The 71,732-nt window shown below is 40.4% G+C and overlaps 2 protein-coding genes and 1 non-coding gene across 6 annotated transcripts; 2 read left to right on the top strand and 1 right to left on the bottom strand.

The window, feature by feature from the left end:
* Nucleotides 1–31,453: 31,453 nt before the first annotated feature.
* Pttg1 (PTTG1 regulator of sister chromatid separation, securin) lies at nucleotides 31,454–39,919 on the bottom strand. 3 transcript variants are annotated; one of them, XM_026395361.2, is made up of 7 exons: nucleotides 39,521–39,919; nucleotides 38,570–38,668; nucleotides 38,120–38,255; nucleotides 37,542–37,720; nucleotides 36,101–36,194; nucleotides 32,306–32,464; nucleotides 31,454–31,601 (listed from the first exon to the last, which is right to left on the bottom strand). In XM_026395361.2, exons 3-7 carry the CDS (start codon nucleotides 38,208–38,210, stop codon nucleotides 31,522–31,524), a joined length of 603 nt encoding a protein of 200 aa, XP_026251146.1. In that variant the 5' UTR covers nucleotides 38,211–38,255; nucleotides 38,570–38,668; nucleotides 39,521–39,919; the 3' UTR covers nucleotides 31,454–31,521. The 3 variants fall into 3 exon arrangements, with proteins under 3 accessions (XP_026251146.1, XP_026251144.1, XP_026251145.1); XM_026395359.2 differs by having other exon boundaries at nucleotides 38,120–38,221; nucleotides 39,521–39,918; XM_026395360.2 differs by lacking the exons at nucleotides 38,570–38,668; nucleotides 39,521–39,919 and adding an exon at nucleotides 38,458–38,543 and having other exon boundaries at nucleotides 38,120–38,221.
* An 88-nt stretch (nucleotides 39,920–40,007) lies between these two features.
* Nucleotides 40,008–55,291, top strand: Slu7 (spliceosome associated SLU7). 2 transcript variants are annotated; one of them, XM_026395357.2, is made up of 16 exons: nucleotides 40,008–40,080; nucleotides 42,570–42,745; nucleotides 43,184–43,337; nucleotides 43,975–44,055; nucleotides 44,316–44,480; nucleotides 45,442–45,510; nucleotides 48,194–48,241; nucleotides 48,642–48,773; nucleotides 49,052–49,149; nucleotides 49,306–49,373; nucleotides 49,608–49,747; nucleotides 50,363–50,524; nucleotides 52,254–52,358; nucleotides 52,619–52,690; nucleotides 52,803–52,919; nucleotides 53,566–55,291. In XM_026395357.2, the coding sequence occupies exons 2-16, from the start codon at nucleotides 42,576–42,578 to the stop codon at nucleotides 53,743–53,745; spliced, it is 1,761 nt and encodes a 586-aa protein (XP_026251142.1). In that variant the 5' UTR covers nucleotides 40,008–40,080; nucleotides 42,570–42,575; the 3' UTR covers nucleotides 53,746–55,291. The 2 variants fall into 2 exon arrangements, with proteins under 2 accessions (XP_026251142.1, XP_026251143.1); XM_026395358.2 differs by having other exon boundaries at nucleotides 40,041–40,080; nucleotides 42,565–42,745.
* Nucleotides 55,292–55,831: 540 nt separating this feature from the next.
* On the top strand, nucleotides 55,832–61,041 carry Fam200c (family with sequence similarity 200 member C). Its single transcript, XR_013343496.1, has 3 exons — nucleotides 55,832–56,214; nucleotides 57,039–57,116; nucleotides 59,208–61,041. It is a non-coding gene; the product is annotated as a family with sequence similarity 200 member C (transcript).
* The last annotated feature ends 10,691 nt before the right edge of the window (nucleotides 61,042–71,732 follow it).

Raw genomic sequence — 71,732 nt, 5'->3', positions numbered from 1 at the left:
CTGAGATCAGGGTACCAGGATGGTCAGGTTCTGGTGAGGGCCCCCTTCTGGGTTTGCAGATAGATGTGTTCTTGCTGCATCCTCACCTGGGACAATCCCCAGTACCAAAGAGAGAGAGAACACAAGTGTTTGTGACTTAATTACCTCCCAAGGGCCCCACCTACAAATACCATCCCATTGAAGATTAGGCTGTAACACTATTTTGGGAGGACACACACATTCAGTCCAAGGCAATGTTACATATTCATACACATCTTGCGTTCTCTTCTGTAGCAGCATTTAACCCACACCTTACTGATGGACATCTACGCAGCTTCTAGCCCTTGCTCAAGTAGATAGTGATGACAAATAACCTTTGTACTTTATTCTTTTAAATTATGTCAGATCATGGTACTCCTCTACCCAAAACTCTCCAATGGAACTTCGTTTTATTCAGATGGAGAAAGAAAATCCTTCCACTGCCCAGGTGAAATCTGCACCTCCCCTCACCTCACCTCGTAGCTCTGGGACCTGGTTTTCCACCCTTTCCTCTGCACTGGGTGACAAAGGCCTCCTTGCTGTTCCTCAGAGCTGTCCTCCAGGCTGTCCCCATGGTCCACTGCTTCCATCCCTTCTAGGCTTTTCTCAATCTCCCCTTTTCAAGGAGATTCCCCAGATTTTGCAAAGCACAAATACACTCCAGAACTCCCTTCCTCCCTTATCTGTTCCCCGCCATTTTTACATAACATTCGTCACTGTCTATCATTTTATATAAACTTATTTACTATTAGCTGTCATCTGTCTTGCCCCACTAAAATGAAAGCTGAGAGCATTTGTGTCTGACCTGCTCATGGACACCTAGAGCATAATCATCATACATGCTAAGGACTTAATAAATATTTTTTGAATGAGTATGAACAAATTTCTTATGAACGTGAGAATAATTTATTGCATACATGTTGTAGCAACCAAGTGAAAGCATAAGGAAAGGTGTACTGTATTTGGAGGGGAGCAGGAGCCCCTGTCTTCCAACCAAGACCTTTGCGTATAACCATAGTGCACATTTCATATGATTTGTGTCTCTTCACACATGCAGCTCACGAAGTCCTCACAATGGCTTATAAATTCAGTTCAGTACTATCGTTGCTCCATTTTAGAATGGAGAAAATTTGAGCACAGAGCAGTGAAGCAGTTTTCCAAGGTCCCACAGTGGGATAGTAGGCGAATCCACAGCTTGAACACAAACACATGCAGCAGCCAGAACCATGCCCTTAACTACCAAAGCTTAACTCAAGTTTCTACTCAGTTCAATGCACTTTTTAAGGCAAAAATCCCAGAAAGCCACTAAAAATCACCACAGTCCAAATCTCTTACATTATGTGCACACATTCTCACACACATACACACAGCATCAAGAGAATCATGAACCTACTCCAGGCTAATGAGACACTGAGATTTAATTAACTCACTCAAGGTCACAATGCAGTGTGTCTGTGTCATGGAGCCAAGATTTGAATCTAGATACTCCTCATTCCTGAGCTTATCCGTAAGTATAATACCACACACACTGCCTGCATTTGAGCCAGAAGGAAAAATAAATAAATAGAAGAGTCGTATGCATGCAGAGACCAAAGAGCTCCCTGGAGTTTCATCATCCCCCAGGACTCACAACAGCCATCAAGGCTGCCATCTGCCTTAGAAAGTTTTGATTTACAAGTTTCTTTCAACAGGAAGCATTGCCAACTCAGATGGCACCCTTATCAGTGCAGTGACTGGGTGACCTTGCAGCCGTATCAACAGGGCACCAGAAAACACACTGGCAGGCATGAAATGCCACCTTAGCAGCAGCTGAGGGTCATCCACAGGCTACCAATGTGGCCATCAGAATGTCTGAGTGATTGACAACATCAGCACATAGTAGGCTGCTGTGACCCGTTTACTGTTGCCCTCTGCATCTCACCAGAATGTGGTAACTCCTAGTTCATCCCCGGTGATGTCTCCTTCCAGGGTGGGGGCTGCTGACATTGAACGGGCCATTGATCTAGAGCAGGCTGCTCATCTCTCGATGCTGCCTGATTGCACTTGTGAAATACAAGTGAAGAATGAAGGCTGCACTTACCTAAGGGGGTTGCCTAGGTTTTCACTTAATTTAAAAGACCACCAGCCTGAGAGCTGGGAACCTGTGTTGAGGGGACACCTCTCTGGGTCTGGGTTCTCCCTTCCGTAGAGTTGGCAGCTGGGACATAGTCATTAGCACACACTTAGTTCCTCTCTGAGCCCTGACCCCAGCTGGCCCCTAGGCCTGGGCCCCAGGGTGCCCCATGCTGAGTCATTCTCACCCAGCCAGTGCACCAGGCAGGCTGTAACTGTGGAGGGCCCCAGAAAAGCAGGGACACCAAACATCGAGTGTGTCAAAAGCAATAGATATTTCAAACAAAATGCTGAGGGGGTTCATATGGGTGAATATCTGGGCTTTTTAGGGTTTCCTTAAATAATTATTCTTACTTGTGAAAGGGAGCATCTTCTTCCTGTATTTACAAACTTCCAATCCAACCCTGTTCTGAAAAGCCTCTGTGGGGGCTTCTGATCACCTGCCTCTATCCCACTGTTCCAAAAGTAATTCCTAAAATCCTTTCTGCTCCTTCATCAAACAGGACAATTGCCTAGAGCTACCCTACAAGGGCACACATATGCATGGAAAGGAAGGCAGACCACTCACCACAAGGGCAAAGGAGTTTGCGCAAGAGTGTCCATTACAGGGTTGCTGGTCACACCACAACAGGGGAAATAACCTAAATGCCCATCCATGTAGTGCCCATTCAATCAATCACAGGAAGACTAATTATATGGAGTTCTAGGCTGCCAGAAAGTCACTGTGGCAGATCTAGATCTGAATGTGTGAAAGGAAACACATTCCAGAATCTTTTTCTAAATTAAGGAAGAAAAAAGCAATATACAAATCACTGTTTACTAGGCTCACCTTTGAGTTTTTTCCCAATGAAATCTACATTCACATATGCTGATTTAGACATGGAATTTTTCTGAGATTAATAAGACACCATTACCAGCCATTGCCTCCTGGGATTAGGCTATGCAGCCTGACTGCAAGGAAGGAAATTTTATTTTCATTCTATTTGCTTTTGTACTTTTTATCATTCATGGACAGAGCAAACAAAAGGTCACACTTATGTATCCTATTTTTATCACTATTAATGATAGAAGATCATGGAAGATCATACCCTGGCAATACCAATGAGAAAGCATTTGTTTGTTTAAAAGCCTGATGGGGTGTTTATTATGCTGTGAGCATCAGCCACACACAGACACCTGGACCTGGCTCCTTCCTGCAGCAGGTGAGCAGTTCCCATCACAAGTTCTGCAGGGAAGCAGAGAGGATTCAAAGGGCCCCTAGGATCCCCCACTCTCCCTTGCTTTATGAACTTGGGAACAATATAGATTCAGAGTCAGGGCTATCCTTGTTCCTAAGAGGATGAGAGGAACCATTCAAGCAAAACCTGCAAAGAGAAGCAGGGGAAAAAAGAGAGAGAAGTAGGATTTCAATTAGCAGAGGAGGGAAGAAGGGAAGCTTCGGTCTCCTTGCTCAGGAGGCGACATGAGTTAGAGAATGCAGCTATAAATATCTCTATGGAATGGCCAAGAACCCAGTGAGTGCCTCCATCATGGGAGAAGGATGTAGTAGGGGCAGGTTTTGAATGATCTGATCGGAAGCTTCCAGAACAAAGTAGATACCAGGGTTGAGAAGCAATGGAATTTCTTAGCCTGATGAGAAACTGACAAGGACAGTGTCAGTGAAAATGGAACTGAGGAAATGGAATCTGAGTGACCCCAGGATGTGAACTATCTAAGGTTTGGTGACCAGTTGTTTGTGTAGCTGGGGAAGGTGAGGAAGTAGTTGAAGACAAACTTGACCTAGTTAATGCAATAAATCAATCTCTCCCTAACAGCAGGAGGGGAAAGGGGATACATGTGAGCACACACATTGGTGCCAAACATGGCCTACTCTTTTGGTTTTAATTTCAAACCTGTTGGAAGCCCCTGAGCAAACTTCTTTTTAATTCATCTTATAAATATTTATTGCGCATCTATTATGCTCAATAATACTGCTATGCCCTAAACCAAATAGAACAACAGTGAAGAAAATACAACACTTAAGTCTCTTGGGAAGACCAGACAAATTAGCTAGCCATCAAAATTGTGCTGGGATAGAACAATTCATGGGATATGGAACTTCAAGTAGAGACATCCATCCCAACTTGGGTGTCAGCAAAGGCTGAATGGGGAATGGGAGATGGGAGCGTGTGGAAGGGAGGCCATGGTAGAACTGATATCTATTCATGGCAGGATCCTCTCTCTGGGCATTTCTCAGTGCCAGCATGAGGTAGTGGTCGTCCTGGCCCCCATGGTCCAGTTTGCACCCTGGTGAGGACAGCTTGCAGGTGTGTGGGCCTATGCGGAAGCCAAAGTTAGGCCGAGCTGAGTTTGGATTTGAAATGATGACTTTGCGTTTGTATCAGATTACTAAAAAGGGAATTTCTTTTCAGCCCCACCAATGTCATGTGCCCTGAGTTCCTCCTTTCACCTCTCCTTTCAAAAGAAAAGAAAAACCCTCATGCAAACATCCACATGAAGATGGATATCCTGATATGACAAAATGGGACATTCACAACTGCAAAACCAAAGAAGACTGGTTATGACAAGGGCCTCCAAGACCTCCATAACTGCTGTCCCACTTGCTCTTGGTCCCTGCTCTTGGGTGTCTGCTCTGCCCAGGGAGCTTCCGTGTCCCACCTCTGGCGATCAGACAACCTCACAGTGGAGTTTCTCCAGAGTTGGTCCATGGGGACATTAAAGAAACATGACAATTAAGTGAAATTACTGACCCTAGATAGGATCAGGGGTCTATATATGGAACATTATCAGGACAACTGGTGATTTGGAACTGAAGACTAGATAATAGTACTGTATCAATGTTAAATTTCCTGATTTGATCACTCTGACTTATATAAGAGAACAGCCTTGTTCTTAAGATTTCAGAATAAAGGGACTTGGTTATGCAAACTACTCTCAAATAGTTCATTTTAAATAAAATAAGTGTGGTGGGGGGAGAAAGAGGGAGAACAAATGTGGCAAAATGTTGATAGTTGTTGACTCTGGGTAAAGAGCACACTGAGAAAAAAGAGCACACAGAGGTTCTTCCTGGGGCTGGGGACATAGCTCAGTGACAGAATATTTGCCCACATGCTCAAGATGCTAGGTTTGGCCCTCAGTGGAAGAAGAAGAAAATTTTCCTTATTCTTGCAACTTCAAAGTTTGAAATGTTTTTAAGAGACAAGATAACAGGACAGAAAGTTATTTTTTTGGAGATATAGAAGAATCACTCAGGGCTGGTTTAAAATACTGTACCAGTGCCTGAGCTCCACCCGAGAGCAATGAGGCCTGCATCTGTGGGGCTGGAGGCTGGGGATTAGCACGTTAAATAAGCATCTCAAGTGACTCCTAGTTGCACTAAAAAGCATAGTCACCACCTGTCACATCAGAACCACTCCAGGGCCTGACAACTTCAGGGCTCTTTGTATTCCTTTTCTTTTTCTTTCTTTTTTTTTTTTTTTCTTATGATACTAGGGGTTGAACCCAGGAATACTCCTCCACTGAGCCATATCCCTAACCCTTTAAATTTTTTATCTTGAGACAGGGTCTTTCTAAGTTGCTCAGGGTGTCCTTGAACTTTTGATCCTCCAGCCTCAGCCTCCCAAGTTGCTGGAATCACAGGCATGGGCTGCCACACCCGGCCACTTTGTATTCCTTAGATCTTAGTCTCAGTAAGGAGATTCTAATGGCCCAGACCATCTTTGGATGCCATAGGCTCCTACAAACTCGGTCATTGTCTGCTTCATGGTCAAGTGCTGGTCCAGTTTCATTGGCTGAGGACTGTCATGCCTTGGTCCTCTTTGGGATGCCATGTTTAACTGGACCAGATTCAGCTTTAAAAAGTGATGAAGATAAGAAGAAAAGCCCATCATTGACTCAGGAGTATGACTTTCTTAATGAAGACACCTACAGCAAAGAATGTTTCAGCAGACACCATGTGCTTCCTTCCCCAAATAATAATATTGACTGGAGCTTATGGGAAGGTTTTACCCAATCTAAACAGTCTTTTGAAAAGCAGAAACTTGCATAGTCTCTGCATAACTTAAAAGCAAACGTTTTTCCCAAAGACCAATGATTCTTAGTGGTTTCCTTGCATAGACCATGTCATGCATTGGATGAGGCATAAAGCAACTGAACAGCTTGCCAAAGACACTGTGAGGAGACTCAAGCTGGTGACTAGAGTAGCCCCTTGCTCACCTCCTCCACCATGAAGAAGAACCACAGTAACAGGAGCACAGAGGCATTCTGAGGTGAGCAACTGTGGAACAACACTGGAAATCAGCAAGACAGAGGTTAGAACCTTGCAAGACTCAGAGATCTGGGATAATACATATAAAGAAAAATAAAATACCCTAGCATCTGCTTTCCCCGCTCCACGCTGGTCAATCCTAGCTAATGGAAAGCTTCCCAGTCCTCACAAGCTTGCAGAACACTTAGATAAGACACCTGAAACAGAAAACATGCACAGAAGCTTTGCTTTGGAAAAGGTTCTCACGTCATGGTGCTGTAGCTGGGAGCCATCTTGACACAGAAGCTACCTTCTGAGTTGGACTGGCCTAGGTCCCACCTTTGGGACCCCAGAGAAAACACACTGCGCTTAAGCTCACTGTAGGGGGTGGGTATTATGACATGAAGGGAATGAAGGACACCCCTCAAGTTCAGGACACTTGCCCTCTGAGACCAAGGGTATGGCCAGACATGCATGGATTCACACCAGTGCCAGGACTGCAGGCAGGTGCCCACACCCGTTCCTATTGCCCCTCCAGCCTGCTCCGCCACGCTCAGGCCCCTGTGGCCCACAGGCAGGGTGGGACCACTGTGGTTCCTGCAGCTGCCCTGCCCACAGGGGCATTCTAAGTGGGCCTTGAGCAACTCTATGGTTCCAACTCTCACTCCACCCCCAGGTGCACAGCCAGGGAGCCACGAGCAACTTCGACTGGCTCCCACTACCATCCCACCCCCAGGCATGTGTTACCACTGAAGCAGTAAAGTGGGAAACCATGGTTCCTGCCGCCATGCCACCTACACGGTTCCCACTTCTGCTTCACCTCTGTGCCTTGGCTGACCATGTACTGCTATCAGGACTGGGTGAGTGCCACAGGGATGGGGGAGGGGTGCGGTTCCCACCACTGTCTCTCCCTGTGGGGAATCTGGGCAGACACCACTGACAGGTTGAAGGACAAATGGATCAAATGCCTAAGTGCCACCTGGGCTGCCAGTGCAAAGGCCTTTGCTGGTAACCCCCATTGCCCGCTAGGGGCCACCACTCCCACTGCAGGAGTAGCAGGAGCAGCCCACACCCACTGCCATCTGCAGCACACCTGCCTGAACTGCCCGAGTGCCCCACTCCTGCGTGGCCCACAGAGACAGGGAGTCTCTCCCACCACGGTATGCACTGTCACCAAAACTATGAATCCCAGCCAAAGAAGCTATAGGGAGACGATGCTGCAGTGCCCAGTTAGAATCAGCACCTGTAATCCCAGCGACTTGGGAGGCGGAGGCAGGAGGATCACAAGTTCAAAGCCAGCCTCAGCAAAAGTGAGGTGCTAAGCAACACAGTGAGAGGGTACCCTGTCTCTAAATAAAATACAAAATAGATCTGGGGATGTGGCTCAGTGGTGGAGTGCCCCTGAGTTCAATCTCTAATACAAAAAAAAAAAAAAAAGAAAGAAAGAAAGATTAAATTCAGCATGCTATAGCAATACATGCATACCCATGTTTATAGCAGCACAATTCACAATAGCCAAATAGCCAAACTATGGAATCAGCCTAGATGTCCATCAATGGCTACATGGATTAAAAAATGTGATATTATATATATATATATATATATATATATATATATATATATAATATTTATGTTTATATATGTATATATATATAAACATACACACACACACACAAAATGGAGTTTTATTCAGCCATAAAAAATGAAATTATTTTATTTGCAGGAAAATGAACGGAATTTGAGAGCATTATTGTTATGGTTTGAATGTGAGGTATGCCCCAAAAATTCACGGGCAAGACAATGCAAGAAGGTTCAGAGGAGAAATAATTGTTTACAAGAGCTTTAATCCGACCAGTGAATTAATCCTCTGACAGGGATTAACTGAGTGGTAACTGAAGTGGTAGGGTGTGGCTGGAGGTGGTGGGAATTGGGGTGCAACCTTGGGTATATATTTGTATCTGGCAAGTGGAGTCTGTCCGTCTGCTTCCTGATCATGCTTCCCTGTGCCACACTCTTCCACCGGGATATTCAGCCTCACCTTGAACCCCAAGGAATGGAGCCCGCCTTCTGTGGATTAAGACCTTTAAAACCGTGAGTCCTCTACAGTTGTGCTGGTCAGGTCCTTTAGTCACAGCAGCAAAAAAAGCTGACTAAAACAATTATATTAAGTGAAATAAGCCAGACCCAGAAAGTCAAGTGTCATCTTTTCTCCCAAATGCAGAAGCTAGAAAGAAAAAAGTAAGGGGAAAGGGAAGGAGGATATCATGGAATATACAAGGGAGACCAGTAAAGGGGGAGCCAGGGAGAGGGAGGAGAGAAAGGAGAGCTACTGGGGAATGAAATTGACCAAATTGTGTGATGTGCATGTATGAATATTTCACAGGGAACCCCACTATTATGTGTAATTATAATGTACCAATAAAAGATTAATTATTAAAAAGTGGCAAATGCTGATGAAGATGTAGATAAAAAAGGAATTTTTGTACACTGTTGAGATTGTAAATCAGGACAGCCATTATGGAGAACAGCATGGACAAAAACAGAATTATCTTATGATCCAGCTCTCTCATCCCCAGAAACATATATTTTAAAAAAATGAAATCAGCATGTCAAAGAGATAGCTGTACCTCCCAGTTTATAGCAGCACTATCCACAATAGCTGAGATACATAATCAGCCTACATGCCCATCAACGGGTGAATGGACAATGAAAATGTGATATGTATACAGAATGGAATATTATTCAACCCACATAAAAAGAATGAAATCTTGTCATTTGCAGCAAAATGGATACAACTGGAAGATATCATGTTAAATAAAATAAGCCAGACACAAAAAGTACTACACGTTCTATCTCATGTGTGACCACAAGGAACTAGGAAAGGCACAGAAAGGGTACCATTTTCAATTTTACATTTTTTTTTAATTTTTAGAGCCACTCCTTCTGTTTATTATGCAGATTGACGGAAGCAAAGAGGAAGGATAGGACATGAAGTTTTCATTCTTTCATTCCCTTCAAACCAAGGTTCGCACCTACACCTGCCCACTTGCTCCACAACTGCCAATCTTATAAACTCTGTTTCTTCTAGGGACTGAATTGTGTCCCCCACATCAAGTTCACAGGTTGAAGCCCTAACCCCCAACAAGATGGTACTTGACTTGGGACTTTGGGGAGGCTTTAGGTTTAGAGGGGATTTGCACACCCCTATAAAATAAGATTTGAGACAGCTTCACCCCTACCTCCATCACAGCAGGAAGGCAGCCATCCACAAACCAAGAAGAGCGCCCTCTCCAGGAACCAAGCCATCCAGCACCTGGATCCTGGATTTCCCAGGCATCACAGATATGACAGAGAAATAGCTGTTCTTTAAGCCTCCTGTGTAGAATCTTGTCGTAGCACCTCCAGATGACCGAGAAAATTTCCAAAACAAATCCCCAATGTGTCTACTCTTCTCCAACTCCACTGCCACCAGCCAATTCCTAGGGATTACTGTCTCTCCCTAGACCACTTGTCTCCCATTTCTGTTGTTTTCCCACACATGGCAACTAGAATTATTTTTTAAACTTGTCATTAGAAATAACAGCCTACCTACAGAACAACATTTATTTCTGACTAAGATGGAATGATAGGAAGTAGATATGCCCTCCTGCCTGAAGGAATTAAAAAACCAAACAAAATATAAGAAACAAAAAGTTCTCAAGGCACTAAATTAGGAAAGACAGGTGATACCTAAGGAAAGGAAACCAAGGAGCTGAGCCTCCAATTGCCCCAGGTTACTGCTTCATGAGACAAGGGGAAAGCCATCGTGAAGGGAGAAGGAACCCAGGCAGAGCCCAGGGAGACTCCTTGAGTGCAGACACAGTTAAGAGTCCTTGAATCCACAGAGGCTAGAGTTCAGGAGAAAGTATAAGGGGGAAAAGGTGCATAAAGAGAAAACCTCACCAAATGTCTTCTTTGATATAAAGAGAGCCACTAAGAACAGAACAGGAAGGAAGAGCATGAGGAAAAGACTAACAGTAAACAAAGACGAATGGGGGGAGAGAAAGGGAGAGAGAATGGAAAGCATATGGAAATGGTAGGAGACCTTCAATGATACACAAAATTATAAGAGGTTATGAGGGGCAAGGGGGAGGGGGGAAAAAGGGAGAGAATTGAACAACAGCAGAGGAGGTAGAGAGGGAAGATGGGAGGGGAGGGGAGGGGAGTGGGGATAGTAGGGGATAGGAAAGGTAGCAGAATACAACAGTCACTAATATGCCATCATGTAAAATGTGAGTATGTAACAAATGTGATTCTGCAATCTGTATTTGGGGTAAAAAAGGGAGTTCAAAACCCAATTGAGTCAAATGTATGAAAGATGATATAGCATGAGCTCTGTAATGTTTTGAACAATCAATAAAAAAAAAATTTTAAAAAAGAGAGAAAACCTCAGATCCTTGCAGAGGGTCTCCCTGGAGGATTCCGGGAGGTACTAAGTGCATATGAAAAAACTCCCCAGGCTGGGGCAAGAACCACCTGGGGACACTAGAGGGAAGAGTACCTGGCGTTCACTCCAGGGCAGAAATAGTGCCTATTCCTTCCAAACCGACTGGAAAAATCTCAAAATTCTTGAGGTATAGTGTAGTAAGAAGGGTCTTGCCTTCGTAGAAGCAAATAATTAGTCGTAAATCAGATGCTGCTCTGATCCTGCTTAACAAACCCTAAGAGATCTGAAAGGATTCAATTGTTTCCAGGACCTGGGGTGTCACTTCATGCTACAGTGCTTGCCCAGCATGCATGAGGCCCTGGATTCAATCCTCAACTCTGCGCGCGCACGCACGCACACACACACACACACACACACACACACAAATACTGTTTCCAAGTAGTATAACTGCATCCCAATTATACTACTAAAAAGTATTTTAAAATAACAAATATGCAGACTAACAAAAATATTTCAGGAAAAATATCCAGCACCCATAAAGGTGAAATTCATAATATCTGGGACCCAATAAAAAGTGCAGACAGTCATACATAGAAACAGAAAAATCAATTTTATAATGAGGAGAAAGATCCATTCATTGAAACAAGCTCAGAATTAACACAAATGTTGGAATTAGCAGATGAGACACGTTAAGAAAGTCATTAAAACCACATTCTACATATTCAAAGAATTAAGTAGAGCCATGAAAGACCCAAATCAAACTTCTAGAAATGAAAACTGTAACATTTAAAAGGAAAAGTGGACAGGATTAAGAGCAGATTAGAAATTATGGAATAAAATATTAGTGTCATTGAAGGCAAAGCAACAGAAACTCTATCGAGGGAAATACAAAAAGAAAAAGACTGAAGATTCTGAATGTTCCCAACACAAAGAAAAAATAAATATCGAAATAACAGGTATGCTGATTACCCTGTTGTGATCAGTACACATTACATGTCTACTGAAATACAATATTGTACCCTATAAATACGTACAGGGGCTGGGGTTGTGGCTCAGAGTTAGAGCGCTTGGCTAGCATGTGCGAGGTATAAAAATAAATAAATTAAATAAATAAACTAAAAGCATACATATATAAAAAGTATGTACAATTACTAGGTGTTAATTATATTTTTTCCATTAAAAAAAAATAAAATAAATTTTGGAAGAAAAAAAAAGAAATAAAACTATACCAAGGCACATCATACCCAACCATTCAAAATCAGTACTACTGAGCCTTGTGATGCTGGTCTGTAATCCCAGCAACTTGGGAGGCTGAGACAGGAGAATCTCAAGTTTGAGGCCAGACTCAGCAATTTCAAGAGACCCTAAGCAACTTAGTGAAACCCTGTCTCAAAATAAAAAATAAAAGGGCTAGAAGTACAGCTCAGTAATAAGGCACCCTTGGGTTCAAACCCCAGTAATAAAACAAAAAAAAAATAGTCTAATGAGGTTAGAGAAAATAGCCAGAAAAAAAGAAATAAATAAAAGACAAATTGGGAACAGAGCAACAATATGACAATAAATTCTCAATTTAAAAAAAAAAATGCAAACGAGAGTGGAATGCCGCAGTCTGGCTGGGCACAATTCAGGAGCCACTTGTCAAAAGAAACAAACTTTATTTTTAGAACCACACAGGCCAAACAAAACAGCTCCTCAGGAAAAACCCTCAGAGTCCAACTGCCACCACCGGCTTCCCACAAGCCTCTCACGCAAACACAAGCCTACAGCCTTCACCACCTCCCACAATCCTCCTGCTCTTGAGGCCAATTGGCTGGGTGGCATGGGCGGAGCCAAAGAAGTCCCCCAATGAGCATCACCGCAGAGGAGCCAATCAGCTAGATGTTGCTGGGGCCACTGTGAGCCAATCATCAGCTGGCAGTCTGAAAGGGCGGGGAAACAGCCCAATGAACATCACCGCAGAGGAGCCAATCAGCTAGATGTTGCTGGGGTCGCTATGAGCCAATCATCAGCTGGCAGTCTGAAAGTTTGCTGGCAGCTGGAAGTTTGCTGGGGCCCCTTTGGCTGTGTCTCTCAACAGTGGAACAATATCTTTAAAGTAAAAAAAGAAAAAGCACTACGATGGTGATGATGGTTCACAACAACCTAGTTAGTATGCACTTTGTAAATCACTACAGGAGCTTGAAGACGTCAACACTAAGCAACCATATAGAAATGAAAGCATTGATTATCTTGACTTGATCAGTGCACGTGATACACTGTGATAGCACACTGTACTCCATAAATACACACAATTATATATGCTGATCAAAATTATTTTTCACTTATTTATTTAGTTATTTTGGTTACCAGGGATTGAACTCAGGGGTGCTTAACCACTGATCCACGTCCCCAGCCCTTTTTTTTGTTTTGAGATAGAATCTCTCAGGCCTTGCTAAGTAGCTGAGACTGGCTTTGAACTTGATTTTTTAAATGTTTAAGGAGATAGTATATAACTACCCTGATTTTATCATTACACACTATATACATTTATCTACTTACGACCTGCCACCCATAGGTTTATAGAAACCAAATAATACTTTTAGAAAAGACACTGTTAATCTAGCATTCTATAATCAAAATATTCGGAACCTGAAAGATATTCAGGACCAACAGACTCACACTAACAACAGCAACAAAAATGTTAAAGAAAGTTCTTCAGACAGAAGGAAAAAGACCTGAAATGGAATTCTTCACAAAGGAGTAAACAGTATATCCAAAAATATAAACGAAGTTCTCATATTACTTTAAGTCTGTTTAAAAAAATAATTAGCTGCCAGGCACGGTGGCTCATACTTATAATCCCAGCTACACGGGCAGATGAGGCAGGAAGACCTCAAGGTGGAGGCCAGCCTCAGCAGCTTAGCCAGACCCCATCTCAAAATAAAATAAAAAAGGATGGAAAAATAGCTCAGTGGTTGGACACCCTTGGGTTCAATTCCCAGTGCTGAAAAAAAAAATTAACTGTTAACCAAAAACAATGACAATATATAATGCAGGGCTTATAATACCGTACCATTATAAGTATAGTATCATTTTTAAGTGATACTATATCACTTAAAAATGGTCTATAAGTCAAAGATGTACTCAATGTAGACAATGACAAGATACACTAACCTCTACAGTAAACACACACACACACACACACAGAGAGAGAGAGAGAGAGAGAGCGCGAATAAGCCATGAAGAAGATCATTTAACAAAATAGCCCAAAAGGAGACACAGAAGGAGGAAAAGGGGATCCTGATGAGATGTGATAAAAAGAAAACTAGCAAGACTTAAATTTAAGTATATCCATAATCAAAGCTGCAGGAAAGTTGCAAGAATAGTACAAAAAATAAAAACCCAAAACTCAAGTATGATTTTTGTGCAAATTCTCTGACTTTTAACATTATTACCTGCCAGACATAAATTTTTTTTTTCCTAAATATTCTGAGAGTGTGTTGCAGACATCGTGCGATTTTACCCCTATATACTTCCACATGTATGTCCTGAGACAAGGGTATTTTCTTATGTAACCACAGTCGAGTTATCAAATTCGGGAAATTTTGCAATGATTCAACTCACTTCTCTAAAAAACACCCTTATAAGTGTCATCAGCTGCCCCAGAGGCATTCTTCACACCAACTGGTTTCCAAGCCCAGGATCAGTCCACAAGTGTACCCCACGTTCAATATCATGTCTCTTTTATGTGAAATTGTTCCTGAGCCTTGCATTCTTTTAAAAGTGCAGGCCAGTTTGGTTGTCTAAGGTTTGGTTATAGACTGTCCCTCAATTTGGAGTTGTGATTATGACTCTCTCCTACTTATACAGCGCTTAGACTAACCAAGTTTCCCCTGCCCTCGTCCTCTGACTAACCAAGCCACTCCAGGCTGGACCTGTGCCTTCCCTTCAGCAGGGAACTCCTTTCTGTGGCTAGCGACCTCCAGCTCCCTCTCACCTCACGCCTGCTGCATTTGCTGTTCCGTCTTCCCTCAGCTCCCACCTCCAGAGTTCAGTTCCCAATTCCCAGCCCAGAGGCACCCTCCCTGAATATTCTGCCAAAAGTAGCCTTCCCCAAGAGCCAACTCCAATCACTTCTGTTGGTTTCCTTCAGAGCCCTTATAACCTGATTATTATTTCTGATGATTATTTAATAATCATGCTTGCTTGCTTGCTTGCTTTCCATTGAAATAAAAGCCCTGATTGGTCAGAAATCTTGTCTATCTTGTTCATAAATGAGTTCCTAGTGTTTAGCATGTGGGGCACACGGGCCTTTAGTTTGTATTATTGGAAAAGATGAATGAATGAGGGATAAGGGGGGCCAGGGAAGACAGAAGAGGAAAAAACTCTACTTTGGATGAAAAGAAATCCCAATGGCAAACCTAATGTCTCTTGAGAGCTTTCTACAAGCTAAGCACTCTCCTGAGCACTATGTGTCACTCATTTGCGGGACAGTCCAAATCTTTAGTGTCACTGAATTTCTCAGACTCTGTAAAATGAAGAAGATCTGACATTCTAGGAATGTGTAAGCAACAATCAAGCCCCTGGGGAGACATGAAGAAGGACATTCAGACTACCTAGAGGAACCCAGCCAAGGGTGGAGAAGAAATGGAGACCTGTCCTGGGTGGCCAGAATGAAGACAGGAGGAGGCACAAGCCAGCTATTGTAGTGAATGCCTAGCTCACCTTTCAGGGAGGGACCCTTTGAGCCATTGGGAGAGACACTCCAAAGACCCTAGTTTTTCCTTCAACTTTTCTGGTCTGACGAAATAAAATATCATAATGCAAAGAGAGAAAATAGAGGTGCCTAAAACGGCAGAGACAAGAGCTGAGAGAGCTCCACTAACTTGCAAATAGTCCCCAGGGGTCTGGCTTCCCAACTGTCCTTGGTTTCCAGAGTCTTCTCTGCTGAAGCTAGCTCAAGCTGATTTTTGTTCTTACAGAATGTTGGTTCTAGAGGGCTGCCTTTGATCTTTGGGGGAATTCCCCTGTGTAAGAGTCTTGGTGGGAAGCAGAGAGCACCTCCCACTATATAAATTAAAAATGTCACTCACTTTCCCATAGCCCCTGCTATGGTTGAGCACATGACCCAGGCTAGAGCAATTAGGTGTGCAGGTGGAAAGAAACGAGGTCCCAAGGAATTCATTTGAATGGTGATGGCAACAGCAATGACATCCCCCATCCAAAGCAACCTGTGGTGGTAATGTAAGCTGGGTTCGTTTGATGGCAGTGGCCTCCATGACAGACTGACCCTGGCTGAGCCCTTGCCTCCCTCATTCCTGCCTTTTCTCTAGAGACTCTTCTCTAGAGTTCTTGGTGTTTCTCTGAACCGCCTGCCATGTTCTTGGTAAATTTCTTTTCTGCGGTAGTAGGCCAGAATTAGTTTGTGTTGCCTGCAATTAAGAACTCCAGTGAGTTCAATTACTTCCCACAAAAGAGTTCTAACTAGTTCAAGGAACTGGCCTTGTCTGAGTCTTCCTTAAGTTGGTACTAGTAGCTTCTCGATGATCCCTCTCTCCCAAGTCACTAATTAGTATTGTCTACTGAGCCCACTCAGGAGAACTGCTTGCAGGCTCAGACTTCAGTTGGAAAATTCCTGCTGGACCTTAGGTGTCTGATGTCCAAGCATAATGGCAAAGGCTGTTGCTGGTCCATGTTCCCCTTTGTGTGAATTAGGGAAAGGCTTGACTAGAAACTAAGGATGCCTTCTGGAGAATGACCTGCACTGCCATATGAAAAGGTCATGGTAGCACAACTCTTCAAGGCCCTCCGGTGCAGAGGCTCACTAAGTTGGCATTTGAAGGAGAATATAATAAACACGAGATTGCAAATGAACAAAATTGTCATTTTGGTTGGGGTTGAGTAATGTGTAAGTCATATTTCCATTACTGTGACAAAATACTTGAGAAAAACAAAAGATAAAAGATCTATTTTGACTCACAGTTTCAAGGTTTTCAGTCCATGGTCATTTGACTCTAGATTCTGGGCCTGTGGTGAGGCAGAACACCATGGATGGGAGGGTGTGATAGAGCAGAGCTGCTCAGCTCATAGCAGCCAAGAAAGAGAGAGAAAAAAAATGGTGGGGGGAGAGGGGGACAAGATAACTAGGTCCCACTTCTACAGTCTCCACCCTTTCCAATAGTCTTCCACCCTTCAGCTTTGAATCTATCAGTGGATCAATACATTAATGAGGCTAGAGCCCTTATGATCCAGTCACTTCTCAAAAGCCTTCAACATACGAACCTTTGCAGGACAATCCAGATCCAAACTATGATGAGGAGGGAAGCCAACTTGGAACCTCTGGGCTTCATACAGGCTGAACGAAGTGTATAGTCCAGGACTGCAATCTGGAATCTGCAGAAAGGTGTTCTTTTGTGGGGGATCATTACAATACTCCCTGAGATTTTATATTGATATATATATATATATATATATATACTTGATTGTAATAAGACGTTGGAACCTATCCTTTTCTAGAAGGAGCATCTATAACTCTCATCATCTTGTCAAAGGCTCCAAGACGTACCTGACATACACACAGAGAAAAATTTTAAACTTAAAAATGACTAGTAAGACCCAATCTTTCCATTCTATAAATAAATAAAAAAGAACCAGAGATGTTCAATGTCTGGTCCAAGGTCATGACACTGAATAATGGTCAACTTGGGATGAAAATCCAGGTCCACAGCTTGAATTCCAGAGCACTCCATGTTTTAGGCAGCATTCATATTACCATCCCAACAAGATGTGTCCCTGGGGAGAATCCTTCCTGGTCAGGAAGGGCCCCTGACCAGCAGCAGAGCCCTCACCAAGGATCACCAGCATGAATAGAGCTGCTTTTCCAAACACCAGGCTCCCCCTGCCCCTCCCCATTCAGCCCACCAGGCTAGAACAGGCCTGACTCAGTGGAAGGGCAGATCAAGGGCCACCAGAGTAAACGCCACCCCTCTTCTCTGCCCCCCACGCTTGCAGGTCCCTGCACATGGGAGCCAAGCAGAGGTTCAGGAAGCCTGTGGGCTGGAAAACCACAAGCTGCTCAGCTACTGCTTGAAAAAGAAAAGAAAATTTAAATATTTTTTAAAGTTCTAAAACTCACTCAAATACACGTGGCTCTCACATTACCACCAAGGCCTGGCGTGAGTGGGATGGCCTCGTACTGGACATTCACATCCAGCCAGGAAAGAGACCTGTTCTTGGGTGCCTGTGAGAGTCACTTCATCCCATTCATTTAAAAATACTAGGAGCAGGGATACCAAGTCATTTCCCCCAGTGGCTTGCTTTCAGAATATGCCAGTCTCATTTTCAAAAACAAAATCTCAGGAATAACAGCTAACATATGGCCAGGCACTGTGGCAAGTGTTTGCCATGCACATTATAACTTAATCTTCACAATAAGGGTGAGCACCATCGTCATTCCTGTTATACATAAAGAAACCGGGGCCAGAGTTGCTCGGTAACTTGCTCAGTTACAAAACCAGTAGGAGGCAGAGCAAGAATTTAAACACAGGTCTTTTCTAGAAAAAATATGAGCTGGGATTTTTCCCTAGCTCCCTTCAAATGTTCTAAGCACAACACAAGAAAATGTCCTCCTAAGTTCCATGGCTCCTTCCAATGTGTTTAGGGCCTCAAAGAGTCTCAAACTATTAGTGTGGAATTTTACAGATCATCCACTCCAACATCCTCATTTTTCAGGAGAGGATAAAGAGGCTCAGAGAGGACAACACACAGCTATTAAATAACCCTGGACTCCAAGTCCTAGTTTTGTAACTTTGAGCAAGTTACTGAAACACTCTGACCCTAGGTTCCCTGTATATAACACAGGAACAATGATAGCATTGACCCTGGACTTGTCTATATGGTGGTGACATATCACACAGGAAATGATTTTAGGGGTACATAAAACTTTAAATAGCATTGATCCACATAATGAGAGAAAATGATTCCTTTTTCACTTCTCTGTGAAGATAGAGTGCTAATATGTCTTTGACACTTGTTCAACTCCCTCTTAGGACAGAGTGTGGACCCTTTGCTGGGAAAACTTACCAGCATCAGCAAGAATTCAATAACATTTTCCTTCTTTCTCTTCCTCCTCCTTCTTCTCCTCCATCTCCTCCTCTTCCTTCTCCTCTCTCCCACTCCTCTTCTTCTTTTTTCTTTTTTCAATGTCACCCTCTTATTATATCAAGTGACAAGCTTTCCATTTATACATTAAAGTTTCCATTTAAATATATGCATTTAGGTTAAAGAAAAATTGAGTCAATTTAAAGAAAACTATTAAATGCATTACCACTGACTCTAATGCAAAAGTAACCTTAAGAACAATTTTAATTAAAATAAACGCCTGACTTTCATAATCACTTTGAAAGTAAACGACTCAAAACTAAAACTTTAAAAGCACATGACTGTACTCATGGTGGGTACATGTGACTAGAAATCCATCACACTAACTGGGGTCAGCTCTACGCTCTGCGACTTCCTCTCTTCATTGCCTTCCCCACCCCTCCACCACTCAGGGGACCTCAACAGTGGCCTAAGGGGAGGCCGTTCAAGGAAGGGGAACAGCCTCTCCTCACAGGATTGTCGCTGTGGGCAGTTGCAGGCGAGGAAGAGGTGTGCCGCCCCCTGGTGGACAGTTTGGAAAACCGGCACCAACGTGACGCTCACTCCTTAGGGAGCACTTTTCTTCCAGGTCTCTCGTCCTTCATAAGCAAACGTATAAGCCTGAGTGTACGATGCCTGTGAATTTCACTTCAGGATAGTAAAGGGGATGTTGGAAGCGTTAAGAGGGATAATTCCTTAGGTCGACGGTGTCAATTAGAGTTTCATCGAGCAAAGAACAAAACCAAGCAAGACAGAACGTGATTCTCAAAATCGGGCGGCTCCCAGAAGCAGAGAAATTTCCAAGAACTGGGACCAACACCATGATCACACAAATCAGACAACATTTATTTAAAAGGGGGGGGAGGGACACAGAAAGCAACTGATTGGCTGATTGATGGACGGACAGTAGCCTATCAGTTACAACTTAGTTGATTGTAATTGGCTATAGGGCCTCCGCGGCCAACCAGATCTGGCTACTGGGATGAGTTTGGTCTATTGGGCTTACAACAAGTTCCCAGTCCAAATCCATGGTCTCCTTCAAATTTTTATTTAACACAGAATGAAAGCCGGATTGTATCTGATAAAGCTGAGGACAGCTGTCCTGGAGCAGTAATTACTGCTCTGATTTATTTACAGGCAGGGCAGGGCAGGGCATGCCCCTGAGGGGACCATTTCATCCTTCCAAGGGTACCATCTAGCTGGATGCTGTGGAAGTTATCCATCCAATTACAGCTGGAGTGTCCCGTTGTTAAAATGAGTGTCCACGCATACCCACACCCCATGGTGTGACTCTGAGGTTCCACGAGATAATGCACGTGAAGTGCACTTAGCACATATCTGGCAAGAAATAAAGCTCTATAAATGTCAAGCAGTGGTGGTGGCAGCAGCGATGATTTCCCTTCCACCAATCCTGCCACCCCAGTTTTAGGTAAAGAGGTCTCGGAAGTATGATTTGACTGATTAAAAAAAAAAAAAAACAGAATTCGGATTGTAGGGCAAAACTTAGCTCACCCATCAAGCTGATAAAGTGCTACAGACATAGATCTCACTCACCACCCATCTCAGCTAAGAGAACAGGTCCAGATTAGCCAAAGCAAGTTACTAGCAAGGCAGGAGGCGCCCTCTAGCGGCAAGGCTGCATTATCTCAGGAAGAAAGATAGGTGGTGTCAGGGAAAAGCAGAGGACAAATCAAGCATGGAACTGAGGCAGGAGGTAGTGTTGCCTGAAAGATACAAGCAGTAATTTACTGTCTATTGGTGGACCTTCGAAGGTTCCTTTTTAAAAAAAAAAAATATATATATATATATATATATATTCTTTTTGTTGTTGATGGGCCTTTATTTTGTTTGTTTATTTATATGCGGTGCTGAAAATGGAAACCAGTGCCTCACACATGCTAGGCAAGCTCTCTACCACTGAGCCACAACCCCGGCCCCTATAAATTCCTTTTTTATCTGACTCTTCTTGACAGGAACTGACCTATTCCAGGTCAGGTCCTAAATCAGGGGTGAGGCTTGGAATTGAGCCTACAAAGGTGTTGACTGCAAAACTAGAGCTCTGCTGAGTGGCAACACCCCCACCCCCAAAAATAGGAGCTGTGACATGCCATTTTATATCCTTCATAGCACTTAGCACAGACGGCATATAACATATAATAGATATCCAATAATTTGATGGAATAATAACATTTATGAAATGATCACTGTTTCCAGCACTATGAATATCTCATTTCATTGGTTGCTCACAATAACTGTAAGCAGAAATAATCTTATTGGTAATCTAGTTTACCAATAAGGAAATTCAGTGTCAGAGAGGGTAAGTAACTTGCCTAAGATCACAGAGCCAGGATTTGAATCCAAACATACTAACCCCAGAGCCTGGGCTCTCATTTCACCAGACTAGTCGTTCCCAAATGGCTTGGTTTCAGGATTCCATAACATACTTAAAAAGTAAAAAGATGACAAAAAGCTTTTGTTTCTAAGGATACTATCTATCAATATTTACAGTCAGTGGTAGAAATTACAACTGAGGACATTTTTAAATATTTACCAATTAATTTAAATATTACCATAATAAGCCTATTAATGTTAATTGTTAACACAATTAAATATTTTATGAAAGATAACAATTTTCTCAAATAAAACCAAGAAAACTGACATTGCCTTGCATTTTTGCAAAACTCTTTAATATCTGGCTGACAAGAAGACAGCTGGATTCACATAGCTGCTTCTGCATTCCGTCTGCTGCGATATTACACTTCCAATAGCTTCTGGAAAATACCACAGTACACTTTGAAAGAATGAGAGTTAAATGGGCAAATCACATCTTAGTACTGTTACTGAAATGAATTTGACCTCCATGACATTCTGTCAAAGGGACAAATGGACAAAGAGCTCGGTCCTCCAGGGAGTTCATGCCACCTCTTTGACTTCACCAACTCCAGTCCATACTCTACTTTCCCCCTGGGTTCTTTCTATTTTCCTGGCCACTCCCTGTCTCCTAAGGCAACCCTCTTCTCTGTGCTATGGATAGAGCCACCAGGGGGCGATGATGGACCTCGAAGTGGACTCCTTCCAGCATAATGAGGGCCTCTGTCTTGATCCTAGATGCCTCTTGCTCCCTATGACCAAGGAGCCAAATACTCATTGCTGTTAATTCACATGGAGGGAAAAGAACTTGTGAAAAATCTTCACCCAATTTCCTGTAGACTAAGAATCTCAATTATCAGAGAAAGTACTCTCATATAGATTTTTTTTAATATTTATTTTTTAGTTGTAGTAGGACACAATACTATTTATTTATTTATTTTTATGGTGCTGAGGATCGAACCCCCAGCCTCGCACATGCTAGGCAAGCACCCTACTGCTGAGCCACAACTCTGCCCTTATATAGATTTAATTAAAACATATAAATGAGTCATTAATAGTAGTATCCTAAAAGACATCCTATTGCTGGGAGTAGAGGTGGATGCCTGTAATCCCAGCAACTCCGGAGTTTAGGTGGGAGGATCGCAAGATTGAGGCCAGCCTCAGCAACTTAGTAAAACACTGTGTCAAAATTAAAAAGGGTTTGGGATCTAGCTCAGTGGTTAAGCAGGGTTTGATTCTGGTACCAAAAAGTAAAAGTGAAAGACAGCATATTTCATACCTAGAGGAAGCAAGCATGGCTACCCTGGCTGCCATCTCTCCCCTGGTCACCAACTCCTACCTCCCCATGAGCAGCCATGAAGGGAAGCCCTGCTCACTCCCCACCCCCAGGGAGAGGGTAGGGTAGAAACTCCCTGCATCCTCCTTGCTGCTTCCAGACCACACCCCCAGGTTCAGAATCTTAGGTCCTCAGACAGTCATTGCTTTGCTGCATACACCTGTGTCAATGTCTTCTGTCCTTGAACATTTTAGACTAGGACTCCACCATCCTAACAAAACTCCTCTGTGTGCAAGCCAAGGAAAGAGGCCTCAGAAGGAATCAACCCTACTGACACCTTGGTGTTCAAGTCTAGCCTCCAGACACGTGAGAAAATAAATATCAGTTGTTTCAACAATCTCTGGTTTTTGGTTGGTTTGAGTCTGGCCTTGAACTCCTAATCTTCCCTTCTCCTCCACACAGGAGTACCTGGGATTACAGTAAGGCAACACTGTACCCAGACACTTTAGGTAGCTCACTATGGCAGCCTTAGTGCAATCATACACCATCATGTCTGGATTAGTCTTTAATTTCAGGAATACATCCCTCCCATCAAATTCAGCATCCCTGGGTTTGAGTACATGTGTGATTTTATGTTCCCTTTTTCCAGGTATATCTTTTCCTGTCCCTCTTTTCATGACCATCCCTTCTTCATCTCACCAACCACACTCATCCCTCTACCCTAACGACGAGGCAGGGCTGAAACACAAGCTGTTGTATGGCTGGTGTTACATGCCAAGTTCTCAACTAGGAATACAGAACAGTGTACTCAATTTAGTCTCTCTGGGAAGATGAAGATGCTTCTTAATCAAATGCTCTGCCCTTGCCTTCCACCTCTGAGTTGGTCTCCTACAGTGTTCCTAATGCAAGAAGCTAGGAGTCAGTGGTGGCCTGGGCTCCAAGCAGCAGGCCAATGGCCACCAGCTTCCACCTCTAGGGGCTGCAAATGGAGGTGAAAGGTGCTACATGCGATGCCATGGAAACCCCTCCCACTCCTCAGGCACCAGACAAAGGTGGGGCCTGCTGTCTGTTCCACTGGGGGCTCGGAAAGTGGTTCATCAGTCCTGGCTCCTCCTGTAGGAAAAAAAGCCTCTTCACAAGGGACTATAGGCACATATCCTCCTGGGAGCCCTGCACACAGGGACAAAGGCAGGACACTCTGCTCTCTTCTTCCTGCTATGATTCAATCCCACAAACTGATCATTTGTCTATTCTAGGTAAGACTCTGGACTTGGGAACTACAAAAATACACAGGACCTTGGCAAGTGCTCACTGTAGCTGGAAAGGAGAAACAGATCTGCCGTCTGATTTTTCCTATCATTGGAGCACACGTGACCATGTCCCCAAAGCCACTGAGCACAGCATATTCAAAAGTTAGTTCTGGGCTCACAGAGATGCTGGCTCTGTGAGCATCAACCAGGAAAGAGGCCTGAGAGGAGGTAGTCAACTTTTGGGTGTCTGCGGAGAAAAGCTGTGTCTACAGTGGGACACACCAAAAAGCCACAAGAAGCTCTCAATGAACAAATGAAGGATGGGATCTTCAAGGAGGAGGAATGGCACCTCACCTCAGATGGGCACCTGCTTAACTGCAGGCCCACCAATGGAGCTAAGCAAGGTGAGGCAGAAGGCTTCTGGAGGAACACCCTGGGAGCCTGAGGATATGGCATGTGTCCTTTTGAGTCTTCTTACCACACTACTGGAAGAGAGGAGGATCATTGTTAGATAGGGACTTACCTACCCTGGTATCCACTCCCAGCCCAGAGATTTCTCAAATTGGACACCTGCTAGTGTAGCCCAGGCACCCCATCTGAAGTTCCCCATGTGGTGTTCCTGAGAAACCTTCATCTATTAGGGCTCTCCAGGCCCTCAGAGGATAAAAGAACCCCAGGGGTTAGTAATGGAAGAGCGCAGGCCATGGACAACATCTAGGCAATAACAGAGGACCCATCTGGGAAAGATTGGAGAATAGAGACAAGGCTGCCCTTCTCAGGAGGGGTAGGGGTATTCAACCTAGGCCACACGGAGACCTTCCTGTGGGTGGAGGCCACCAGCATCGTACAGAGCTAACAACTAGTACCCTGTCACAAGTGGCTGTCCTCCTGGACATGGGACTTATTAAGGACCCATGAAGATCCCCACACCCAAAGGGGAGCAGGGAGGCCAGAGACCAGAATATGTGCGTGCGCTCTGGCCCAGCTCTCGCTTGTGCTGAGCAAGAGGGAGGAGCAGGAAGTGAGTCTGAGCCTCAGGTCTGAAAAGCAGGACAAAGGCCTACATTTAAAACCAAATTTCCTTTCAATAGAAAGTAACCTGAAGGCTACAAAATCTGTTGGGATGCTGTTAAGCATCACCCACCGCCCAGCAGTCAGCTCAACAAAGTGCAATGAAAAAAGAAAACCAGGTTGTGTTTCCATCATGAGCTGAGCCTTCCCAGGAGACAGGTTATATGTGGGCTGAGCTGGGCTCAGAGGAGATGGGAAGCAGCCTCCTGTGCTTGCGCTCTGACCCCCTCTTCATGGAAGCCTCGAAGAAGGAAGACACCCTGGTACTGCGTGATGTGAACAGTGGGCACACTGCTGTCTTTGGAGCTCTAGGAGAATGGGTTCCCAGAGACCAATGCCATATCCACTCATTTCAGCAAATCCCTGAGCACCTGCCATGTGTCAGGCGTGAGACTACAACAATGAACAGTGACCTTACCAGTTTCCAGTGTGGCAGAAAAGAAAGCCAAACGGGCAGACAACTCATCATGGTGAGTATAGCCTGCCCTCCAGACCCTCGGGCTCATCTGATTGAAAATATTCAGGGGCTAAAAATTACATCCATACTGAACATATTTCTCCTTGAAATTATTTCCTAAATATAGCACAACTACTTATATAACATTGACACTGTATTATGTATTGTTAAGTAATGTAGAGATGACTTGAAATACGCAGGAGGATGGCACAGGTTAGATACTATGCCATTTTGCATAAGGGATTGAGTGAGCATTCTCAGATTTTGGTACCAATGGGGCATTCTGGAATTAATTCCCTACAGATACCAAAGGACAACTGTATTAAAAAAAATATGTGTCTGGATAGTGTAGTCTCATTGGCTAATAGAACAAATGAGGGGGGCACCTAACCCAATCTTGGCAGTCGGGAAAGACTTCCATTAGAATCACCTCAGTGGAGAGTTAATGGACAAGTGTGAGCCAGTCAAATGGGAGAGAGCACATCATCTTCAGAGGGGCTGCCAGGAGGCATGGAGCACTGCACTGAACAACTGAGACTTCATCCCAACACAAAGGGGCATCATTCAAAAGTGAATGAAGTGGAGGCTGACTATTTAATGGACATGGGTTTCTTTAGGGGGGAATTAGAGTGGTGACGTTTGCATGCACTGAAGGTACTAAAAGCCACTGAACTGCATACTTCAAAATGGCAAATTCTATACTATGTGAATTTTTACTGAACTTTAAAAAAAAAAATGACAACTAGAAAGAACTTTTCATTCCAACCAAGATGGAGTAAGGAACCAGATTTATCCTCCTGCCTGAAACAACCCAAAAACAGGACAAAATATTTGAAACCAAGCTTCTAAGAGAGTGGATATCAGGAGGAATAAAAGAGGTGAACCCAAAGACTGTCCCAGTTTGCTTTGAGGGTTTCCAGGCTGCAGAGCATGGGAGCAGAACCCAGGCAGAGCCCAGCGGACTTTCCCAAGTTGAAGAGAAAAAAAACAGAGGAGACCAAGGGGAGCCAGAGGCAGCTGGAGTTTACAGAGCAGAGCACTGGGGCAAAGACTGGAAAATTTGCAGAGCGTGTCCATCTAGTCTTCAGAAGAACACTGATCAACATTTGGCATGTGAGAAAATGAGCCAAAAGGATCGGGGAGAACACCTGGAGCTCTCATAAGGCCACAGACAGTGTCTGTTCCACCAGCCAGATTGTATAAAGCCTCATAATTCACGGAGCAGTGCTTAGAGTCCCAAGAGTCTTATACCCAAGTAGTAGGGACAAATTAGCCACAGGCTAAAAGCTCCACTGGTGTGGCTAACAAGCCTTACAGGCAAGACTCAAATCAAATTGCTTCCAAGTAACTTAAACCATACTCCAGGACAAAGTTTAGACATATTTGCAGAAATGTGAATATATCCAGCACAGAAAAAAGAAAAAAAAAAACAGTAAAATTCATGCAAGTACGAAAACCACCCATGATAAAAAAAGAAAACCCAACCCAGAACTGAGCCAGATGTTAAGCTGAGCAGACAAGGACATTAAGAGATTTTGAAAACATGTGTTAAATATTAAGTAGAGACATGGAAAATATAAGACAGACCCAAGCCAAAATTCTACAGATGAAAACAACCTCTGAAATTTAAGTGACACCATCACATTTGCTCAATTGGAAAGCTCATCCAGCTGCCATCTGGAGGGTGGGTTGGGGGGTATCTATTAAAGTATGTTAATATTCTGACAGCACAGGTAAGAAATGAAAGTCTGAAACAGTCACAGTAGAGCTGGGCAGAATCAGGCCTTTTTGAAACATGTGAGAAGTGGCAGTGCAGGTCAGGTGTGCGGTGAGCCAAAGACGACCAGAAGGTGAGACCCAGGTGAGGAAAGCAAGCTTGTCCTCTACTCTAGATGCAGAGGGCACCAACTGCCTCACATGGAATCAGAGATGGGCAAGACAGCCCGAGCAATAAATGCAACTGGGGAGGCCACCCTGTGAAGCCACCCATGTGTCCCATGGAGGGGCCACGCACTCAAGTACTGGAGGCTGTTGCAGCTGACTTCTGCAGAGAATAAGCATGAAAGAGGTGACAGTTGAGTGCCAGACAGGGCCAGAAGAGTTCAAAGTTTATCCTGGGCACAATGTGAATGGACTAGCAGGCTTTGAAGAGGGAACCAACAATTGTTTTTACATATTAAAAAAAAATTGGGGGCGAGTGGGTACTAGGGATTAAACTCGGGGCACTCAACCACTGAGCCACATCCCCAGCCCTATTTTGTATTTTATTTAGAGAAAGGGCCTCACTGAGTTGCTTAGCACCTCACCATTGCTGAAGCTGGCTTTGAACTTGTGATCCTCCTGCCTCAGCCTCCCGAGCTGCTGGGACTACAGGCCTGCGCCTGGCTTAAAATATCATTCTTGTTAATGGAGAAAGCATGGGCAGGAAGGGGAATGGCAGAAGCAAATGACCAGCTAGAAGGTTTTGGTCATTCAAGATGACAGTTTGCATGTGACAAATGGACAGAAGCGAGTAACTAACAATATATACCAGAAGCAGACCCATCAGACCAGGTTTTTATTCATTTTGCCAAAGTGGACACTGAACTCAGGAACTCTCTACCACTAATCTACATTCCCACTCTTTATTGAGACAGGGTCTAAGTTGCCCAGGCTGGCCTTGAACTCGTGATCCTTCTCCCTCAGCATCCCAAGAAGCTGGGATTATAGGCATGAACTACCACACCAGCCCCAGTCCTGGTTTTAGAATGGATGTGAAAAAAGATGGACAAGGATAGGAAGAAGTGACAAGGATACGCCCATGTTTGTGACAGGAGTAAATGCCATTTATTGAAGTACAGAAAGCTCACACAGGGCAGATATGGGAGGGAAGAATGAAGAATTCCAGTTTAGATATAATTGATGAGATCACAAGTAAGCAACTACAGAGGAGGACATGGTGTCAGGGGAGAGACCTGGGTTAGATGCAGGAATGTGATGTCATCAGCACATAGGTGGTATTTTGAGCCACAATAGACATGATCACACAGGGAGTTTGCAGAGTCAAGATGACAAGACTGAGCTCCTATAATATGACATTTGAGTGAGGTGGGAATGTCCATAGCTAGAGAAGTATGTGGAGGCAAGGAAGAATTTTTAGTGAAGGAGATAAAGCAAGGAGGTGGCAACCCAGAGTACCTGTGAAGGGACTGACCTGTGAGAGGAGGGACGCTCTGATGCAAGGTGCAGATCTGCAGAATAAATAGTAGTGAGACATTCCTCTTAACGATACCCTCTATTAGGGAGGATAGCAAGGAGGCAGTGGTGGTGGGCAGAAGTTTAAACAATAAAAGTAGGAAAAAGTTTTCTTTTTGCTAACAGATGCCAGAATTTAAGACAGCAAAAATCCAAAGATAAAAATTACCAGTATTCATGGAGCATCTGCTTAAAGTTCTCAAAGTCTCAACACACAGTAAATGTATTGAAGTCTGACTAGCAGAGGAAAAGATCAAATCGCCCCATGCTCAGTGTTGACCCAGAGGACAGCAATTAATCATTTCAGGACTAACTAGTTCTCTTGCTCCCAGCCTTTGGTTCCTTCCATTCCCAAGAGATAATTTTCAGAAGTTTCTGTTTGAACATGAAAGTCATTCAAAATTACTTTGCTTTTCACAGTGACTCTGATACCTGAGGATATTAGATCTAATAATTCCCACTGAAACCCAGTGTCCTAGGAGTCTTACTATATTCTCTTCTTAGTTCTCCTTTCTACTAATACCAGAAATGTAGACTGGTTCAGTTGTGTTTAGAGGGTAGACAGTTTTAAAGTCAGGATCAGTGGCTGCAGGTGTTCCTAGTATTTCATGCCTAATACCTTTCAGCTTCTTCCAATAACAATGGCAATGAAAGGCTTGGAAAGTTTCCCATTCTAACCTGACTGTTGCTGCTACAAAGGTTCCAGGGGAAAGGCTCCCCACATGGCTAAGCATCAAGCAGATTCAAGTAATTCCATGATCCAAGCAAGGGAAGCGAGCTGAGGCTAGGTCCAAAAAGAGAACAGAAAGATTGCTTCAGTTCCCCTTCAGGGCCCTTTGAAGTAGGGTCTGTAGGATAGAAGGCCCATACCCCACCTCAAGAGACGCCAGCATTCTGCCACCAGCTCTGCAAGGGTTGAAAACCAACTACTATTACCAGATCTGCTTTGCCAAGACCTTCCACAGGCGTTGGGGATGTGGCTCAGCGGTAGCGCGCTCGCCTGGCATGCGTGCGGCCCGGGTTCGATCCTCAGCACCATACACCAATAAAGATGTTGTGTCTGCCGAGAACTAAAAAAAGTATAAATATTAAAAAATTTTGGGCTGGGGATATGGCTCAAGTGGTAGAGCGCTCGCCTGGCATGCGTGCCGCCCGGGTTCAATCCTCAGCACCACATACAAACAAAGATATTGTGTCCACCGATAACTAAAAAATAAATATTAAAAAATTCTCAAAAAAAAAAAAAAAAAAAAGACCTTCCACAATCACAGATAAGAGAAACAACTGGAAGTTTAAATGGTGGAAATGATACATTTTCAAAACTATCAAGTACCTCCTACCCAAAAAGCAAACAAAAATCCACAGACAACCATTTACAACCTCTATTTTGATTCCATGACCAGAGAGAATCAAAATGAAACAGGGAAAATCTGGGCAAACCCCTAGCTGCACTTTCATCAACTTCACAGGTCAAGTCACTGAGCAGTACACCCCATTAGATTTACCGTAGATAATACCTCTGGGGTATCATAACCTTGGCAATGATGGTTTAAGCCGTTTCAGAATCTTGGGAGGCCTCTTGTGTTTCAAACCCACTGGAACCACAGACCTTCTCTTGGGCCTGCACAGGTGTCCAGCAGGCAACCTTGGACATGAAAGGACTTAAAGTTCCACCTGGATCATACTCATGCTGCCATTTTTGAATATTGGTCTTATGAAGAGCAATCAGGTTGGACTGCTGGTGCACAGGTCAATTCCTTCACTTTCCCCATCTCCAGTCACCTTCTCCCCCACCACAGGCCACCCTGTGACACTGCTGGTTATGACACTGCTAGTGGCAAGTTCTGCTCCTTCACTAACATTGAAGTATAACATTAGAGAAGCACGTAATAGGAAGGACTCTGAAGGAAATAACATTTCAATCTCTCCATTGGCCACATCCCATAAAGACCCGTATTTCCTATCTTCCAGGAGGCAGATTTGAGACTTAGGATTCCCACCTCATGAAAAACATTTGTAGTTCCATGTGGTGGCACACACTAGTAATCCCAGTGACTCAGGAGGCTGAGGCAGAAGGATTGAGACTGAACTGAGCAGCTTAGTGATACCTTGTATGGAAGTAGAAAAATTAAATGGGCTAGGGATATAACTCAGAAGTAAGCACCCCTGGGTTCAATCCCTAGTACCAAAAAAACAAAACAAACTCTTTGGCAAAACTGATTCAGTGTTTAGCATACCATGTGGAAGAGCAGCAAAACAGGGCTCATTCAGTAACAAAAATATCAGCTCTATCATGTTCTAGCTCTTCTCACCTTTGGCAAATCAGTGATCTAAGCCTCACTATCCTCATCTGAAAAAAATATCAAACAATACTTATCAAATACTTAATTTCCAAAGAAGATAAACAGCTGAATACAGTTTCTTACAGGTACAGAGCAGATTTACTATGGGTAACTTATCTGTAGTGATCTTTAAAGAATCCAAGATCCCAAGGAGGTTGAAGTGTATAAAGGTTTTCAAAGTCTGATTACTGAATACTGGGTATTAAAGTCATTAGAAACTAAATAGAACCAGCAATAAAGAATGCCTAGCAATAAATACCTAATGAGCTGGAAGTGGCTCTTCTAATTAAGAGATCTAATAACTGTTACTAGTTAATGGCCACAAAAAAAGCAATAAAGTACACATTGAAGGGTATATTCGTCAGGAAAATAGTGGCAGCTTCTAAAATAAGCTGTTAAAACAAACCATAGGGTTTTAAGGTAAGATTTTACAAATCAGACAAATCCTCCTTTTCAGATTATAGACTCTGGTCTGTTAAACACTTCAGCCTAGTTCTTAGTTCTTGTATTGCTTTAAGTAAATTCCAATACCAATCACAAAATTAGAGCCTGTTAAACAAATGCTTTATTAACACAAACAAACTACAAAGCACTAAGAAATTTAAATATCCATGTCATAACAAACGGGTGGCAATTCCACATCCAGGGTTGACAGAATGCTTGAAGGGGACTGCAGCGGATCTACAAAAGAGGAAGTTCTCATTAAATTTCTGTAAACCTTGAGTTGTCCAAATCAACAGACTAGCTGTCACTTTTAGTCATGAACTCATATTTTTTGTCTAATGAATCCCTACCTGCAACCCCACCTCACACACACTTCTTAATATGCAGCTATGGTCCCAGAATTGACCTTTATCAGGATATGTCTTAGAAGTACCTGAATCTCAACTCTTCTTAGAGTAAGAGCTAGCAGCCTAACAAATGATAAAACAGGACAAACATAGGGACAAACAGGAAGCACAGTGAGGATGGCTTCTGACCACGCAAACTAAGACCTCAAACCTTGGGCAGTAACAAAATAGTGTCATTCTATGCTAGAGCACAGTGGGTCTCAATCCTTTATTAGTGTGGATGTCACTGGAGTTCTCTCCATACAAGTTTTGTATACACTTCGACTTACAGCCTAAGAAGCTACACGTTAAATTGAATACTTTTGCAATATCTAAGACTGATTATATTTCAGAATCACTTCACTTGGCCAAGGCATTAGGGACTAAAGTACAAAATATCAACTGAGAAGAGTTTTCAGGTTTCTGCAATTTTCACCTTAAAGCATAGAAATTACCCATAGGCTTCCCCTTCTGCATAACTCTTGTCCCCACAGTAATGGATGTTGTTATGAAACAGGCCGTTTTTAGCCTTCAAGAGGGCACCTTTTCACTTACCAGATGCCCATGGTGACGACGGCATCTTCACAGGCGAAGGGGGGCCCAGCTGCAACAGCTTTTCAAGTCCTCTCTCCTCGTCAAGGATCATGAGAGGCACTCCACTCAAGGGGAGGTGAGCAATCTGATGCTCCTCAGGCAGGTCAAAACTCTCAAAATCTGTCAGAGGGAAAGCATCTTCTCATCAGGACAGCAGATCTCAGTGGTCAGCAAAATGCTGGAGGTCAGAGAACCTTTCAGAGGATCCACGAGGTCAAAACTACCTAACAAGGTTAATACCTTTTCCACTGTTGACATCTGCATGGTCGGTATTAAAGCAATGGTGGATAGACCTGCTGATGCCTTAGCACACATCAAGGCATTGGCAATGAACTACATTAGTAGTCACTACACTCTTCACCATTATTCAGTTGTAATTTTAAAAAAAAAGTTACTTCACCATAGAGATTAACAAGTATAATCTCATTCACTCAACTCTTAAAAAAGAGATCTTAAGATTCCGTGTGACAGAATGAAAAATGTGTCATGAAATATTTGTCATACACCAAGGAATGATTTCCTCCCCTGCCTGGTACTGGGGATTGAACTCAGGGATACTCTACCCCTAAGCTACATCCCTAGGCCTTTTCATCTTAAGACATTATCTCACCAAATTGCCCAGGCTGGCCCCAAACTTTTGATCCTCCTTCCTCAGCCTCCCCAGTCGCTGCAATTACAGGTGTGTGCCACCACACCCAGCTGAGGATTATCTCCAATAAAAGAATTTGTGTGATTATTTGAGTTGCAAGATAAACTAGAAGACCTTCTCTGGAAACATTTTCACTTCAAAGAACAAAGGAACAACTATGGTCATTCAAACTTGGGTATCTGTCACACACTTTCTCAAAGGAATGAAGGATATCTATCACACTTCAAAGAAAACAGTCTGTGCCAATAACAAAATTCAAGAGCATCAAGAAAAAATTGACAACTGTGGAAAACTTATTTGCAATAGTTTGCAAAATAAGTTTTTCACACTGTCATGCTATCATTAGCTAATACTTTTCTGATGAGAGCAACAGTAATTATTAATGGGTTTTTGATGTTAAATGATGAAACATTAAACATTAGATATTTACCTCTCAATGAACCAATATTTCTAAGTGATCAATGCATAATAAATGCAAAGACAGAAAATATAGTGCTACATCAAAGTAATATACTATCAGAATACACAATGTTTACTGGTAATGGTCTCAGTTGTAATTAAAAATTAAAATGTAAGACTCTACATTGCAATTATATGTTCAGATACAGCCACTTGTTTTAGAGAGGAACATAAGAAAACCATTGACATTCATCTGATAAGACTTATACTCCCCCTTTCCTAACTCTACATCTGCATGAGGCCTGATGTTCTTAATTTGCCTTAGCTAAAACAGATGCAACAGATTAAAGAATTTGACAAGAATTCAATTGTCTTATTAAGTCCAATTAAGCAAATTTTCAAAAATATAAACTATACCATTCTTATCACTAGATCTGTTTGGAAACTTGTCTTATGTTAATTTATTAGTTAATTATTTAACAAATTAATATTCTTAGAATGTCTTAGTTTTAATTTCTAATATAGGAAATATAAACAGGATACATAAGCAGAAAATTTTGGGGATTTTCAATTTCTAAAACCTTAAAAGGGTCCCGAGACCAAAAAAGAACCACGTATTAGGTAACTTTCTGTCCTATAACCCAAGTGCCTTACTTCTTAAGAATTATCTAAAACAATCAATTTCTCTTGACAGCAAGAGAAGTTTGATTGAAATAGTGTTTTGAGTTTTCCTTTTCATAGAGGTTAAGTGTTCTCCCAAAAGATCAGAAAGTGGTTGTTCTCATCTTTGTACTTAGCTGTGAAAGGGCTCTGAAAACCTAGGTCCTTGGGAATTCGTCTGCTCTTTTTCAAGGCTGATAAAACCCAGATGTCAAAAAGATATTGAGTGATACGACTACAATTTAAAACCACAGAATTATAAAGAAAACCATAAATAGACAAAAGACTCTATAGGAAAACCAGGTATAGTGGCACACGCCTGTAATTCCAGCAGCCCGGGAGGCTGAGGCAGGAGGATTGAGTTCAAAGCCAGCCTCAGCAAAAGTGAGGCACTAAGCAAATCAGTGAGAGCCTGTCTCTACATAAAATACTAAATAGGGGACTGGGGTTATAGCCCAGGGGTAGAGCATTTGCCTAGCATGTGGGAGGCACTAGGTTTGATCCTCAGCACATTAATAAAAGCTTTAAAAGACATTAAAAAAAAAATAGGGCTGGGGATGTGGCTGAGTGTCCAATTCAATTCCAGGTAGCCCTCCCCCCTTTCCCCCCCAAAAAAGACTCCAGAGGAAATAAGTCTGCAGTATTACAGGGTTAATTTTATCCCCAAAGAGCTCTTTTTAAAATAAGTAAATCAGTAAGAAAGTCACATAACCAAAGGATAATGAATACAAACAGAAAATTCCAAAAACTGTCAAAAATATGCAGGACTACTTGGCAATATCTTTCCTCAAATACAGCTTGCTGTGGTCCTCCTTCCTGGTCTATACATATAAAATCTACCTCATTTTCCTTAATGACTAAATGGCAATCATTAGCATGAATATACTACATTTTATCAAAACTTAATCCCCCCTGCCCAACTCAGCAAACATTCTCAAAGTTAACCCTCGAGATGGGCAAAAATCACAACATAATTCCAAGAATACTAACTGCACAATTGTCTCATATAAAAAGCCGTAACAATCTGAATGTGTTAGTAAAATATTACTAAAAGCCATTTGGTTAAAGGGGCTAGAAATCTGGATCAGAAATCTCTGTGGCCCTCACCAGGTACAATAGGGAACACCTGAAATACCAAAGACTTGTGTGGTCTGAGGCAGAAGAATAACAAGGCTAGCCTCAGCAAATTAATAGACTCTGTCTCAAAGTAAAAATAATTTGAAAAAGGACTGGAGAGGTAGCTCAGTGGTAAAGCACCCATAGGCTCAATGCCCAGTTTAAAAAAAAAAAAATTCTATAAGACCCTGCCAGACCTGCCCCCATGCTTCACTTACCTTTCATTCCCCAGAACACATCAGTCCTTTTCCCTACCTTGGCTCTTTGCACACTTGATCTACAACACTTTCTTGTTCACTCAGTGAGATTATCTGGTCAACGACTGCCTTTCCTGCTGAACTATGGGCTCCCTCGTGGCAGGGCCCCATGTACCAGGCTAACCACTGCATCCAAACCCTAATAATGTTTGACACAGAAACCTCTCCTCAACTGGAGGAGTAAATGAAAGCCTGAAAAGCTGGTCCTATGATGGAAGTTATTTCAGATATATACAGCTGATTGAAGGAATTTTTTTAAAATGTTTTCACTAGCTGAAGAGGTTTTTTTTTTTTAAACCTAGAAATAATTAACCAACCAAGGTACTCTCAGGCATTGCTTAATTTGATACAAGGGCTCTTTGCACACCCTGAAACAGCTTTCTAGTCAGACAGTCCACACTGGCACTTGCTCAATATCGGGCACACCTCCCCTAGGCACTATACTTTTGAGAAAAGGAACAACATCCTACACCTTTGCTCCCATTCCCCTCCCGACAAAGGTGATACCTCGCGAATGATTCCACCTAAACCAGTATATTTATTCTAAGCAACCCAGGTTTGGTCAGTCTCATTACAGTCTAGGGTTATATACTGTAGTCACAAGTTACAGCTGAGTTGAATTTACAAGAGAAACCAGAGATCAAAAGCAATTTTTGCCATACCAAAAGATACTACCTAAAGGATTGAAGGGAAAGAAGTTTTCTATTTCTGGATAGGTCTCATCGGAGGCAGGAACAGAGCTTTTTGCTTTAGCAGTCTTCTCGGTCATCTAAAATAACCCAAGAAAATGTGTTAGCAAGAATGGAAGTCTTGTCAAACAAACAGCACAAAAGATGGTAAGGCCTCTTCAAACATATTACTTCACCACACTTTCAAATTTGCCAATTTCATACTGTCAACTATGAAGCTATAATCCTTAGTTTTCATGATTATACCCCCAAACAATCTAAATATATATAATTCAAACAGTTCTAGTAACCTGGCTCAAAAGTTGAAGACTTTTATTATTAGCACCGGTTAACATAACTTAATTTAGAGCTTATCTACTCAATTATCCAAACCTAACCGAGGAAAAATTGAGTATTAGTGCTGAGAATAGTAGCTAATCCTCAAAGTCATTTTTGATTTATAGAAGTGTGATTTTTTTTCACACCACTGTTACGTTAATTATTTGCTGGGTTAATATTAACAAGTGTGTCTTCCTCAAACACAGTTAAGAGGTAGCAAGTGATAGTCTAGGACTTTTGAAAAACAAGTAGACATTGACTTAGTAAAACAAATGGAAGCTTCAGTATTCTTGATTTACCTTACTTCATATGTGCATACCTAGAGGAAATCTCTCACAGGTTTCCCACATTTCAGTTCTGGGTAACAGTCTCATTCTTCCCATTTCACTGCAATATCTGCATTTAACATTTTCTTTTTTTTTAAACAGACACCCCTGTCCTAAGCTGCACTACATGTATGTCACAGGTTTGATGTAACCCGCTTCTAAAACACATTAAATAAGTATTCAAGGTGTTAATCCATATGCTAAACTCATCTTTCACAACAAAGTCCTCTCAGTCTGGGATACAATGTCCTGTACCTTGTGACCACATAAAAAGATCAGCATGCTAGCAAATAAATGGTCCCCTAACAAGCTGGTGCTTTCTCTGGGAGGTAGGGAAAATGTTGGTAGCACCTGAAAAAGATCATCAGGCATCCTCTCAGTATTTTATGTACTTTTTAATTAGATAATACAAACCAACCTACTGCCAGATACCAGTTTAGGTCAGGTGAGGTGAAATTACACATTAGCTACTTCTAGTTAAAGATACAGAGAAGTGGGCTGGGGCTGTAGCTCAGTGGTAAAGCGCTTGCCTCACATGTGTGAGGCACTGGGTTTGATCCTCAGCACCACATAAAAATAAAGGTACTGTGTGTTCATCTACAACTAAAAAATATATTTAAAAAAAAAAGATACAGAGAAGTAAAATATGATTCTACTCTGCTCATGTTTACTAATCTGCATTTCCCTTCTACTTAGGGGGAAAACAGCCAAGTAGGATGCAACAGTCATTTTCAGAGCCAAAAGTGCTGAAATTTAAACAATACCTTCATAGCCAATACTTACCTTTTTGGCAGGGAAGGTTGGTTGTTTTTGTTTGAGGGGTGCATTGGTCTTTACTGTCTTTTCTGTCGCTCTGTTGACAGTTCCCAAAGCCTTTCTGACAGTTTTAGGGGCTGGTGGAGCATGAAACGTTTTGCCAACAAGTGGTGTTGAAACCTGAGACCTCCCATCTAAGGCTTTAACTAGCAAAGAAAAAGTATCACCATAAGATTAGACCAGTGAATTCCTTTGTAACTCCAATGCTCTTTATATAAACTTGCCCTAATTCTTACCCCTAAAGCTGACCCTCATTTTTGGTAGTAACTAAGAGCATATCACAAGTACTGAAAGTATTGAGGTTCAATACTCTTCAAGTCATCTCATTAACATCCTGAGAACAAGGGCTGAAGTGTGATTCTGGTAGTGAGCTTACTTAGTATGTGGAGGCCCTGGGTTGTATCCCTAACACGGGGGGGGGGGGGGGGGAGACACACATACTGAGTATTTAAATGACTAGAGCTTACGAACTACACTAAATGCTCAACTGGGTCCAGGCCACATCCATAAAACCTTAGTGTCCAACTGCAGCCTTATATACTCACCAGGCCCAGGCCCCCGCTTCAGCACCTCCTTAGGAGCCACACGGGTACAAGGTTCTCCATTTTCCTTATCAACAAATATCACAGTAGCCATTCTGGATTGCTCTAGGGATGAAATGTACGTATGAGAAACCGGGAACTGGGGAAGGAGAGAAAAGCAAAGGTATAGCACAGATCAAACTTTCTGCCCAGGGGACGTCCGGACAAAAACAAGAGCCTTGAGCCACCAGGAACTTAAGACCGAGTCAGAGGCTCTGAGGTCTAAACAGGCTGTTTGGGACAGGCTCTCATTAGAAGAGAATCCCGTGCGCCCAGGACTCAGCCCAAGGTCCCTACTGCACCGGCATCGGAGTCACCGGAGTCACGGGCACACGGCCCCAGCTCCCAGCCCGACACCACTCCGCCTTCACACCGCTGAACCCGGGTCCTTCACGCCGTTCCCAACAAACTCACCCAAAGCCGCGCGGCCAGAGACGCCTCACGCCCGCGGTTTAAAACACAACTCGCGATTCAATTGGCTTCTCCGCGAGGAGGCGGGGCCTGAGGCGGAGTCTGTAAAAAAGAACCAATGAGAGGAAATCACACTGCCAGGACCCGCCCAAAAGCTCTTTCTCCGGAAGTCTGTGATTCCTTTCCTACCAAGGGAAAAAAAAAAAAAACCTGGGAGGCTTTTTGCTCTCCATAACGTTGAGCTGTGTGGACTAACGTACTGACCCAATGTCACTGTTTTATTGTTTTGCGGTCTTTTTTATTCAGTTGACACTGTAGAAAGGATTGAAAATAAAATATATATTTCCATTTCTATTTATTTCTACTTATTTTCAAATACTGTAAAAATTTGGTAGGCTTGGAAAAAAAGAATGGAGATCATCTGAAAGCCTAGCCCCACTGGAATAAGCAGTCTTCCTTTATATGCAGCATTATAAAATAAAAGTTAATGTTTACATTCCTTAATACAAATTATTTTTTAAAGGGGGTTGGGTGGGAGGGGATTCTATCGAGGCAGATATTTTAACTCTCACATTTGAAAACGCATACACGCATGGGATCAGGGGATAAACTTTCAGAAGAGGCAGCACACTTAAATGACAGGAAATTCTGTAACCAAAATTATTGCTTATTTCCCAGTTTTTTTTATTTTATATGTATACTTTCTATTTGGGGGTGCATCTCTGGTACAGAGAGGACTTACCTACCAGGCTTTATGCCCTGGGTTTGATCCCCAATACGGCAAAAAAAAATTTTTTTTTTAAAGACAAACACCACACATGATTACTTCCCAAGGAGGATAGGAATATTATAAATGCTATTAGTTTCCAAAGCAAAAAAAAATATATTTTATAGTATTTTTTGTTTTCTCATAATAAAATGCAAGTTCACTTCAGGTCGACGTGACATAATTACCAAAACATTCCATCTCGTAGCTCCTGATATTTTTCTAGCGGCTTCTTCCAACTGAGAATTATTTGAATGATTAGGGTCTTTCTCACTCTGTATGGTGCAAACTCCAGGAAAGACACTTTGTGTTCACACACATCCCTAGCGTGCTACATTGGCTGGCTACTAATTACTAGTAATTTAATTGCTTTAGTTCATACGTCACAAACTTCCCTATTCATTAAACAGCCCTCTAGCGAGTTTTAAGCTGTTGCTTGTTTCAGGTACTAAATTTCGGGAGGTTTTTGCCTCCTACCATACTGCGATTCTAATAGGAACAAGGATTTCCAGAAAGAGTGGAAAAGCTGCACAGCCAGAAGTTATCAAACTGCCTAGGATAACCAGATGAAAAAGTCACAGCTCAAGTCTCGCGACACCCGTGGCAAGTACTTGTCAGTGAGCATGTGTCGGTAGTCCGGAAATTACCGCAGTGACTGCCGGGAGGAGGCAGGAAGCCCGGAAGTAAACATTGCCGGACTAGTTTCGTTTCTATCGGATGGTTGTGGGGTAGGCTGCGGCCAGACCGGGTAAGGAAATATTCTGAAGCTTTGAGGGAGGTGAGGTAGGAGTGGCAAAGAGCTAGGAAACCTCAGAAAATGGGTGGGCAGGGCTCCTGATCTTTAGATGTATTTTCACGGGGGTGATGGGGGAGCCAGGACGGGGAACCCACTGTTAGGCTGGGACGCAGGCCTGACATCAGTGTCGAGCAACACCAAGCAGAGAGTCGGGGTAACGGCGAGTGCCTTTTTGTTTCGGGTATCTTGAGTGGTCCTTTCCCCAAGCTGACTGTTTACTCCAGAAGAATTTCTTTGAGCTTCAATTTTCTCATTAGGTAGGGAGGATCTTACTTTCTTGTGCTATTATGAGGCTTAATGCGATGGTCTATGTAAAGTTCTAAGCACTCTTACACCGTAGGAGTAAGACTACTCTGTCAGTCGGAGCTCTTGTTTTTAACTGGAGAAAGTGGGCCCCTCCCCAGCGAGGGCATCTGATAAATACAACTTTATTCATTCAGTTACAGCTTTCAACGTTGCAGGCCCGGAAGCCCCTGCCTGTAAAGAGGTTAGAACTGACATTGGAATCAGACAGGCCTGGGTTTGAGATCTTTGTCTCTTCCTTGCATGTGTCCTTGGTGGAGAGTCTTAGTCTTTCAGAATTTGTTTCTTCACTATAAAGTGGGGTTGAAAAGATTAGTTGAGATCATGCCTGATAAGCTCAAGAAATGGTAGCTGTTAAAGTGAAGATAATCAAATCTACCACTGGTTTTCATCTCAGTGTACACTTAGACTGTCATCAATTAATATATTGCACAAGTATCTGTGGAGGTTTTCTTTGGACTAGATACAGGAGAGGATCACACCTTTCAGCAGCATCATAGACTCCTAGCCACAGAGCACTTCTTATTAAGAAAGAGCATGTGTAAAAGCGCAGTGTTTTCTCCTCTTAAGTTGTTCTTGTCAGGTATTTTGGTAACTGGGATGAAAAGCTAATACAGGCTGGAAGGTAGACAGGTACTGAACCATATGTGCTAAAAAGATGTTGATTTTTAGAATAGATGATAAGAACCTTTTAAGCTGTGTTGTTCAATATGACAGTTACTGGCTACTTGTGCGACATTGAGACTGGAAATATGACTAGTCCAAATAAAAGTAAAGTCCATATCAGCTTTGCAAACTGAATTGATTTTTTTAATGTTGATTGGCATATGAAATTATAATGGTTGGATACATTGGGTTCAATAAAATCATATAAAAGTAATTTTACTCTCTAATTTTTAATATAGTTAGTGGAAAAGATAATTATGTATGAGGTTGTTATTAAATTTCTTTTGGATAATGATGCATTGGAGGGTTAAATTTGGATAAAAGGACATGATATTATCAAATTTGTGTTCTGAAAAATTAAACTATCTCCATCATGGGGAATTAATTGGAAGAAATCAGCTGACCAACAAGTCAAAAAGTAATAATATATAATAAGGTGGTAGTATTGAGAATGGAGAGAAGTAGATGCATTTCAGTGATATTCAGAAAGTGAAAGTAATCTTAGTAATGAAATAGATATGTAGATAAGCTGGAACACTTATATAAAGAAATGGTTGGTGCCATCATGTACAACCACAAGAATGGGAAGTTAGACTCCATGGATGTATAATATGTCAATATACATTTTACTGTCATGTATGTCTAAAAAGAACAAATAAAAATTTTCTTTAAAACTAAGGAAAGAAAAGAAATGAATGTTATTGTCTTTCACTGAAATAGTACACAGTGAGAGGAGACTGTATTTTAGAGGGAAGATCAGGAGTTTGAATTAAGGTATATTGAGTTTAGGTGCCTCTGCTTTTGTGTAGAGTAATGAAGGAGGCTTTGACTGAGACTTGAGGAAACTAACATTAAATAACTGGGCAGTAAAGAATGAGCCTTTAAGGGAACAAAGAAAGCAATGAGAGAAGTACAGGAAAAAAAACATAGAATGTAGTATAGAAACCAAGGAATAAAAATATATAAAAAACTGAAAAATGTCTAGTTAATTTAGTACATTGAACATCAATAACTAACTCTTTCATTGGAATGATTGGGGACAGAGGCTAAGTGAGAGTGAGAAGGGAAGCAGAAGGTGAGGAAATAGAGACGTGAAGAGGCATTTTTTTCTTGAAAGAGGGATGGAACCCTGTATACTTTAGGAGTTACTATGGTTACCAAGTTTGGGACACATGCTGGAAAGGGCAATTCATGAATGTACATAAGAGGAAAAGAGTCCCATGAAATTTTAAATATGTGTCTCCCTCCATTTGTAAATTAGAGTTGGGAAAGAAACAGTGCTAAGAGTATGTCGAGACTTTTGAGGCATAGAAAGAGACCTTTCACAGATACTATGAAAGAATAGGAATATGAAACATATATAATCAATGGTATGTGTTGTTACGATGTGTTTTTACTGGTTTCAGTGATGAATTTATGAAGGCCTACTTCCTTCTGTAAAGGACTCTCCTTTCTTCCTTTGGGGAGGCCAGGTCATCATGTCGGCCGCAGCTGTGGACACGGTTAATGCTGCACCCCTATCGGGGTCCAAAGAAATGAATTTGGAAGAACCAAAGAAGATGACTCGAGAGGACTGGAGAAAGAAGAAGGAGCTAGAAGAACAGCGAAAACTGGGTAATGCTCCAGCAGAAGTTGATGAAGAGGGAAAGTGAGTAATTTTTTTCATGATCTATTCATTATTAAATTCAAATTTTTATCTAATCTTTTGACAGGAAACCATTTATAGCATTTATGACATAAATGCTAAGCATCTTGATTATTTTAATCAGTTAACTAGATATTTTCTTTTAACTTCTTTCTCTGATAGAACATTTAAGTCACATTTCTACCTTCCTCCCTTTCTCCTCCTCTTCAGCATATCACTATCCTTAGTATCTTGATTGGAAATTTTTTCAATGTAACATAAATTACTTTCTTCTTTTTTTTTTTTTTTTTTGTTCTCTGTGCTTTACTATAGAGACAGCACCATATTCTCTTCCCCCTTCCACTGCAATATTTCTATTCATAGAGTCTGTGTAAGTTACCTTTGTAATTGTAATACTATTTTCAAACTTTATTCTTAAATTTTTAAAAAATTTTATTACAGAGACATCAACCCTCATATTCCTCAGTATATTTCTTCAGTGCCATGGTATATTGATCCATCAAAAAGACCTACTTTAAAGCATCAGAGACCACAACCAGAGAAACAAAAGCAATTCAGCTCATCTGGGGAATGGTATAAGAGGGGAGTAAAAGAGGTATGTAGGCAATCTATGTGTGTCCTCATGGATATGGAGATTTTATTTTAAGAACTTAATATAAACGGGGAGGCTGAGGCAGGAGGATCGCAAGTTCAAAGCCAGCCACAAAAGTGGGACGCCAAGCAACTCAGTGAGACCCTGTCTCTAAATAAAATACAAAATAAGGCTGGGGATGTGGCTCAGTGGTCAAGTACCCCTGAGTTCAATCCTCAATACAAGAAAAAAAAAAAGGAACTTCATATAAGAACCTTTAATGTAATACTAAATAAAGTGGAAAGATTATGTAACTCTTTATCTGGTATGAAATTCACAATGTGTACTAATTTGCTGCTGTATTTTCTTATTGCTGAAATCCTTAGACTTTTTCATTTATAAATGTGTGAAGACTTAACAGATTTTTCTTCTTAACATATTATTTCGGGCTGGGGTCATAGCTCAGTGATGGAGCACTTACCTAGCATGTGTGAGGCACTGGCTTGATTCTTAGCACCACATATAAATAAACAAAGGTCAATCAACAACTAAAAAAGTTTTTCAGAAATGTGTCTTGACAAGATAGTCATGATAACCAAGTTATTTTTAAACTTATGCATATAAATAAAACACATGCTTTGTTTTCTTAACATTTGTATAGAATTCCATAACTACTAAGTACCGCAAAGGAGCATGTGAAAATTGTGGGGCCATGACACACAAAAAGAAAGACTGCTTTGAGGTAAGTTCATCTTTAAGAATTTTGGAAAACTGATGTCAGAGTCTTTTTTAGCTTGTTAGAACTTATATTCTAAGTTTTCCTATATTTTGGTGCAAGTTAAAATTATTTTGAGCAAAATTAGTCCAGCACCATCAAGATTTTCTGTTAGAAAACTATTCAATTAGAATAGACTATTCATATCTACTCTGTAAAGGTTATATAAACTTTTCCTCTGGGCTACAAATATTTACAAAAAAATAAATAAATCTTCTACTTTCCAGAGACCTAGGCGAGTTGGTGCCAAATTTACAGGTACTAATATAGCTCCAGATGAACATGTCCAGCCTCAACTGATGTTTGACTATGATGGAAAAAGAGATCGGTGGAATGGCTATAATCCAGAAGAACACATGAAAATTGTGGAAGAATATGCCAAAGTTGATCTGGTGAGCAACATTCCCTGCTTGTCTACTGTCCTTAAATAATGTACATTTTGTCATGTCTCTGACTTAAAAACTCTATTTTTCAAATCTTAAAGCGCTATAAAAAATGGTGCCTTATTGAATAGTGAAAATAAATGAATCGTAGCTGTATTTGGCAGCAGTTTCTTCTTACTTGATTCTTTTATTGTCCTTCACTCACAACTTATATAGCAAAGGATACTGGAAACATGAGAACAATATGACATCCAAAGTTTTTGGTTTTTTCAGGTTTAAGCATTCTGAACTCTGGGCCCCTAGGCTGTAGCTGGCCCATACGTCTATTATATTATAATTCTATCACATAACATTTAGGGATGGTTGTAGAATAGACAAATTTTATTTTATTCTTTTATAACTTTTAATTCAAACTTGGTTTTTTATTGTGATTTTTTTACCTACTTACCCCCATTCCTTCAAACGATAGGCAACACTGCCTTTTTTTAAAATTAAAGGTAATTAATTTTTTTAATTAAAGGTATTTAAGTATCATATGAGATTTCACATAAAAATATGGACTTTTTTTTTTTTTTTTTTGTATTGGAGATTGAACTTGGAGGTGCTTTACCATGGAGCTACATCCCCAGTCCTTTTTATATTTTATGTTGAGACAGGATCTAAATCACTGAGACCACCTTTGATCTTGAGATCCTCCTGCCTCAGTCTCCTGAATCTCTTGTATTACTAGTGTGCTCCACCACAACCAGCTTATCTTTTTGTGAACACCTGAAACATGATAATTCAGGAACTGTCTGACAAGAGTCATTCAGTTGTCTGGAGTTGCCTACAATATGCCCGTTTTGGTCAGAACTTTCAGTTTACCAGTAGTGCCATCTGCTCAGCTGACTCCTGGTTCAAATAGGAGTTTGTAATTTGTCCCCTTTAGAGAGTCAGGCCTAGTTTAAAATGTTTCTTTCTTTTTTTTAAGGCCAAACGAACTTTGAAAGCCCAGAAACTGCAAGAAGAATTAGCCTCAGGAAAACTAGTGGAACAAGCTGTAAGTAAAAAAAATTTTTAAAAATATTCAAACTCTTTTAAACAATGAAATGGAATTTGACTTAAGAATTGTATATATCTCTTGTTTAAAAAGACATTTGGGAGAGAGAAATACAGTATAGTTTAAGCATCACTAATCCAAAAATCCAGAATCTAAAATCTAAAACTCCAGTATCATGTCATAAGTGGAAAATGCCACAAATAATAAACATTTAGAGTTGTTGACTAAGTTTCTAAAAGGGATTCTTAGCATGTATGAGTTGCAAAGCAAACACAACTCAGGAAGTAATTACTGGTAGACAATTATTAAGGCAAAATAACTTATCAGATAGGCATTTAAATTCTACCTCTGTCCCTGGCTAGCAACCTGCTCTTAGAAAAAGTAACTTACTTCTCTGAACCTCAGTAGAATACTAAAATAGAGATAATGATAACACATACACCCCACCTGCCTGCCCCATACTTAATCTACATATCACAAAAAACCCTTTGTAATTGTTGACTGTTATGAAGTATTATAATTGTTGTATTGTTATGATTATTGTTCATTATTACCAACTCTGGGGAAAGGAAAAGGGTCTGTTTCGCTTGTTATGGAAACATATTCTCTGTAATTGTAAGCATATAATTCAGTAAAGGTACTGAAAAATATGAAGGGGTCTGATAATTTTTTTCCCCATTTGGGTGTCTGCATATTAAGATGAACTGCATATAGTAGTGTAAATGTCTTATTTAAATAACTAGTGGGAACTCCAAAAAGATTATCTTTTAAAAACATTCACATATCTGATTTTGAAAATATAACATATTAAGTGAGAAAAATTAGAAGATTATAAAGAAGAAAGTAAATAACCCCTGTGTTAATATGGGGTTTGGGTTTTTGCAGTGCTGGGGCTCAAACTCAGAGCTTTGCCCACACCAAGCATGCTGTGTTCTACCACTGAGCTATATTTGCTCTCCTCCCAAATATATCTCTGTAATGTATATAATTATGTTTTTAATGAATTCACCTTTACATATTTATTTATTAAAAGTATATAGTATAATGAAGGCTTTGTTTTCTGTGTCATTAAATCTAGACATATGACACCATTTATTTTTACATAAATTCATATGATTCAAAAATAAAAACAATTTAAAAAGATATGCAGTGAAAAAATTGCCACCCTGCACCCATCCTATCTCTAAACCCTCCCCGAGAAGTTTTTTTTTTTTTTTTTGGTTTCTCAGAGTTTCTTGTATAAATATAAATAGATAATTTTTTTCAAATATATAATTTATTTTCCTCTTTTTTTCCTTCTTTTTTCCATGAGAAAACTAGCAAATTATTTATGGTTTTCTTCACCTTACATAGACTCTCTTAGTAGTTGTTCAATGTTCCATTGAGCACGGTAAATTTATGTTACCAATCATCTATTGTTAATTTACTTTTTCCTAATTTCTTAGTAAATATACTCCACACAAAAATCACATTCTTTTTTTTTTAAAATCACATGCTTATCCAAAACATCTTTACACAATTTAACACATCATTTCCTTAGGATAAATTCCTAGAATTGTAATTATCAGTGCAGTGAATGCTTGCATTTTAAAATTTTAATGACATGACTCATCTTCCATTCAGAAAGGCTATGCAGATTTATACTCCCATCAGTATGTGTGTGTACATGCATATTCATGCACATGTGTGCACATCTGTTTCCACATTCCCTCACTAATGCTATCTTCTTTTTTAATCTTTAAAGCCTCATTAGAGAAACATGGTGATATACTGACCATGCTATAGGCATTTTGTAGAGTTAGCACACTGAGCAGTTGCTAATCCTTCCTGACAAGAATTTTGGACTGTCCCTAAATCACAGTATTGTTTCACCTGAGTGAGATTGCTTTGCCAAAATTTTACAAAAGTTGGTTTTGGCTCTGAGGATTCTTATTACAAGAGTCTAGTCACATTTTCTTTCTGGGCTTGATAGAAAACAAGTGAGGTTTATGAACATTTATGTCTGAAGACTAACACATATTGAAATTATACTTATTGGTTTTGTGAGATTTTATGAGCATTTAAAAGTACATTCATCTGTGTTTTACAAATTTCCAGGAAGAATCTATTTCAGGATATTATATCAGTTATCTCTTGGATGCTTTTGTTTATTTCTATGTCACTTTTCCCTGTTATGTATATGTGTTGCTTTTGTTTGCATTTTATTTTTAATAAAAATAATACATGTGAGAACAAAAAGAAAAGAAATTGTACTTATTGGGTAATTTAGTCATCTGATCTACCTTTGTGTGATTATAATCCTATATAGATAAAAATTCTATAGAAATCTGGTTTTGTAGACAAGCTAGTAAAAGTAACTATTCATAATGACATACTTGTATTCAGGATATCTGAGCTCATTACAAGTAAGAAATGTGAAAATCTGTTCAGTTAGGGGTTTTGTGGCGAATTTTTGTTTTTTAGCAGTACTAGGGATTAAACCCAGGGCCCTGTGAATGCTCCGCAAGCACTGTACCATGGAATGACACTCCTAGCTCCAAACTATTGTAATTATGTTTTTGAAGTGTTAAATAAGGCCCTGGGTTCAATCCCCAGTACAAAAAAAAAGACCTACTTAGAGGGTTTAAATAATCAACAGATTGTGGAATAAAATTACAATGCTTTTCCGTTTTTCACAATGCAGAATTCTCCAAAACACCAGTGGGGAGAAGAGGAACCAAATTCTCAAATGGTAATAAATTATTGGCCTTTCTAAGTATAGATTAACTTTCTTTGTTTTCAATGACTAGTATTAATATCATATAACCATTAATAGTTTGCCTTTTTTTTTTTTAAGCAGGGATTGAACTCAGAGGCATTTAACCACTGAGCCACATTCCAAGCCCTTTTTATATATTATTTAGAGACAGGGTCTCTTCAAGTTGCTTAAGGCCTTGCTAAATTGCTAAGTCTAGCTTTGAACTCATGACCCTCCTGCCTCAGCCTCCCTAGCCCCTGGAATTACAGGCTTATGCCACTGCACCCAGCTCACTAATAGCTTCTAAATAACAAAAGAATAAAGATTTGACTAAAAGAAAAGTAAGAAACTAAATGCCACTCTTTTTTAACTGAATTTTCTTGTTCCCTCTCAGGAAAAAGATCACAACAGTGAAGATGAGGATGAAGACAAATATGCAGATGATATTGACATGCCAGGACAGAATTTTGACTCTAAGAGACGAATTACTGTCCGGAATCTCAGGATTCGAGAAGATATTGCAAAAGTAAGTCTTGCCAACCTAATATACGTGTTTGAAAAATACTGTTTTCCCAGCCGAAACTGTATCTGTTCATATTGTTCATACTGTTCATATCTGGGTGTTAATTGGGTAACGTAGTCAAAGAATTTTGCCAAGATGGGATATCAGTCTGTTTTTTTTTTTCTCTTCACCTATACCCTGGAAGTATACACACACATTTAAATGATCTTGATCAACTCTTCCTACCTGCTGAAATCTTGTTTGCTCTAAATAATTCATTATTTAAATACTTTTTCTCCTAGTACTTGAGAAATTTAGATCCAAATTCTGCCTACTATGATCCAAAAACTAGAGCAATGAGAGAGAATCCTTATGCCAACGCTGGAAAGAATCCAGATGAGTAAGTATCAAATTAATTTACAGATTTCAAGATAATAGAAAATTAATTACTTTCTGACACAACTATAGATGGTGCTCATTTTAATTTAGAATCAATTTTATGAATTAACATTCCTTAAAACAATCCCTGAAACGGGTTTTTTGTTTGTATTTACAGAGTGAGTTATGCAGGAGATAACTTTGTTAGATACACAGGAGATACCATCTCAATGGCTCAGACACAGTGTAAGTGTTTGCTGTATGCCAAGGCATTTTATATGAGCTCCTAAGAAATTGAGGGTGGTGTTTTAAAGCTTGCTTTAAAGAAACATGCAATAAGGGGCTGGGGATATTACTCACTGGTAAAGTGCTTACCTAGCATGTGCAAGGCCCTGGGTTCATTCCCCAGCACCAGAAAAGAAAATAAATATGCAATAAATGTAGCTGGCAACTCATTTATGGTGCTTTGAATTATTCTAGTGTTTGCTTGGGAAGCCTATGACAAAGGATCTGAAGTGCATCTACAGGCAGATCCTACAAAACTAGAGCTGTTGTATAAGTCCTTCAAAGTCAAAAAGGAAGACTTCAAAGAACAGCAAAAAGAAAGCATCCTAGAAAAGGTAATTTTGACCAAAATGCTAAAGAGCTTAAGCATCCTTAAAGAGATGTTACTAATTAATAAGTATTCATTTTTATATTTGGAATATGATACAAAGAGAGCATTCAAGAAGTTCTTTCAATCCATGAAAAATAGAGTCCTTTCCTTACATTCACTTGGAACAGACTTTCTGTTTCAGTAAACTTTTGCAGCAAAACATGCCATCCAAAACTTAGTAGCTTAAAATAAACTTGCTCCAGTGCACAAGAGCCTTTGCTTCACATTTGCCAACTTCCCATCATCAAGAGTAACATGGCCAAGCCCAAATTTAAGGAATAGAGAAACAGATTCCATCTCTTAATGAAAGGACCAGCAAAGTCATGAGGCCAGGAGCATGCCTATACTGATAAGAGGGACTTATGGCCATCTTGTGATCTACCAGAGTTAACAGATGAGTAAGAACCGAAATGTCTTTTATTTGCTTGTGAAAACTTGGAGGCTTTTTTTTTCACTGTTCTCTATAACAAACCTAGGAAAGGATGCTCATTTAATCTTTGTGGTTGAAAAATAAACCCTTCCAGAGTATTGAATGCAAACTTTGTGTACAGGTATTTAATAATGTCCAATGTTCTTTTAGTATGGTGGCCAAGAACACTTGGATGCTCCTCCAGCTGAATTGCTTTTAGCCCAGACCGAAGACTATGTAGAATACTCAAGACATGGTACAGTCATCAAAGGACAAGAGCGAGCTGTTGCCTGCTCCAAATATGAGGAGGATGTAAAGATCCACAACCATACAGTATGTATTAAACTAAACCATTTACCATAGTAGTTTTGCTATGGATTGCATTTTTCTATTATAACTTTATTTACTATCCATCACAATGCTCTTTGTCCTTTAACACTTACAGTGAGTTTTATGAAGTTTTTCCAAAAAATAGGAATAATATGAAAGAATACTACAATATTCACCTGTATACCCATCTAGATTCAAAATTTTTTAACATGTTGTCAATACTTTTGACTAAGTGTGTGTATATACTGATCACACACACACACTATATATTTGTAAATTTTTGAAACATTTGGAAATTGCAGCTATGACATTTCACACATTATTTTATTAGTTTATTTTCATATTGCATGTTCAAAGAAAATGACAAGTACTAAAGATAATACTGACATTTATTTACTACATATGGAGGTTAGTGATCCAATAAAGGCTATTAGTTGTATTCTGTTTTGCCACCTTTATTATGAAAAATTTGAGACATACATAAAATCTGAAAGAATCTTATAAGCATTCCTACAGGCTACAAAAGCTCATCTTTTTTTAAAACACATTTTACAATATGCTAAAGATATTAGTAGACTTTGTTTGAGTCTCTCCTGTTTATTGATTTTATTGATTATTTCCCTTATCATATTTAGTTCTTAAATCACTTCTTAAAAGATATACACAGAAGTGCTTGCTTTTTTTTTTTTTTTTTTTTTTTAAGAGAGAGGGAGAGGGAATTTTTACATTTATTTTTTAGTTTTTGGCAGACACAACATCTTTGTTTGTATGTGGTGTTTAGGATCGAACCCCGGCCGCACGCATGCCAGGCTAGCGTGCTACCACTTGAGCCACATCCCCAGCCCCACAGAAGTGCTTTTAATAGCTATTTTAGTCAGAATCTAGTTGAAGTTTGTTTTATTATTTGACTGTTATATCTTATTCTAGAGTCTTTCTCTCTGTTTTCTTGACAATGACCAGATCAAGTCAACTTACCAGATCTAGCCAATTATCATGTAAACTGACTCATATTCTATATTTTGACTGTTTGTTAGTAGTATTATATAACTTATTCCTCAATTCTCTGTATATCCTGTAAATAAGAATTCAGGTCCAAAAGCTTGATTTATATATAAGTTAAATGTTTTGACAAGAATATGTAATAGATTATGCAGTATATTTCATACTGCATTGCATAAAACATACATTGTCATTTGCTATACATTTTTTTTTTTTTTTTTTTGGTACTGAGGATTGAACCTAGGGCATGCTAAGCACATGCTTTACCACTAACCTACACCCTTCAGACCTGTTTGTTGTAGTCTTGAAATAACCAGACTATAATTTTGTCTCTAAGTCAGGGATCAAAAACCTAAATACCTGTAGCAGCTCAGGCCACTGAAGTGAGCTAGGCAAATTGTACAAACTGGACAACACATTCACTGTTGGCAATAGTAGCTTATTGCCAAGTGGGAATGTAGGCCTGGAATTTCCCAGGCCTTAAATTTTACAGAAATTGTATATCCTAAATTCTTTCATAGACTTTTGAAAATTGAGTTAAAGACCATTGTAACTGTAATGCTAGCTTCTCAGCACTTGAGATTGGCCTGCCCTCTGTTAGCCAGAAATCCCCCAAAATTTTTCCCAAATTACCTTTAAAAGGGCTGTCTTATCAGTATATGAAAATCCCTAAAGTAATATCTCCCTCTCTCCTCCCTCCCCCTTCCCCCTTTCTCTCTCTCTCTCTGCACAGCATATCTGGGGATCTTACTGGAAGGATGGCCGATGGGGATACAAATGCTGTCACTCTTTTTTCAAGTTTTCCTATTGTACTGGAGAAGCTGGAAAGGATATTGTTGTAAGTAATTTTCTTCTTGTTTTTAAATATTTAAGACAGCCAAAGCTCTTAATTCAAACCCCACATAAAACATGTCCTCTCATGTTTCAGATTTTTTAACGTGTGTGTGTGTGTGTGTATTGCTGGAGATTGAACCCAGGGCCTTGTTTATACGAGGCAAGCACTCTATCTACCAATGAAGCTATATCCCCAGCCTTTAACTTGTTCTTAAGTGATTGCTAATTATAACATTCAATCACATTACATTTGTTTTCCCACAGAATTCAGAAGAATGTATTATAAATGATGTAAGTGGAGAAGAATCTGTGAAAAAACCTCAAACCCTCATGGAAGTAAGTCTGTAATCATTTGTTCTAAATTTTTAAGTCCTCAAAGGAGGACTTTAAAATTGTACTACAGCTTTGTTTTCACCCTAATAGCACTAATTTTAATCTTCCCTTTCAGATGCATCAGGAAAAACTAAAAGAAGAGAAAAAGAAGAAGAAAAAGAAAAAGAAGAAGCACCGAAAGAGCAGCTCAGATAGTGAGGATGAAGAAAAGAAACATGAAAAATTGAAAAAGGTACTCCATTAAGTCCAAGTACAAAGTGACAAATAAGAGTATTCTTTATCTGAGGGACTTAGGAAATGGTCTAGTCCTGTTTGCAAGTTCATTTTAAAAATGAGGAAATGAGCCAAAGTCTGAGTTACATGCCCAGGTCATATTAATGGCAATTCTGTGGCTCTAGGTATTGCCACCTTCTTGGAATATTTGGTAAATATTACTTATTCACCAAAGAAATGTTCTTGGCAAAGTTGTTATTTTAGAGTTATTGGAATATTGCCCAGAATGAATTGCCTTCTGGTTCCATCATGTGTAAGTTTCAGCAAGTCCTGGAGAAAAATTGGACTTACACTCTCTGCCAGAAGCATCAGCTGTGGGCTTTTGAGAAAAATGAGCCCTGTTCAATTTTTATTATAAATATAATTTCTTCAACATTGATTTAAAATGTCATAGAATGTTTTGTGCTCTATGAAAATGTCATATGAGTCAAATACTGATTAGTTGTAGCTTCACAGTGGAAGAATTGACTCCTAAGCCCTTTTTAGGTAATCTATGTTTTTTATATAGCTCTTCAGATTCAGTGGGGTCTTGGGTACTTTGCCACTTTTGAACAAAAGAGATCTGACATAGCACTGTGGTAGTAATTTTTTCCCTCTCACCACAGGCACTGAATGCAGAAGAGGCCCGCCTTCTTCATGTTAAGGAGATCATGCAGGTTGATGAGAGGAAACGGCCTTACAATAGCATATATGAAACTCGGGAACCCACCGAAGAGGAAATGGAGGCCTACAGAATGAAACGGCAGAGGCCAGATGACCCCATGGCCTCTTTCCTTGGACAGTAACTAGTCGTAGAAATTCATCCAGGATAGATTCAGCTGACATAGTCTTTTCAACTTCTTGCTCATGATTGTAGACTGGAAAAATCCTTGTCTACTCTTCTTTGCTGACTAACTTTAATAAAGCTTTCAGAAGTCCCAAAGTAAATTCATTCTTTTCCACACTGAAGAAGTGAAGAACTCAAACAGAAAGTACATTGAGTGTGGAGTAAGATTGGAAATAGTCTAATTTTTATATTAGTGATATGGAAAAACCTTCACTCTCTACTTACCAAGAATGTTTTGTACTTAACAGTTAAGTCTCAAACTGTTTCCTCAATTTTTTTTGGCCTTCTGTCTAGTATTAGCACACACATTGAAAGTAGATTAGTTACTCTTTCTCAAAACTAGGGCTTCATTTTTTTTTTTAATGACTAGCAATTACAGTTGTAATTTAACTCTGTTATTAGTTATTTTGTAATCACTTGTTTTTACCTTATCAGGTTTTCCTGGTCTGAAATGAAAAAAGTTATTTTTACCTTGGTCTTTGGGTCACTATTTTCTCATTCTTGAGTCAATATAATAGTACTTTTACTACTATTGGAAAAATACTAGAAAAACAGAAATTCTTTCATTTATCATAGTAGATATGGTTTGTAATATTTTGTTATTTATTATGCCTTTATGTAATGATCATGATATTAAGTTAGATTGTAAGAGAGTGCAGAATATCTGAGAGATACCTAATCTTCATAGCTAGCAGGTGTCACTTTGTAAAATTTACAGGGATCAAAACCTGAAGTTGGAGGTTTCTTCAGAGAATTGTAATGATAGCTTGTATGGATCTTAGTAACTGAGATCACTATGATCCCCAGGACACTTTATAAAAATAATGCTGATAGAGCAGAATCAGTGAAAACAGACTAAAATCCCCGACATAAATGCATCTACTTAACATCTTTCTAAACTACCAAAAAAGTGTGTAATATACTGTGTTAAGTTGAAATCTCTTCTTAGTTCTAGAAGAACAGCTGAGTCAAATTAGCAAATACTAGGAATATACATGGTGTCTAGATTCCAACTAATTGAAATTAAAATAGCAAGGCAGATCTTATTCTTAAGATAGTCAAAATTTTGTTTTGCTATTCTTACGTTATTAGGGTGGTTCAACATCAAGTCTGACACTGGTGTCTGTCTTGTATTTTTTGTTAATAAAGGTATGTAATTAAGAACACTAAACTGAGTGGTTTGTAGTATTATCTCAAATACTTGGTTGAGAAATGGGTTGTACTATTGGCAGGGAGTCTGAGCTAGTTTTATGAGTTCATATTAAGAAATTCCAGCATTCTAACATCCCACATTCTTTAACAGCCTCCCCTAACTCTTCCCCTCAAATGAACCAGCCATGTGGAATGCTTCAAAGACTAACTAAACAAAAACAAACATTTCACTAAGTTTAAAAGAATTTTGGAAGCAAATTGCCTAAAAATAAGAAAGAGGGCTATATTTGGGTTTATCTTTTTCAATAATGTTTTCTCGTTTGTACACCGGGGTTTTTCTTTAAAATCATTTTAATATGGGTTTATTACTTTTAAATCATGTTGTTAAAAGGAATTTTAAATAAAATAATCTTATCTGTAAAATGGATTGAGGACTTATGAGACATTCATCCACATTCACTGATGGAAAGGTGACCAACATGGGCAGCAAGCACCACTTGTGGAAGCTCCTCCTCCAGTGCGTCTTAATGGAACTTCAGGTCTGCCCAGTTTGCCTGATGCGGAAATGCAAGGAACTGTTCTTTTTCCTCACTGACACCAAAAAGTGATAAATATTGGAGCATTATCACTTCAAATTCAAAACATTGCAGCTCTCTGAATGTAAAAATGAGGAACTATGTGGACAAAGCCAAGTGCCCTCCATTCCTAAGATTCTACAATTCATCCCCAGAACAACACAATTAAAATTCTCCAGCTCCACTCACACAGTAACAAAATTGCGGCGGGCCAGCGCGCATGCACCCTCCACAGAGACTCCGGTCCTCGGCCGCGCTACTGCGCCTGCGTGCGGGAGGCGCCGCGCCTAGTCTGCGGGCGGGAAGGGCGCGGGACCCGGATGGAACGGAGCCCGGCCGGGCAGAAACCGCATTCCTGCGGCAGCGTCCGGCTGCGGCGCTCCTCAAGTTCCCGTTCGAGGGTCTGACCTTTGGAGCCGCCGCCTGGACCGGCTCTGACATCCTGGCCCCAGGCTGAACAGTGAGCGGCTCTGGAGCCTAGAACGGCGCCAAAACGAAGCCCGAGCATCCTCCCGGGCCTGCGCCTCGAGCTCGGAGACCCGCGGGTGGAGACCGAGCCGAGTCCGCCTTCCTCGCTGGCGACCGTAGCCCTCGGCCTGCGCCAAACTCCGCTCCTAATAACACCATCAGGCCCTGTCAGTTAGGAGCAGCGTGTTCTTTGCATGCATTCTCATAATTAAACCTCCCAACAGCCCTATAAGGTAGGTACTGTTCAACCCACTTGAGGAGTGGAAAGGTCCCAGCCTGTAAGTGACAAAGCCAAGATCCCAGGCGTCTGCCTCTGGAACTGCGCAATCACCACATCCTGCCCCTGCTGTGGCTGTTGCTTTTAACTGTAAAATATGGTTACACCCTCTGCCTCCCCAACGCTGCTCCTACCATGGACTTGCACAGGCAGTGGCTGGATACCAGCTGAATTGTGTGTGGTTCAGGCTTACAACTCTACTTCAAGGTTTTCACGCCTGCAATATTTATATATATAACATCTTAGCATTTCCTAAATAGTTCTGTTACATGGACGTTCCCTTTTAGCAGATTATTTTTTGTGTTAACTATGGTACTTTTATGGTGCCTAAATTTGCAAAAAAAAATTTTACTTTGTTATATCAGATTCATTCAGCATCTTAAGATAGCGCCCAAAAGATTTTCAGACCTATTTTGAAAATGATATCTTCCTTAAAATAATGTGGGTTTTTCTTTTTTGTCTATTTTACTTTTTTAAAATTTTTTTTGTTACTTTTTATTACAGAAAACTTCCAACGTACATAAAAGTGGGAGTGGTATGATGTGTACACATCATCTGCTCCAGGCCAGTCTTACTTCTTTTTATCTCTACCCCCTTTATGTCTATATTTATGTGCTCAAGCACAGTACTTCAGAGGCAATCCCACATATCATTTCACTTGTTAATAATTCTGTATCTCTAACAAATGAAAAATTTTTTAACACAACCACAGTAACATCACATCTGTTTAAATTAATAATTCCTCATGATGATGGTTTTCTTAATGTTTACATTTTTTAGGGTATTGTTATTCCTAAATACCACAAAGGAGCAAGTGAAAATTGGGAGGTTCTAAAAGGCAAGAAAGCCACTTGGGCGGTAAGTTCATCTTTGAGGATCTTAAAAATTCTTGCTACCTATTTTCCCATTTGAGGAGAACAGAAAAGACTATAAGTGAATTTTTCTAAAAACTCTTTTGTTCAAAACAGGTATATCTTAAATTAAAATGTGCTTGAGTAGCATGGTCAGGGTAGATAAGATGGATTTAACAGGTTCAGTAATGATTTCTAAGACTAAAACAAAGCTTTTTCCTTATTCCCTCCACCTCTCCAAATATACATAGTAAATATATATTACAGATATACAGGAACTTGGGCATTTTCATGCTGATATCATCATTACTTGCAAGTATTTCTAAACACAAGTGGTCATATATATCATTACTTGATAAAATAAGGCCTTATGAACTTCAAATTTTTTTGAAGTTCAGAGTCAGTAGATTTCCCCCAATTCATAACAATTCATAACAACCATATAACAGGTCAACCTATTAGTAACAGAAGTACATTTTACAGCCAATTAATCATGGCATATCCACTAGAGAGCTACTATTTTAAGTAGTTGTTCTTATTGTGATGTTTTCTGTGGCCACATTGATCATTTCTGTTTAAATTTGTCCCCATTAAGTTATTTCAGCCACATTCTGGGACCTAGAACTTTGAAAACTTCAGGGATCATTTATTTATTGTGGAGATAGAATTGTTTTCCAAGGTCTTTTTGAGCCTACCTACAGAGACCTTTGTTCATTTGCTTAAGAGTAGGAAATGGAAAAAGGCATGACTTCCTTTTTTAGGTTTCTCCACTTTCATAGGTGGTTGTTCTCCACTCAGACAACTTAAATGCCTATTAAAGCAGTTAGACTATTCACTTGGTAACCTAGAATATATGTGAGCCAGGGATTGTCTTGAAGGAAATGTTTTCTTTCTTCTAAACCTGCGTACTTGCTCCAGTGTGCATCAGGATCACCCAGACAACTTTATTTAATTTTCTTTTGTTCTCCTTGTGAAGGGGATCAGTTATTATTCTAATAATAATTAGGGACATGTATACTTTCAGAAGGATTCCCTGTGATTGATGGGCAGCTCTCATTACGATCACTGTTCTTTGTTATCTGCAGTGCTTATTTAGAATATAAATTCTAGACCCCTACTCTAGAGCTAGAGAATCAGTATCTCTAGGGTTAGGGTCTAGGAATATTCATTTTAGCCATGAACCAGATGATTTCTCCATTTACTACAATAGAGAGTCACTGGCCTTCTACACCCTGTCTTTGGTTTAAGACAAATCTTTGGAATGCTGCTTATTTACACCCTGTTATTTTGACTGCTTCTACTGCAGGGGTAGCTATATGGAAAAGCACCATGAAATTCCTTGCAGTTAAAAGTGTCCTCACATGAGAGGGATTTTCCTAAAGTCTCATTAACTAGAATAGTTGTGTTTCTCTGGAGCATGTTGCTTTGCTTTTATATATGGATAATATGAATCAACGATGAATATTTTGTTACACTTCACTTAACATCAGGGAAGCCTATCTTCATAGCCCACCTTTGTGTCAAGGTAGACTTCATCAGGCTTAAAAACCTATTTGAAATGCCTGCTTAAGTTGATGTCAAAGCTGCCCAAGGATCAAATAGTTTTACAAACTTGTTTAATCTGTAACTATTAAGAAACATTAGCCACCATGTCAAAATCTGTCCTTGCTTTGAACACTTGGTGAATTACTCCTTTTCTCTGTTCTTAACTGAAGGTGTGCAAACATCTTTGGGTCAGGATGGAAGGAGCAAGCATCCTCATGAGGTGCCTTTTCTAGGTGATAAAAAATTAACCCCACCTTTTTATCATAAACCTTACTAAAAACAAATTAAGCCATAACCACAATTTGTCAGTAAAGGATTCCTCATAACTTGCCTAAGCCCATATCTCCCTGCATGACTTGCTGTCAGGTCATTTATTCCAGGGCAGTTAACTCTGAGTTGCTGCCTTAAGTGGATTGTCCTGTTTTCAGGGCTTTCCTTCAGCTGACACATTATAGGATATTGCTTGACACGTACAGGATAGCATGTGATGCAGCTTTGTTTTCAGTTAACCACTGATGTTTTTTAATGTATGGGTTATATTTTACTCCTAAAGCAATTTTCTGTGGCATCTCTGGAATACTACCTGAGAATTCTTGTGTACCATGTCAAAGAAACGCAAGTGGGATGATGACTATGTCCGTTACTGGTTCACCTGTACAACAGAGGCTGATGGAACTCAACGCCCACAGTGTGTGTTGTGTAACTCAGTGTTTTCAAATACTGACCTGAGGCCATCAAAACTGTCAGACCATTTTAACAGACAGCATGGTGGTATAGCTGGACATGATCTCAGTGGCCTGAAGCCTGTGCCAACACCATCTGATAAGAGAGAAACCTTGAAGGCACTCGGAGTTGCGTCTCATGAGGATGCCTTATTACAAGCATCGTATCAGTTTGCATATTTATGTGCCAAAGAGAAGAATCCTCATACAATAGCTGAAAAATTGGTCAAACCTTGTGCACTGGAAATAGCCCAAATAGTTTTGGGACCAGATGCACAAAAGAAGCTTCAGCAAGTACCTTTATCAGATGATGTGATCCATTCTAGAATTGATGAAATGAGCCAGGATATCTTACAGCAAGTTCTAGAAGATATCAAAGCCAGTCCTCTTAAGGTGGGTATTCAGCTTGCTGAGACAACTGATATGGGTGACTGTAGTCAGCTAATGGCATTTGTACGATATATAAAAGAAAAAGAGATCATAGAAGAATTCCTGTTCTGTGAACCACTGCAGTTAACCATGAAAGGAAAAGATGTGTTCAGCCTCTTCAGGGGCTTCTTTCTGAAGCACAAAATAGCACTTGATGTATGTGGCTCTGTTTGTACTGATGGTGCCTCCTCTGTGCTAGGAGAAGGTTCAGAATTTGTTGCCTATGTGAAAAAAGAGGTACCTCATATTGTGGTCACACACTGTCTGTTAAACCCTCATGCACTTGTCACAAAGACGTTGCCTACAAAACTGAGGGATGCCCTGTTTATTGTGGTGAGGGTAGTAAATTTCATCAAAGGTCGAGCTCCAAACCATCGCCTGTTTCAAGCCTTCTTCGAAGAAATTGGCATAGAATATAGCGTCCTCCTTTTCCATACTGAAATGAGGTGGCTTTCCCGAGGTCAAATGCTTACTCATATCTTTGAAATGTATGAAGAAATAAATCAGTTTCTTCACCACCAAAGCAGTAATTTAATTGATGGGTTTGAAGATAAAGAGTTTAAAATTCACTTGGCGTACCTTGCAGACTTATTCAAACACCTAAATGAACTTAGTGCCTCTCTGCAAAGGACTGGGATGAACACAGTATCAGCTAGAGAAAAGTTATCTGCTTTGGTAAGAAAGTTTCCATTTTGGCAAAAAAGAATTGAGAAAAGAAACTTTACAAATTTTCCTTTCCTTGAAGAAATCACTGTTTCAGATAATGAAGGAGTATGCATTGCCCCCGACGTCTCGTCACATCTCCAGGAGTTGAGCAGCTTCTTCCATGGTTATTTTTCAGTTGGAGCTCTTGATGAGGCAAGTAAATGGATACTGGATCCATTTCTTTTTAATCTCGATTTTGTAGATGATGGTTATTTAATGAAAAATGAACTTGCCGAACTACGAGCTAGTGGCCAAACCCTCATGGAATTTGAAACGATGAAGCTTGAGGATTTCTGGTGTGCTCAATTCACGGTGTTTCCAAACCTGGCAAAGGCAGCTCTAGAAATCCTCATGCCATTTGCAACTACATACCTTTGTGAGATGGGCTTTTCATCACTTTTACATTTCAAAACAAAGTCTAGAAGTGGCTTTAGTGTGAGTGATGACATCCGTGTGGCTATTTCAAAAAAAGTTCCTCGTTTCTCAGACATCATCGAACAAAAGCTGCAGTTGCAGCAAAAGGCACTGTAAGCTTAACACTTTTTTAATGTGTAATTTTTAATATATTCTTAATAACTATTGTAAAATTAAGTTGTAATTGTTTTCCTTCCTTTTATATTTATGGTACACTGAATTCTGTGCTTTAAAAATTAGCTACTTCAGCTTTCAATAAGGCATGTGAAAATGTGTTGTGGTTTTTGTTTTTTGTTTCTGTGTGTATATAAGTGTGTTTTGAGAGGAACACAAACAGCAGAAAAGATTACCAGTACCTGGTTGATACCTAAGGATTTTTCCAATACTGAGTATCTATGTAACCTGTTGATACAATACATAAAAAGGACCCAAGCTCTAGAAAATCCAGCTAACTAATGGGCTAGGAATTGAGCCGTGAGTAAAGAGAAGATCTCCTAGAAATTGACAACACAGTGACAGCTAACTCCTGCCCTTTTAAATGTACTCTTTGGAGCTAGTCTCAATGCCCATTCCCCCAGCTCCAATGTTCTCAATACCAGGATATTAATAAATACCATAACATATTACTCACTTCATCTTTTAAATTACTTCAACATTCCAGGTCATCAAAACTGCTGAAAAGGAAATTCCTGAGCCTTACCCTAAAGATTATCTTTTATTAGTCCTGCATAAGATCAAGGAGCCACATTCCTCTTTTTTGTTTGTTTGTTTGTTTTGTTTTTTGCAGTATTGAAGATCAGGGCCAGTGCTCTACTATGGAGCTATACTCTCAGCCCTACATCATCCTTATTATTTCTGAGACAGGATCTCATTGAGTTACCCAGACTGGCCTTGAACTTGTGATACTCCTACCTCAGTTTCCAGAATACCTGGGGTCACAGGTGTGCACCACCACACCCAGCTGAAGATCCTCATTCTTCACTGGTTCTCCAGATGGTTCCCATGGATTATTTGGTCATCTGACTGCAACTTATTTTCCCTAAATCTATTTTTCCTTTCCCCTAATTCCTCAGTTACATTACATCTTTAACCTATATATTTTTTTCTAAGATTGCTTAAAATTTTTGAGTAGGCCAGAGTATGGATTATAAATAAATTGACATAAAATCACTAACATAATTCAGGGTCACATCAAAACATTCCCCCATGAGAATCTAAGTTAGTATAATTTTTCTGAACGACAGTTTGGCAAAATATATAATTTTAAATTTAAACGTTTACATTTTCATTCTAAAACTATAAAAGCACTACATATCAAAGACCAGGGGAAAACTAATAGTAGAGAGCACTCTATGAAAAGCCACAATCCCTTCCTGCCAATTACCTTATTTTTTTCTGCTTTAACTTCTTTTGTTCCACCTATCTCTAATATGTTTATACTAAGCACATATGGAAGTTTTTATTTATCAACTTTAGAAGTTATATATTAACTCGAGATAACAGGTAAGGATTGAATTTGTAAAACATCCATCTCCCTCTGGCTATTCATCCCAATTTTTTTATTATTGTACTACTTTTAGTTCCTTTAATAGTTGTGTACGGCAATTTGATAACAAATTTTTCCCTCTACAATTTTATTGCATGGAAAGAATCAGAGATGTCCCAATCAGAACTAGTCCCAACTTTTTTGTAATTGAAGGGAAAAAAAAAAAAAGGAACACTAAAGGGGAGTGGACTTGACTACCAAATTTAGATGCCACTTGAATACTGCAAATTAAAAAGTTTATATTTTCTACACAAAACTCAGTGTTATCATCATGTACAAAAATTCTTTTATCAATATATTAATTAGCAGGCCTTCATTTAAAAACATAAATATAAAATATAGGTCTGTCTTTTTCCTATTATAGTCTAACATCAAAAGCAGTGGGAAAAATTTCCAGAGCTAATATAGGAATAATCTAGATGCAAATAAATATATAGAGTTTAATTTGTATGTGGTTCTGAAGACAGGTGGGGGGTGTGGAAAAAAGACTGTGCAAAGCCTGCAACTTCATAGTTCAATAGCGGGATCCAGGTAACATGGCCTTTGGCAGCCATCTTCCATCAAGTCTACTAGACTCTCTCTCAGATTAATTAAGTTATTGTTGCTCCAAAACAAAAACCCAAAGGGCAGTTTTAAGGGGGCTTTTAGGTCATTTTCAATTATTTTAACAGTTTATTTTCCCCTGACCAAATGAAAGAGACGATGTTGGCTAAAATGAAGAAGAAACTTAGATTAATCTAAGCATATATTTGGCACACATAAGTCATATGTGATCATTTGTTTCCAAGGAAGAGGCCTGGGTTTACTTGTTTTTACTGTGTAATTAAAGTTATGGATAATTTTCAAAAGGGAATTCTAATAGAATAGAGATGAAATCTTTATGACCAGCAGATGTCACTCTCTCTGCAGGTTTGGTTGAAAGCCGACTTACCTTCATAACAGATTTTGCCAAAATTCTGATTTTAAACATCTCTAGAGGAGATTATTAGTAACTCAAATTAAAAGTGCCCAACCTGAGCCTCTGCTGGCTTGGAATTAGAAGACAGAACTCTGGTGGAACCAGGAAGCTCCAGACTGTAAGAAATCACTGGGAAATGCGGTGAAAAAAAAAAGGAGATATAAATGGCTTTTCTCTTAAAACTGGTGTGAATGTGGATTTTCGACATTTTGGCTGCTTTTTTAAGCCACTAAAATCTGCTTTATGTGGGTGAGTGGGTCAGCATTTCAGACATAACCCATTGGGAATCAAAACCAAATAGACATACGCTTTTAAAGCATAAACTTTATGGTACTTGAATTATATTTCAATTTAAATGTAGGCTCTGTTTATAGTATAGAGTCTTTTTAGCACTGAGTTATATTAAATATTGTAAACTTGGCTTTAATATCTGCAGGATTTGGAAATCTAGAGAGGGCTTTTGTTAGAAGGAAATGATAAACGAAATTGTGATTGCTCCATAAGTCAACTTGACGCCACTTCCAAAAACCTCCCAGTATTCCAAACCTTAATACCACCCACCCCCACCTGCAAAAATGTGCCTAGTTTTTCTGTTTGAAAACCTAAAAGTCCAATTTTAGGTTTTCAAAGTCCAGCTTAATTAAAAGGGCAGTATAAAATTACTATTTAATACATTGTACTTTGTACTTTATCTTCTGAAAATAAAGAGAGACCTAAGGTTATTTTCCTTCTGTTTTACAAATTTGCCACAAATCTTTCTTAATTCAGAAATGAATTTAAGTCCTGGCTTGCTCATTTGGCATCTAAAAAAACCCTAGGTCTCAGCCTGTAAGAATTGAGAAATCTAGCTGCTGATCATCTCATTTTGACCTGTTCAACGTTTGTTTATTCTTTCACTGGCTTCTTTTAGTAATAGCACCCTACTTTTTCTAAAGAACTAGCTTCCCCCTTTGTCAATCCATATGGCACCATCTTGACTCAAGTCAGCTCTAATACTTTTGTTGGAGTTAATGGGGAAGATGCTACATATGCTAACTTACCAGGAGGTACCTGGATCTTCCAGTGGTCAATTTTGCTACAGCATACAGAGAGGCTACCAAGTGGAGCCAACAGAAAAGAGGAAAAAGATTCTTCGTGCCATTGCTCCAAGTACTAAATACAGACATACTTTTTTTTCCCATTTTTCAGTTAAAAGAGGTAACAAATTCCATTTTTTGCTTGAGCCTGTTTGCTTCCTATTATATATAGCAGGAGATCTGCCTCATGTACTTGGTTTCCAATGTTTTTATGAATGAGTAATGGGAAAGTTTAGACTCGATTAATTTTATTACATGATTTTGGACAATACTTGCCAGTTCTGGGCCTCCATGTTCTTCTCTTTAAGATGAATAGTTACAAAGGTTTTTCCCTATAGTATCTTTCTTTTTTTTTTCCACAAAGGTCATATTTTGGAATTTTTGTTTCACTGACATCAGCCCAAATAACTTTTCCTTATTCAAACAGAAAACTAGGCATATTTTTGCAGGTGGGGGTGGGTAGTTTGTGTTGGGAAAAGTGTAAACAGCAGCCATACCCCAGAGAGAAACCCCAACATGGCGTCTAAGGACTTCTTCTTCCTACCTTCTTCTTCTCTGCAGTGGCGCGAAAAGTTCCCGCCCTTGTGAATTCTCCCGCCGGCGCTAAAATTTTAAACCTCGCTAGCGGGAACCTTAGCCCCAATGAGAACTAATTCCTGGGCGCGGGAACTGATATCTGGAAGAACTTGCCAATAAATGGGTGTCCTGCCATTTATCTAAGCCCTGCCATCTCCCCTTTAGTTCTATATAAGCACACAGCTTTTTGCAATAAAATTGGAATTCTCCCGGCGAAGTGTCTTTGCGTGGGGATTCCTTTCAGTTTGGGATATTGAAAGGTTTTTAGAAGTGGCATCAAGTTGACTTATGGAGCAATCACATTTTCATTTATCATTTCCTCCTAACAAAAGCCCTATGTATATTTTCAAAACTTCACCTCCAGGGTTTTATTATTAACGATTTAAATATATCAAAAAGTTGGGAAAGTAATACAATGAACACTCATGCCTATTTTCTAGATTCAAAAATTGTCAATATTTTGCTGGGCACAGTGGTACACACTTGTAATCCCCGCTGTTAACGCTGTTGGCCGGTGACGAGTCCTTGCTTCCCCAAATGTTGAAGAATAACACCAGAAAAGCACGCCGAGGCAAGGTCAGAGTAGAAATTAGAAGTTTATTAAAGGACAGCAGAAAAGACTTCTCCCAGAGGAAGAAGGGGACCCAAGAGGTGAAATCCGTTGAGGGGCGAATGTGTTCCCCTTTTTATAGTTTTGATGATAGAATGTAAGGGGGAAGGGTTGGAACACTGGTGGGACAAACAAGTAATCTGGGCAGGAAGGACTTCATTATCACTTCTTTGGGATGGGCTATCTCCAAATCTGTTGGTGGCTGTTTCCTGGGTTCCATTAACATTTCTTTGGGGTGGACTTTGGCCTAGGACCTTTCTGGGACTTCATTAACATTCCATGAGTTGTCCAGAATCATTATCAGCATGGCCTCCATTTTAGATTTCACTCGGTATTAGACCCAATTTACCTAACTACACTGACTACCTAATTTTAAATCTGGCTTCACTGCTACTTGGGAAACCAAAGCGGGAATAATGCAAATTCAAGTCCAACTTGGACAACTTAGTAAGACCCTGTCTCAAAAGGAAAAATGAAAGGGCTGGGGTAGTAACTCAGTGGTAAAGTACCCCTGGCTTCAATCCCCAGTACTGGGGAAAAAATTGTTAACATATACTGTAAGGGTCCAGTGAAACGTTTTAGGAAGAGACCACAAGAGACCAGCTTCATGCAATGAGCAGGAGGGAGTTTATTGAAGAGGATCCTAATTCAGTGCACTGAGGCCCAAGGCTCACTCAGGAAGGGAGAGCAGCCCAGAGCAGAGGTCAAGCAGAGCTTAAGTACACTTTTTGGGGAGGGGGGGGGCTTTGCATACATCAGAACAAATCATCATGAGGCGTGGGAAAATTGAACAACAACTCTGAGACGTGATTAGCACATTCATTGGCGGGAACAGGTCGGGCGAGGGTGATTGGTCACTCCTAAGCGGGGTACACATTCAAACTGATTGGTTCGGGCCCTGTATGCCTACATGACAAGCTGCACAGGGCCCTAGGCTATTAATCAACTAAATGGCCAGTAGGGCGTTGTCTTAACTGCCTCAGGAATTTCAGGTTCTGGCTGTAGCAGAGGAATTTAACAATTCCTGGTCCTTCACTTTTTAACTCAGGCCTTGCAGCTTAGAAACTTTACCCTTTCAATCACAGGAAAACATTACAATATAGTAGTAGCATTTTTTAAAAGTATATGCGTCATTGCCAAAGACTGCCCACCCCAGGAGGTCTGCAGAGAACACTTGTAGCACTTACTGTCCCCCCACGCCTCACCCTGCCATGTCAAGGCCTATGGTGGGCAGAAGAATGGTCCACCAGAGGGGTCTACATCTTAATACCCAAAACCTGTGAATATGTTACTTTAGATGACCAAAAGGGACTTTGCAGCTGGGCCGAGGTGAGGATCTTGAGATAGAATGATCAGCCACTGGGCCATTGTAGTCACAAAGGTTCTTAGGAGGGTGAGGAGATGTGAGAGTGAGTGTCAAGGCCAGGGAGTCAGAGATTTAGAGGTACCATTCTACTAGACGTGAGCTTGGAAGAAAGGGCTCAAGCCAAGGCATACGGGCAGCCTCCGGACATTGAAAAAGGCAAGAGCACAGATATTCACATGAACTTCTAGAGCAGCCAGCCCTGCAGACACGTTGACTTCAGCCCATAAGACTGATTTTGGACTTTTGACATCAGAATTGTAAGATAATAAATATATGTTGTTCTAAGCTAATAATTTTGTGGTAAAATGTTAACCACAGCAATAGGAAACTAAAACAGGTCCATAGGGACATTCTGTCTTGGATCAGGAATACCTCAGAACCAAGAAGCCCCAAATAGAATCTCAGCTGGTATTTTTTATACTTTGCTGCTCACATAGGCATATTCTTGCCACATAACCAGCCCCAACAACCAAGTTTTGGGAATTCTTGGAGGACAGAAAACGAATAGGTAAAGATCTCCAGGTATGACTATTCCATCTGACTATTACAATAAATAATGTTGACAAATTGGTACTAACCACCTTGAACTCCTCATACACACGACTGCAAAGCAAGATGATTAATCAGGACATAGTATGCTTTCACCAGGAGTTCATGCTGTACAAACAGCTCAGGCCAATTTCAGGTTCATAACACAAGCCCAACATGATCAGTGGCAGTCACAGTTTCCAAGTTCAGTAGAAATGCTGAATTCTCCTGATGAAAGCATTCCTTCCTTGGGAAGCAGCACTTACAGCTATAGCAATGAGAAGCAAAGATTCTGTTACAGTTAGTAGATGCTGTGGTAAGATAAGCCACTCCCACTTTCACCCCTGGGTCCCTGGACCTTCTGGCCTTGGGCTGGGAATGGATCCATATTTGTTGCTTACCAATTCAAAGCACATGCTGCATCCTGTAAGATAGAATGTCATCATTTAGATTATTTTCTCTCAGTTGCAAAGTAGCTGAGTCTTAAGTAGATCATTTCACCATTCTTGTGGCCCAGCTGTTTCTGGGTAATAAAGTATATGACAAAACCAATAAATTTCTATAGAAATCAATGTAGTGCCACAAACATATGGAATGAATATTTGTGTCCCCCACCCCAGATTCACATGTTGAAATTCTAACCCCCAACCAATGTGATAGTATTTGGAGATGGCACCTTTGAAAGATAATTAGGGTTACAGTTACATGAGGTCATAGGGTGGGACTTTGGTCCAATGGGATTAATGTCCTTATAAGAAGATTCCCTGGATAGTTTGCCCTGCCATGCTCAGTACATACACAAAGAGGTTTGACCAAGATGGTGATATGAGAGCCACCTACAAGCCAAGAGAAAAGCCTTAGAATGAAATCTATCTTGCCCAGTACCTTGATCTTAGACTTTCCATTCTCCAAACTCTAAGGAATAAATTGTGCCTCTTAGACTAAGGCATTTTGTTATGGCTTCCAGACTAATACACCTTCGTTTGCTAATTTGGATGAGAAGCAATGTGGTACAGAATACTCATAATAGTTAATGAGGCTCACAGAAGTACCAAAGGCAAAGCCAAATCCAGAATGTATATATTTTCCAGTGAGAGTAACTAGTTGCCCCTTCTTGGTAGAAAATGTCAGTGTAATCAACCTGCCACCAGCTGTCCATATCAGTCATGGTGAGAAGAAGCTGATGTGTAAGTCTTTGTTTGCCAACCTGGCCACCTTTGTACATGGGCTCACTGCTTGGTCATTAGAATAGCTAGGGAAAGAGGCTAACTGATATCCACCAAGTGCCTCATTTTGTCCTGGTTACTGAAAGCCCCCTCCACAGTGGATGGCTCTCTGAGTTAGCTTAGGCTCAGTGGCACCATCAGGAAGTCCACAAATCCTCAGCTGCCACAGGAGGCCAATATATGCCAGGAATAGGCATACCTTAGTGTTCCTGCCATGCTTAGGCATTTTCTGGGAGTAGCCCTGGGAAGCATGTGTCAAGATGAATTTCCAAGTATAGCAGCTGGGCCCATGGTTAATACATTCCCTGTAGTTGTATGTCTGCAAAATGCACTCTCTTGGCCACACAGTGCTTTGGTGAGCACTTACCTGGAGCACAATCATTAACTTTCTGTTTATTCTGAAAGATTCATTTACTTACTTCTTTTCCAGACCTTCTTGTCACTTGACTTCTAAATCTGTTCCTTCCAAGTCCCTGACCATTGGATAAACTATTAGTAACTGCCCTTGGCTACTGCAGTTTAGATCTGTACTTCTGGATATTGCTCAGATCAGATGGAGTAGACAACCAAATGTACCACTCAGAATTCTCCCTAAGAACATTTCCCTTCATTAGAATTCTTCAGTGACATATCCAACTAGAGTTGTAATACTGCATCAGTTTTTGCAGCAACCAGCTGGTACTATCATATTGATCAGAATAAACTGTAAACCAGGTCTAAATTTCTTCTTCCTGGTCAGCTGGTCATAAGAAACTACCTACCCCCCTGCAGCCAAAGTTATGGATTGGGGAGCAGCGGGTGGGAGCCTTATAGCAGGAGGAGGTGTCAAAGGAGTCAAGCTACCTAATCAGGCATCTTGCTGTGCCTTCCAAATCTGCCTAATCCCTGTCTCTTTTATCTTTTCCACTTGCTGAGGTATTGGTGCTGTGCATAGTCCTATGGCTTATTGGATCAAATAGCACTCAGACCCAGGTTGACTGTTACAGGACTTGTAGCAAACGAGGAGCTATTTCTCAAGAGAAGATTAGTTGCTACTTAGAGAAGAGGTCATGGATTTCCTCCCAAACCCTAGAGGTCTATGCTTCAGTTCCTCTATTGGCATTGGTAAAAGGTTCTATACAGAATTCCATTCAAGTGTGGTTGGGTCTGCTGGGTCTTAAACCCCAGGTGGCAGAGTAGCTAACACTATAGGCTGGACTCACTCAGAGCCTTTTGGGCTCTGGTCTCTGCTTAAGACTGGCAGTCTATAGGTTATTTGGTAAATGGGTCAATAAAACATCACTCCAAAAGAGAAAAAGGACTATGAAACATTGCCTGTTAATAGTGGTTGACAATGCAAGGAACAGCAGCTTGCCTTTCACCTTGAAGGGGATATTGCAATGTGCTGCAGGCTATTGGTACATAAGAAACTTCACCAAGGTTGTAAATTACCGAATTTTTATGGTGGTTATGTCCCACCCTCTTACACATGAAATTTACTAAGACATCTAGAATACTTCATGCTCCAACCTTCATGTCAGATCCAACCTGCAAAGTCATGAGTGGACTGGACCACATGACATTTTGTGAGATGACAGGGTGATGAAGACTATATTAGGAAGAGAGAGAGCTATTGGAGCCTTAAGGCCAGTCTGTGACAGGAGTCTTTTGGCTCCACCAGGTGAAACAAACTGCTTCCGTGGTTATTGCATAATTGGTCTACAGGAGAAGGTATGTGCCTGGTCACCAGGACTCTCAAATATTTGGATTTCTTTCACTACATTGTGCAAGGAAGTTCGGGGGTCTCAAACTCCTTATATGTAGGTCACTATTTAGTCTATGTTTCTGTCAGCTAGGTAAGTAAATTCTTTATACAAGGTACACAGTAAATTCAGAATCCCTAATAAGTATGCTCATGTCAGTAAATGTGACCTGTTATATTTGGCCTTCTTAGAGCTAATGCTCTTAGAATCTCACTCTAATATATTCACCAGGTTACCCATGAGAAAAAAACCTTGAAGTTCTCTTAGATTATAAAATCTCACCTTCAGAATCAGACTTTCTACTTATTGCCTTGGAATATGCCTCACCCAAGCTACAGGTGTAGTAGCAACAAGGAGTCATTGGGGCAAGCCTTGAAGAGTACAAGCAGCTATTTGAAAAGGCACCTCCCTCAGATACAGTCACTACTGGGTATGCAACCAAAGGAAGGACAGTCTCAGATGGGAAAGGAGAAGGCAAGAAGACTGCGACTGAGATTGCCAGCTTAATCCAAGTCTGTACAGATGTCCTCTTGCCAAGACTAGAGAGTCCTTCCCAAACCTCACCTCATCAGGAGAGATGTAGGCTTCAATTTCAGCTTACATTTAAATCTTCAACCTTCACAATGAACATTTGTGTGTGAATTTCAGCAAGGGATTTGAGACAATCTTTAGTTGTGTCACCAGGACTTGAACTGGGATTCTAAAGAGCTGTGTGTAACATTTTCTGGAAACACTCCAGTGCACTCACAGCAGGCATCACACCTCACGGCCTTAAATCCTTCTTATTCCCTACAGCCACTTGAATCCCCAAGGCACCTGCTTTGGGGGTTCTTTATCACAATAATTTCAGTTGATAATTTGCAAATGCAATAGATTATCAGCATCCTGTTTCTCTGTCAAGGGACTCGATCGATATTGCAGTCAAGTCTAAAACCCAAACACCTCAAAACTTTCATCTTTGAGGGTCTGTTTCCTGGGTTCAGTTAGAGGTTCACTCAGGAGACAAACTATACTAGTTCCTTTCACAGAAGAATTTGATAAAAAGAAGTGCTAACCAGGTATTGGAGAACTGCAAGGGCAAATGGAATTTTACAGAAAATGCACAAAGCAGCTGCCATCCCTACATCTGAGAGATAGGGAAAATCATTTGAGATTATTAAGATGTAGACTTTTGGATGAA

The sequence above is a fragment of the Urocitellus parryii genome, chromosome 1 (assembly GCF_045843805.1).
Source record: "Urocitellus parryii isolate mUroPar1 chromosome 1, mUroPar1.hap1, whole genome shotgun sequence".
NCBI classification, from domain to species: Eukaryota; Metazoa; Chordata; class Mammalia; order Rodentia; family Sciuridae; genus Urocitellus; species Urocitellus parryii.
This window is presented reverse-complemented; position numbering and strand designations above follow the sequence as displayed.

What these genes read in the sequence shown, in the direction of transcription:
- Pttg1 (XM_026395361.2), bottom strand. Translation starts at nt 38,210, where the DNA reads ATGGCTACTGTGATATTTGTTGATAAGGAAAATGGAGAACCTTGTACC. An exon ending in CAACCTTCCCTGCCAAAAAG is followed by an intron (nt 36,195 to 37,541) that starts GTAAGTATTGGC and finishes GGGTTATTTTAG; the next exon opens with ATGACCGAGAAGACTGCTAA. An exon ending in CTTTCCCTTCAATCCTTTAG is followed by an intron (nt 32,465 to 36,100) that starts GTAGTATCTTTT and finishes TCCCTCTGACAG; the next exon opens with ATTTTGAGAGTTTTGACCTG.
- Slu7 (XM_026395357.2), top strand. Translation starts at nt 42,576, where the DNA reads ATGTCGGCCGCAGCTGTGGACACGGTTAATGCTGCACCCCTATCGGGG. An exon ending in ATAAGAGGGGAGTAAAAGAG is followed by an intron (nt 43,338 to 43,974) that starts GTATGTAGGCAA and finishes ACATTTGTATAG; the next exon opens with AATTCCATAACTACTAAGTA. An exon ending in CTCAATGGCTCAGACACAGT is followed by an intron (nt 49,374 to 49,607) that starts GTAAGTGTTTGC and finishes GAATTATTCTAG; the next exon opens with TGTTTGCTTGGGAAGCCTAT.